The following is a 72,089-nucleotide window of genomic DNA, read 5'->3' as shown; positions in this document are numbered from 1 at the left end:
TCACCTTTTTCTTGCACCATTGGGCCATCTGTAAAGATACTTTGGCACCCGCTTTTTGCAATTGGTCAAGTACATGTCTAATTTCATTAAAGTGACTTTTTAAGTTTTCATTTTTTATCAGGACATCATCTACATAAACTATGGTTCCTCGTTCCGCTGCATCTCGCATAGCCTTTCTCAAAAATATGCCAAATTCGCTCCCACTATTGACATACCCGAATGGTGTTCTAGCCCAAGTGTATTGCTTTTTATCAAATGAAAATGCAAATAAATTCTGAATGTCCTCTGCCAGTGGCACACACCAATATCCAGATGTAAGATCTAATGTTGTAAACACCTTTGACCCATGCACTTGAGCAAGGCCTTGATCAAAGAATGGAAGTGGCCATCTAGACACTGGCACTCTTTTATTTAACTCCCTCAGGTCTGCACACAGACGCCATTGACCGTTTGGCTTTAACACACCCAAAATAGGCGTGTTGGAGGTACTATGAATGGGCCTGATAATTCCCCTAGACTCCAAGTTTTTAATTATCTCTGCCAACAATTCTAAGCATGCCAATGACAATTGGTGTTGGCGCACAAATACTGGATTCCTACCACACCCCTCCGGTAATATGGCAACATGTAAATTAGTTAGGCTACAATCATATGCATCTTTGGCAAAAATGTCTTTAAATTCCATAGATATTTTTCTCAATTCATTTTTATCTTCTTCGCTATCACATGCATCTGATAACAGAATCTGCTCCTCTACCACTTTTGAATATTCTGGGAAATCCTCCAGTGGTGGAACCTCTGTGCTTTCTTCCAACTATATGGCTGTATCTCTCTCTAACGCTGCCACTTTTGAATATTTTGGCATATCAGCTTCCATTTCAATGTGCTGATTTTCTGTTTCATTTTAATTTAAGTCAAATACTATACAATTCTCTTGGTGACAACACACTGACTCATTAGAATCATAAGGGTATACAGATTGAATTTTGAAAATCCCTTTGGGCTGAGAATCCAAATACTCTGGCAACACACCCTGTGCATTTACATATCTCTCAGGGATATTTCCAATCACCATGTTATTGAAATCTGCAGTATAATGTGATTTTTGTATGGCCATTCCTAGAACGGAATTTTCTTCTAATTGAATATCTTGACATCCTTTATTACACACCATAATATTTATGGACCCCTCCCCAATATGTATCAATGGGGTATATTCATAATCAAGCCCTTGCTGTTTCATGGACTCATTCAAACCCACAAATGCATCAGAATCCTTCATTTGCTGTCAATTTTTGCACTTTAGTGTTATAGCAACTTGCTTGGTGAATGCAGGGACATTGATTTCCTTCTTCACCTGTAATTCAATTGCATATGGGACCAATTGTGCACAATGATCGCCTTTATCTTGTCTTCAAATTCGGGCGCAGGCCCACCTAGCCGGGACCATATTTTCTGGTTAAGAAAATCTAACACCATGCACATCCTGTGCATGATATCATTGCCCAAATAAAAATCATTTTGTGTTTTACTCACTATCCACAAATTGTGGTAGATGTTTTTTTGTCCAATATTAATCTTTAGCATGCACCTTCCTACAATTCGATTTTCAAAATCTGGATTTCAAAAACCAGAGATATATTGGTTTCTAATTCTAAATTTTGGGATCTCCTCCCTTTCCATTATTCTCTGCAGAAGATTCATTAATAAAACTCCTTTCCTGTTCAAGCACCAAAGCGGCTTTCATCATTTTAGAATGGTTATTTATACCAATGTGAATCCATGGCTGCTCATCTTCCATGTGTATTTCCGCAAGGGTTGTGATGTGTTTTTCTGTGTCTGCCTTAGGAACGGTGTTCGGTTTGCATTTCTTCTGTTTTAAATAAAAGCACAATGTGTGTTCATCTATTTCAGTTTTCCATTTCTTCCTAGGATCCAAATAAATCTGCACAGATTGTTTTTTTTCACTTTGCTTTTTGTCCTGACCCATCAAAATGATAGTGACAGTATGCACACAGCTATTCTGCAGGTACACTTCCATTGCATCGTTCAATTTAGCAACATTACGGCATTCATTTACACTGCTGTTTTGTGACTTTATTTTCTTTGGCCTTAATTTTTTATTTTTTGTTAAAGACCACAAGTACCCCATTTACCCCATCAATGAGAGGAGACAATCTTTTCAGGCAATCTGTCCCCATCAACAATGGAATTTCACAAATAGATGTGATCAATGCTTCCTGTTTCATTCAGTGTTTTCCGATCTTTATGTCAACCTCGGTGACACCCTCGATAGGCACCTCCTCACCATTAAAGTTATGTACTGGGCCTTCACTCTGCCTCACTGTTATCTGATTCTGTGGAGATCTCCCTTCATTGATACTTCTTACCAATTCGTTTGACATAATTGTGGCCTGTGCGCCTGTGTCAATCATTGCAAATGTATTGCATTTCTCTTCTACAGTAATGGGAGCATAATATCTGTCTTCAACTTCCTCTAACACACACAAAAAGTTCAAATTCTTACTGATTTCAGGATTCACTTTTCTCAGACCCTCATCACTTTCGGCTTAGCACATTGGTAAATGAAAGGACATTTTTCCCTCCTTTCTGTCCATTTCCATTTGAGAAACCTTACTCATATCCCCATATTCAGAGGTCCTTTGGAGTGTGCCCACTGTTCGCCCTTCCATCCGGGGATCATCAGAGTTCACACTACTATTCTCCAACTGAATATGAGTATAAACATCACTTCATAAGTTGTCATTTTCTAATTTTGGACATTTGTGGGTATTTGGCATGGTACCAATCTTTTTAACTTCCTCAAAAATCTGTGGCTCAAAGAACTCTTCAGGTGACTGATCTGTACCCTCCTTTTAAGTACTTATTCGTCCTGCCTGTATTTCATTAGCATCTTGATGGTCTACGGAGGGCATTTTCACATCCACACTTACTCCCTGATCAATTGGTTTATCCATGCAGGAGTTGTCTTTCTTAAATCTGTGTCTTTGTTCTTTTGGAATTTCATGTTTTTCTTGTTTTCCTTTTTCATTTTTGCAACATTCCAATATTTGGTTTAAACCAAACCTCTTTTTTTAGATGTATTTGCAATTTCTGCCCCATTTTCATTTGCCAGTATTTTCATTTTTAAAACATTAAGCAACTCAGAGTCATTATCCAAAACCAGATCAGGGCAATCTGTCTTTTTATCATTGCAGGTGTCATGAAGATTTAGTCACTTATTATTGGAAACCACCCGGTCACTACTATGGCCTTCTGCCCCCTCCTTTGATTACTGTTTATGGGCCGTACAGAGCTTTCCTATTTGTTCAGCCAACATTTTCACTTGGGCCTCGAGACACTGGATTCTTTCCATCTCTCTAGAATCTTCTCTCTGCGGGCTATGCCGAAATTGGCTATTCTCCCCCTGGTTAAATCTATTCTGATACCTCTCAGGAGAGTTATTCCTATTGGAGTTGTTTCTGAACTCTTGATTCATGTGGGGCGGGGAGCGGGGTGTACCTATTCTTTGATTGTAATCCTATGGTGGTGATGATTGATTGTATTGGCGTGGAGCATAATTCATACCCTGCCTCATGTCTTGTCTCTCATTTTGTAAGTATTGTCCCCTATGCTGATTCCCATTTTCAGTAAATCGATCCACATTCCGGGGTCTATCCTGGTTGCAATATATCATGGTGTTGGGGTCAAATCTGCTCTGTGTCCCCAATGTCTGGTAGGGACCATTACTTCTTTGATCCTGATTTTGTCTCTGATTATTATTCATACCTGACATATCAGGCCGATATCCTGCCCGGGCCTTGTCTCCTAAGTATCTAGGGCTAATGTAGCTCTCCCTATCACTAGGATCATGTTACTGAAATATCGGTGAGGAGGGCGGCAACCTCTGTGGATTATCCCTCTGTTCGGGTGTACATTATTTTTGCCTGGACTTTGAGCGGACTCAAGTGACATTTTTGCTGACCTGGTCTCCATTACTGTTGTCGAGGATTGTTTAGATTTTGGTTTTGGTATCTTTCATTTTATCACTCTCTCTACCTTGACAGTAGAGCACTTCATATAGTTTTGTACTTTGGTGCACAATCCACTCAAGGGACTTCTCACGATCAAATTAGCAGACTAACTGTGATATAATGTCTTTCTGCAATACATAGAAATAGGCAGTTTTAAATTCATAGGAATTGGGATCAAAAGATACATCAAAAAGTGAAAAAGCTCCTTTTAAGTCTTGCAAAAAGTGGCGAGGGGATGTATTTGGCCCAGCTGTAATCGTGTATGCAACTTTCTTTGCCTCGTGTAATCACTGGAATGGAGAACAATTATGTCTAATCTCTTTTTCAAACTCTGCCCATGTCATGTTTTGCTGTTAATTTAATCCTCTGTTGATACTGGCTGTGGGAGCGTCCAAAGTTAAGTGAAAATATTGTCTATATTGTTCCTTTGGTATATGGAGGGCTTTAAATATATTGTGCACCGCTTCTAAGTGGTCCTCTTTACAGCACTCCTCTTCTTTTTTGAATGGTTTGATCAGAGCCTTAATTGATTTCATTATCTTGATAGGACTACTTGGTGCGATGTTTGAGATTGCCCTACTTTGTGATTCAACCCTTGTTTCAGGTGTATGAGATTGGTGGCAGCCCCCAATGGGTGTGTCAAACCCCCATAGGGTGCTGCAACCAAGCTCAACACGGCACAGCCACTGGAGCACTATCTTCATATGTAGAGATGGAATTCACCTCAATTCCATCGAATGTGGTGCCCTGCCGTTTGTCCTGAGACCTGGAAGTGCATATTAGCTGTTCCAAATCCTTGCACTTTTTAAAGAGCCTATCTGCCTCCTTACACAAGTAATTGTTTGCATCACCCATCTTATTAATCACATTTTGCATATCGCTCATTTGAATTTGACATTCATTAAACTCTTTGGGGCCGATTCATGGAACAAACGTGCGCCGAAAATCTACGCGCAAGCAGGCGCAAGCAGGCGCAAGCAGGCGCAAGCGGAAAAAAAGAGGAGCACGCGCACGCGTGCGATTCATGGAAGTCCCTGCGCGTGTCTTCCTCGGGATGTGCGCCAAACCCGTGCATGGCGCACACGTCACTGCAACATCCCGAAAGACGTGCGCGACGCGCACAGTGAAAGCGCACAACCTCTGCGCATACACTAGAAAGTGGGCGGAACACGGGGCGTAACGTGCGGAATGGGGAACAACTCGCGAAAACAAGGGCGTAACTGGGGATGTACTGCAGGGAAGCAGACGGAACGCCCACACGCACCCGAACCACACGTATTCATGGAATCGAATAGGGCAAAGCCACGCACAGCGAAAGACACGCACAAGCCCAAACACGTCCGCCACACGAAGGCAGGCGGTAGCGTCCCTGCGCATTACAAAAGTGGCAACATACAGCAATAGTGCCTGTGCGAGCGGGGCACGTGTATTTCGGGGTTGCGCGGGAAGTTACACACGCGATCGGGCCTGGGGGAGCGGGCTATGTGTATTTCAGGGGATCGCGTGAACTTTTTCACGCGATCGGGCCTGGGGGAGCGGGCTACGTGTATTTCAGGGGTTCGCGTGAACTTTTTCACGCGATCGGGCCTGGGGGAGCGGGCTATGTGTATTTCAGGGGTTCGCGTGAACTTTTTCACGCGATCGGGCCTGGGGGAGCGGGCTATGTGTATTTCAGGGGTTCGCGTGAACTTTTTCACGCGATTGGGCCTGGGGGAGCGGGCTATGTGTATTTCAGGGGTTCGCGTGAACTTTTTCACGCGATCGGGCCTGGGGGAGCGGGCTACGTGTATTTCAGGGGTTCGTGTGAAGTTTCTCACGCGATCGGGCCTGGGGGAGCGGGCTACGTGTATTTCAGGGGTTCGCGTGAAGTTACTCACGCGATCGGGCCTGGGGGAGCCGGCTACGTGTATTTCAGGGGTTCGCGTGAACTTTTTCACGCGATCGGGCCTGGGGGAGCGGGCTACGTGTATTTCAGGGGTTCGCGTGAACTTTTTCACGCGATCGGGCCTGGGGGAGCGGGCTATGTGTATTTCAGGGGTTCGCGTGAACTTTTTCACGCGATCGGGCCTGGGGGAGCGGGCTACGTGTATTTCAGGGGTTCGTGTGAAGTTTCTCACGCGATCGGGCCTGGGGGAGCGGGCTACGTGTATTTCAGGGGTTTGCGTGAAGTTACACACGCGATCGGGTCTGGGGGAGCGGGCTACGTGTATTTCAGGGGTTCGCGTGAACTTTTTCACGCGATCGGGCCTGGGGGAGCGGGCTACGTGTATTTCAGGGGTTCGCGTGAAGTTTCTCACGCGATCGGTCCTGGGGGAGCGGGCTACGTGTATTTCAGGGGTTCGCGTGAAGTTTCTCACGCGATCGGGCCTGGGGGAGCGGCCTACGTGTATTTCAGGGGTTCGCGTGAACTTTTCCACACGATCGGGCCTGGGGGAGCGGGCTACGTGTATTTCAGGGGTTCGCGTGAACTTTTCCACGCGATCGGGCCTGGGGAGCGGGGTACCACTCACCGTCTGCCTTGCGTGTAGAAGAACGCGTAGCCAACACCCGCTGTGAAGTAATAGCGTGTGAACCCCAACGGATGGAAAACACACGCACCGCACGAAAAGCACGTACAGAACATAAAGGAACGCAGGATCTCCAAGCCCTGCCAGGGCAACGCCCGTGCGCAAAACGTCACAGACGCGCTTACGCTGTAAGGGCCTTTGGTCCAATGAAATCGCGTACGCGTGCTGACGCGCTTACGCGCTAAGGGCCTTTCCTCGATTTTCACGCTGACGTGCAGGATTTTCACGTGCCAAATCACTCCGTATCAAGCTGGCCACACGAAAACACACGGAAGACCACGCTCCTGCCCAGAAGGCCGAGTTACTGCCCCCCAGTGCCCCGAGCAGCCTCCCACGTGCCATCTGCTGCTGCCTGCCTGCCTGCTGCCACCGTGCCCTGCCATTTGGTGCCTGCACATCAGCCATCTGCAGGGGTCCAGTTGCTGTGTCCACCCCTGCTGGTACAGAAGACTCCCGACTCGAATAACATCGCTCCACAGCCCAGCCCCAGGACCCAGTTGCCCACCCACTCCTGCCCCTGGGGTTGCCATGTCGGGCACATCCACATCTGACCCCAGTGGCAACCCCCGGCCAGAGGGGCAGAGGGGCACCAGCTTCACTGCCACCGAAGTTGGTGTCCTGGTGGAGCAAGTCCTGGGGCAGTATGATGCCCTCTTCGGATCGTCCCGCGCCAACAGGGAAGGACGGGATAGGATCTGGGCCGACTGTGTGGTTGCCATAAACGCGGAGGGGGTGGCAACCCGCACCATCCAGAAGGTCAAGAAGCGCTGGGAGGACTTGAGGTCCAGGACCCTCATGAAGGCCCGGCGCCTCATGGAGGGGGGCCGGGGCCGCATGAGTTCCATCCAGTTGAGGGTCCTGGAACGCGCACACCCAGCGCTCCACGCCCAGGTCCTTGAGAGGGAGACCCGTCTGGAGTTGAGCGGTAAGTGGCCAAGCATTGCTGTGTGAGACAGGGCATGTTGCAGTGTGCTGGTTGTCTGATACTTGCCTGCATGTATGACATAGGCCATGTACGCATGTATGTGTGCAGGGACATCATGGGAATGCATGTGCGACCTGTAATGTGTGAACCGCACGGTTGTTGCATGTGTTTGAATGCGACATGGGGAGCCCTGTGCAGATTGCACACATGAGAGCATGGCAGTCTCTGTTCCTGGACATGGGTGGGGGCGAGGGATGGGTGCTGATGCCAGATACATATGTGGTATCCATGTCTGTGTGCCTGACCTACGTGTCTGTGACTTGTGAGTGCCATGGATGCATGACACATGTCTGTGACAATGTACATATTCACTGATGCAGCCTAGTCATCCTTGTATGCACTGTGATTGGGGTGTACGGGGCCAGATGGATGTGACTGAGGTGAAGTGTGTGCATGTGATAGGCATGACCCATGATGCATGTGAGTCCCATTACATTGTATGATTCGAGAGTCCATTGGACATGCATTGAAATGTCCATGGCACGCACCATGACTGTCACTGTGTGTGTTTTGCCTGGACTGACACATGTGTTGTGGTGTGACATGATGGAAGTGTACTTTGACAGTGGCACTTATCTGCTATTGCTTCCTGTCTAGGGGACCATTGTACAGTACCCTGATGCTTGTGTTCTATGTCTCCCTCTACGCAGCGGCTAGTGAAGGAGAGGGCGGAGACGGCGCTGTGGAGCAAGGCGGCGGGGATGCCCCCACGGCTGCAGCGGAAGGGGTGGGTGAGCCCCCACAGGGGACTGCTATGGCGGTAGACGGCGAGGAGCCATCCAGGTTGGTGGTTTCCACAGAGGAGGAGGAGGCCGCCGCTGAGGCGCACATGGGGCCTGGTGGGGGCATCCCTGCTGGTGCAAGTGGTGCAGTCCAGGGGCAGGGGCAGGAGACAGCACAGGTCACTGTGGAGGGGCCTGTGCATGTCGCTGTCCCTGAACCTGTGGGTGCACCACCTTGCACCAGCAGGGATGCCCCGTCCCAGGCCCGTCCGCAGGTAGAGGGGATGTCCATGTCATCTGACTCCCCTCCACCTGCGGACGAGGGGACCCCTGGCCGTGTGGAGAAGGTCCTGATTGGGGTCGCGATGCGCATGGCTGTGATTCGTGATGCCGTGCGTGCTTTCCAGGAGGAGCACGCACGTCATCACGAAGAGCACCGTGCCGACGTGGCCCAATTGGGATCGGCCATGTTTGGGGGTTTCCTGCATGTGTCGGCCAATCTGGCGGCCCTCTCCTCCTCTGTGGAGACTATACGCCAGTCGTTCTCCTTGCCGTCTTCCGGCCCAGATGCCACCAGGGCCCCCTGTGGACCTGCCCTGACCAATGCAGCCAGCTCAGTGGGGATCCCATCCCTGCCACAGTCGGGAGTCAGAGGTCCAGCAGGGGTGGACAACACAGCAACTGGACCCCAGCAGATGGAGGATGTGACGGCATCATCGGGCAGGGCACGTGCACGACGGCGTCGGTGGTTTCCATCATCCTGGATGCCGTCGTGCTGGCAGAGGCAGTGGCGTCGGAGGCAGCAGCAGGCTCGACGTGGGAGGCATCATGGCTCGGGGCCATCAAGATCAGAGGGGCAGGCATCGGCCGGAGGGCAGGAGAACCCTGGGATGGTAGTGTCTTCCGTGTGGGAGCAGTTGGTCCAGCGGATAGGAGCGGCAGCGGGCGGAAGAGGAGTGGCTCAGCATGGTCAGGGCGGAGTTCTCCATGCGTCGGGCGTTGACGCGGGCTGAGTGCCTCGAGGAAGCTCGCAGGGAGTTTGAGGTGAACATGGGGTTATCCCTGCGAGACCTCGGGGCCAGGACAGAGTCCCGCCTCCAGGACATCAACATGGAGTTCGATGATGCCCTGGCCGGCAACATCACTGAGTGAGCCGCAGGACTTGCCCGCTGCCTTTGTATATAGTTAGTGGTAGGTGTCCTTTGAATTATTTCTTTTTTTATTTGGTTGCGATTGGACAATGCACCACTTTTTTGTATATAGTTCAGTTTTTAGTTAGTTGACATAGTTAGGTTTCATTTGGTTGGGCTCATGGACCCGGGATTGTCTTGTATATAGTTCTTCTATGGATTTTTGGATTTTTTGGATTTATTTCATGGACATTCAACTTCTTTTTGTTGTTTTGCTTTGTGGTTTTTCTTATTTCATTTCCATTCTTGTTGATTTTCAATACATTTTTATTTTCATCCTTCAATGTGTCGTATCATCTCATTACTTTCATGCATGTCATGTTGGGTGTTTTAACATTCACTTGCAGCCATTGTGTGTGACAGACATGTGTTCATTTGCATTATTTACATTGGGTGTGTAACATGTAATTGCCTTTGATATGTGGGTGGATGTGATAGTTGGTTGGTCCTTTTGGCAGGGGAGGATGGCCATTACGGACATGATTGGGGATTGTTGGGACCCAGGTGCAGGGGGGCATGGATGGGACATGGGTGGGGGCCTGCTGGCAGGTGCCCCACAGTGCTGGGGGGTGGGGGTGGTGGGGGACATGAGTTGGACATGGGTGGGGGCCTGCTGGCAGGTGCCCCACAGTGCTGGGGGGTGGGGGTGGTGGGAGACATGAGTTGGACATGGGTGGGGGCCTGCTGGCAGGTGCCCCACAGTGCTGGGGGGTGGGGGTGGTGGGAGACATGAGTTGGACATGGGTGGGGGCCTGCTGGCAGGTGCCCCACAGTGCTGGGGGGTGGGGGTGGTGGGGGACATGGGTGGGGGCCTGGTGGAGGCTGCCCCTGGTGACTGGGGGGTTGGGGGTGCTGGGAGACATGGGTGGGGGCCTGGTGGAGGCTGCCCCTGGTGACTGGGGGGGTGGGGGTGCTGGGAGACATGGGTGGGGGCCTGGTGGAGGCTGCCCCTGGTGACTGGGGGGTGGGGGTGCTGGGAGACATGGGTGGGGGCCTGGTGGTGGGTGCCCCTGAACTGCTGGGGGGTGGGGGTGCTGGGAGACATGGGTGGGGGCCTGGTGGAGGCTGCTCCTGGTGACTGGGGGGTGGGGGTGCTGGGAGACATGGGTGGGGGCCTGGTGGAGGCTCCCCCTGGTGACTGGGGGCGGGGGGTGCTGGGAGACATGGGTGGGGGCCTGGTGGAGGCTGCCCCTGGTGACTGGGGAGGTGGGGGTGCTGGGAGACATGGGTGGGGGCCTGCTGGCAGGTGCCCCGCAATGCTGGGGGTGGGGGTGCAAGGGGACATGAGTTGGTGATCATTGGTGCAAGGAGACATGTGCCTTTGCTGGGGGGCATGCCCATGTTGGGTGGGCTGCCTGCGGGACATGACCAGGGATGCAGGGTAGTCCCCTGTGGTGTGGGCTGCCTGCAGGGGCCGTGGAGGGTGTACAGGGAACACCTGGGAGGACCCACACTGGCAAATCACATGTAGGACTCCCCGGCACCCCTGAAATCCACGTACCCTGCTGAAATCGCGTGTGAAACTTTGTGCGCACCCCTGTAATACCTGCACGCAGCCCAATCGCGTGTGGAACTTCCCGCGCACCCCTGGAATACACGCGCCCAGGCCAATCGCGTGTGGAACTTCCCGCGCACCCCTGAAATACACGCGGCCAGGACAATAGCGTGTGGAAATTCCCGCGCACCCCTGAAATACACGCGGCCAGGACAATCGCGTGTGGAACTTCCCGCGCACCCCTCAAATACACGCGGCCAGGACAATCGCGTGTGGAAATTCCCGCGCACCCCTGAAATACACGCGGCCAGGACAATCGCGTGTGGAACTTCCCGCGCACCCCTGAAATACACGCGGCCAGGACAATCGCGTGTGGAAATTCCCGCGCACCCCTGAAATACACGCGGCCAGGACAATCGCGTGTGGAACTTCCCGCGCACCCCTGAAATACACGCGCCCAGTACAATCGCGTGTGGAAATTCCCGCGCACCCCTGAAATACACGCGGCCAGGACAATCGCGTGTGGAAATTCCCGCGCACCCCTGAAATACACGCGGCCAGGACAATCGCGTGTGGAAATTCCCGCGCACCCCTGAAATACATGCGGCCAGGACAATCGCGTGTGGAAATTCCCGCACACCCCTGAAATACACGCGGCCAGGACAATCGCATGTGGAACTTCCCGCGCACCCCTGAAATACACGCGGCCAGGACAATCGCGTGTGGAAATTCCCGCGCACCCCTGAAATACACGCGGCCAGGACAATCGCGTGTGGAACTTCCCGCGCACCCCTGAAATACACGCGCCCAGGACAATCGCGTGTGGAAATTCCCGCGCATCCCTGAAATACACGCGGCCAGGACAATCGCGTGTGGAACTTCCCGCGCACCCCTGAAATACACGCGGCCAGGACAATCGCGTGTGGACATTCCCGCGCACCCCTGAAATACACGCGGCCAGGACAATCGCGTGTGGATCTTCCCGCGCACCCCTGAAATACACGCGCCCAGGACAATCGCGTGTGGAACTTCCCACGCAACCCTGAAATACACGCGGCCAGGCCAATCGCGTGTGGAACTTCACGCGAACCCCTGAAATACACGTAGCCCGCTCCCCCAGGCCCGATCGCGTGAGAAACTTCACGCGAACCCCTGAAATACACGTAGCCCGCTCCCCCTGGCCCGATCGCGTGAGAAAGTTCACGCGACCCCTGAAATACACGTAGCACGCTCCCCCAGGCCCGATCGCGTGAAAAAGTTCACGCGAACCCCTGAAATACACGTAGCACGCTCCCCCAGGCCCGATCGTGTGAAAAAGTTCACGCGAACCCCTGAAATACACGTAGCACGCTCCCCCAGGCCCGATCGCGTGAGAAACTTCACGCGAACCCCTGAAATACACGTAGCACGCTCCCCCAGGCCCGATCGCGTGAGAAACTTCACGCGTACCCCTGAAATACACGTAGCCCGCTTGCCGTGCTGGTACAGGGTTAGCGCAGCCCTTTGCGCTGGATTGGGGATTTTGATGGCTTTTCCCTGCGCGGAAGGCGTTCTTGGGGGCGTTACTGGCGCTGCTGCAAGGTCGCTGCGCCACTGTGCGCCACGGCTGGTTTTGGTGTCTGGAATCCATGAATACGCTGTGCGCGGAAATGGGTTTTGGCGCACGTGGCTGGCACAGGGATTCGCACGCGCACACTGTGCGCCAGCAGCGTGCGCCACTTGTGCGCTTAATTCTATGAATTACCCCCTTTGTCTCTCTTGTCTCTTTCTTGAAACATTTTAGCTATCTCTTGTTCAGCATTCTGAAGCTCACCTTCTTTCTTGAAATTTTCTTTTTGTAAATTTTGCATTTCCAAAATAACCTTGTCTTTATCTTGTCTAATATGATCTACCAATCCTTTCAAGTGTTTAAATTCTTGCTCACTATCCTCAAACTGTTTCTTCCTTTGGGACAATCGAGTGTCCAGTTCTTTACATGTTGACTGCATGTCCTTTTGACATACCTCCAGTTCTGCTCTTAACTTTTCCTCCTGTTCACTAGCTCCATCCAGTTCAACGTTTAATCTGCTAATTAGCTTGGCATCATTTTCTTGCATTCACAGGGACCTATTTAAAATGAACCATGTCTTGGCACATAGCCGTATCTGAAATCTTTCTCTGCATGTTTATCAGCAGCATTTAACAGTCTCAGAAGACAGAGCTGAATTATGCTACCTTCTACAAAAATGTTGTTGAATGGTATTTTCTGCACTTATGCCACTATGTGGTGTTATTTGATGACCATGTTCCATGTGCATATAATTTTGCCTCTAGATACTGCACTAACTCCAGGAATGTGGCCTCCATTTGAGACATTCTAAGATTCACTTCCAGTGTCACACTGCTCTCATAAAACGGGTTCCCTTTAATGCAGATATGGTAGTGTTGCACACACCTGCCAAGCCCAGTAGATGCTCTACAGTCTATTTTACTGGCCAACGCACGATTATTTGTAGGAGATTTTGTCTTACTGGGTAAGTTTGGGATTTGGTGGTATTTTCTTACCGTAAAAATATTGGCGGTAATTTTGCAGTAAACTAGTCTTACATTTACAGTGGGTCTGGTATCACACTATTTTAGTGACCATATCTTGTTAGCCTGTTTTGGCAGTAATTTTAGTGGTATCTTGCTTTGCAGTATTTTCTGAATTATTGTATTCCTGTGGTATCGTGGTGAGCATGATTTCTTTTTTTATACTATAACCCCATCATAAAACAAACCTTTCTTTTCTATTAGAATATTTTCTAGTTGCCTATAGTTAGCCCCAGATTTAGCACAGCTCATAGAACCCAATGAGTTTATTCATAGCTCCAACTGTAGTTTGTGGCTGATATTACTGGCTTATGTACATCCAGTAACCTAGACACCCCCTTCCCATCAGCATGCAAGGAAGGACTCAATCATCAAAAAACACCCAACCCTCTACTTTGTAGCTGTTTATTATTAACTTTCTCTTGTTTGCTATTTTAGACACAGTGGTAAATTGGTAAATGCACTATTGCACTGATATGAACCTCCCCTTTGCATTTCACTTATGTAAATAATTCACAGATGCATGAATGACACAAAAGTCTCAATTGTTTTTATATATGCCTTGTATTACATATCATTTATAAGTCCCCCAGGTCTTACCATGTGTTATTTACTGCATCATCTGCAATATAAAAGAACAAACATAACAAGCAGGTATTTTGCAAACATGAATTAATGTTCCCAGACTTTGAATATAGAGAAAAATACACCTATAATATCCCTAACCTCTCTACACTGCAATAAATCTTAGCCACAAACACGTACGGCATACAATCTGTTCCTCATTTGGCACAAGTCTCTTACCAAGGCCAGTAATCTTTCAATCACAATCACCTTTTCTCCCTGAACAATGGGGTGGAAATGTTGTAGCACCCACACAGTGGTTATTAGGGCTTTTTCACATTCATTAAATTTCATTTCAACTTGAGAAAATGCCTTACTTGCATAGGCAATGGTTTTGTGATTCAAATCGTGTTTTTGTGTTAACACTGCTGACATACAATGTTCAGAAAAACCTATTTCTATAAAGAAATCCCTGTCCTTTATGGGATATGCTAAACATGGTGCCTTCACAAGACATTCCTTTAATTTAGCCACTGCCTCAGACTGCTCTTTTTCCCATTTACAGGGAGTATTCAGTTTAAGCAGTTTAGTCAATGGTTAAGTGATTTCTGCATAATTTTCAATGAACTTTCTGTTATAGCCTGTCATCCCTAATAAACTTTTTACTCCTTTCACATTTTTAATATCTTTTAATCTTTGTATGGCCTCTATTTTCTTCTTTTGTGGATTTAGCCCATGTTCAGTCACTTCATGCCCTAGAAAGTTCACTTTTTTCTTGCACCATTGTGCTTTTTTGCAAAGATACTTTGGCGCCTGCTTTCTGCAATTGGCCAAGCACATGTCTTATTTCATCAAAATGGCTTTTCAGGCTTTCATTTTTTATCAGGACATCGTCCACGTAAACTATTGTTCCTCTTTCCACTGCATCCGGCATGGCCTTTTCTCAAAAATATGCCAAATTCACTCCCACTATTGATGTACCCGAACGGAGCTCTAAGCCAGGCGTATTGAGTCCTGTCAAATGTAAAGGAAAATAAATGTTGTATCTCCTCTGCCAATGGCACGCACCAATATCCAGAGGTGAGATCTAATGTGGTAAATACTTTTGAACCATGTACCTGAGCTAGGCCCTGATCAATGAATGGCAGTGGCCATCTAGATACTGGTACTCTTTTATTTAACTCTCTCAAGTCTGCACATAGCCGCCATTGCCCATTTGGCTTTCACACACCTAAAATAGATGTATTGGATGTGCTATGAATGGGCCTGATAATTCCCCGCGATTCCAAATTTTTAATAATCTCTGCCAATGATTCTAAACATGCCAGCGGTAGTCTATACTGGCGTACAAACACTGGACCTCTGTTACACCCTTCTGGTAGTGTGGCCACATGTAAATCAGTTAAACCACAATCATAAGCATCTTTTGCAAATACATCCTTAAACTCCATAAATATCTCCCTCAGATTGTCCCTCTCTTCATTGCTTTCACATGCATCCGCTAAGGAGATCTGCTCTTCTACCATTTTGGAAAATTCTGGAAAATCTTCTGGTAAGGGAATCTCGGCGCTTTCCTCTAACTGTGTGGCTGTGTCTCTTTGTAAAGCTGCCACTTTTAAATATTTTGGCATACCAGCGTCCACTTCAATGGGCTGATTTTCTGTTTCATTTTCATTTAAATTAAATATTATGCAATCCTCTTGATGGCAGCACACTGTCTCATTTGAATCATAAGGATACACAGAATGAATTTTAAATATTCCTTTGGTCTGAGAGTCCAGGTGTTCTGGCAACTAACCCTTGGCATCTACATACTTTTCAGTGATATTTCCAATCACCATGTTATTTAAATTTGCCGTATAATGTGATTTTTGTATGGCCATTCCTAATGGGGAGTTTTCCTCTAAATGAACATCCTGACAACCTTTATTATTTACCATAATTTTTACAGATCCTTCACCAACATCTACCAATGGAATGTATTCATAATACAGGCCTGGCTGTTTTATGGATTCATTCAGGCATACAAATGCATCAGAGCCTTTCATCTGCTGTCCATTTTTGCATTTCAGTGTTATTGCAAACTGTTTTGTAAATGCAGGAATAATAGTATCTTTCCTCATTTGTAATTCGATTGCATAAGGAACCAGTTGTGCACAATGATAAGCCCTTCTTTTGTCTTCAAATTCAGGTGCCGGACCACCTAGGCGTGACCATATTTTTTGATTAAGGAAATCTAACACCATACACATTCTGTGCATGATGTCATTGCCCATGTAAAATTCATTTTGTGCTCCACTCACTATCCATACATTATGGTAAATTGTTTTCTGCCCAATGCTAATTTTAAGCATGCATCTGCCTGCAATTCGGTTTTCAAAGTCTGAACTGTCCAACCCAGAAACATATTGGTTTTTAATCCTAAATTTCGGGATTTCTTCCCTCTCCATTATTTTTTGCAACAATTTCTCATTAATGAAACTCCTTTCATGTGCAAGCGCTAAAGTGGCTTTTATTGTTTTAAAATAGTCATTTATACCAACATGAACCCATGGTTGCTCATCTTCCATGTGTATTTCTGCCAGAGTGGTAATGTGTTTTTCTGAATCTGTTTTAGGAGCAATATTCTGTTTGCATGTTTTCTCTTTTAAATAAAAACGTAATTTGTGCTCATCTATGGCAGTCTGCCAATTTTTCCTTGGGTCCAAGTATATTTGTACAGGTAGTTTTTCATTGTCGCTCTGCATTTTGTCTTGACACATTAATATAACAGTGACACTAGGTATGCAACTATTATGGAGATATACCTCCACAGCATCATTTGTTTTGGCAACGGTGTGATATTCATTTATGTTGCTGTTTTGTGATTTTAGTTTCTTAGGCCTCAATGGTTTTTTGGTTAAGGACCACAGCACTCCATTCACCCCATCTATGAGAGGAGACAATCTTTTCAGGCAATCTGTCCCCATCAGAAATGGAATTTCACAAATAGATGTGATCAATACCTCTTGTTTCATTCTGTGCTTTCCTATTTTTATGTCAACCTCAGTTACACCTATGATGGGCACCTCCTCCCCATTAAAGTTATGCACTGGACCTTGATTTTCCTTCACTGTGATCTGACTCTGTGGGGGTCTCCCTTCATTGATACTCTTTACCAGCTCCTTGGACATAATTGTGGCCTGTGCGCCAGTGTCAATCATAGCAAAGGTGTGGCATTTTTCTTCTACAGTGATGGGTGCATAATATCTGTCCCCAACTTCCTCTAATACACATAAGAAGTGTGAATTCTTACTGATTTCAGGGCTCACCTTTCTCAGGCCTTTTTCACTTTTGGCTAAGCACATTGGTAAATGGAAAGACATGTTTCCCTCCTTTTTACCCATTTCTGCGCGAGAGACTTTATTCATTTCTCCATGATCAGAGGTTTTTTGGAGTGTGGCCACTGTTCGCCCATCCATCTGGGTAACATCAGTGACCACATTACACCCTTCCAACTGAACATGTGTAACAACATCATTCAGCAATTTGTCATTTTTTGATTCTGTGCATTTGTGATCATTTAGTGTGATACCAGCCCTTTCAGCCTCTTCAAAAATATGTGGCTCAAAGAATTCTTCAGGTGATTGACTTGTACCCTCCTTTTGAGTATTCCCTTTTTCTGCCTGTGTTTGGTCATTGTTTTGCTTGCCCAGGGAAAGAGCTATAGCATCCCCACTTACTCCCTGTTCACTGGTATTCCCCATGCATGAGTCATTTTTCTTAAATCTGTTCCTTTGTTCTTTTGGAATTCCTAATGTTTCTTTTTCATTTGTGCAAATCTTTACTGTTTTATTTAGCTCTAGGTTAAACCGTACCTCTTTTTTAGAAGTATTTGCACTTTCTGTCACATGTTCATTTACTGGCACTTTCACTTTTAATTCATTAGGGATCTCAGAGTCGTTATGCAAAATTATAGCAGAGCAATCTGTCATTTTGGCACTGCAGTTATCATGAGTACTTAGTCACTTTTCGGAAGCCCCCCGGTCATTGCTATGGCCATCAGCCCACTCTTTGGAAGGTTGTTTTTGCGCTGTATAGAGCTTTCCTATTTGCTCAGCTAACATTTTCACTTGGGCCTCAAGGCACTGGAACCTTTCCATCTCTCTAGAATCCTCGTTCTGTAGCCTAGGTCGATATTGGTTGTTTTCCCCCTGATTAGATCTATTCTGATACCTCTCAGGTGATTGATGTCGGTTGGGATGCTTTTTGAACTCTTGATTCATTTGTGCCGGGCAGCGGGGTGCACCCATCCTTTGATTATAGTCCCCTGGTGGGGAATCATTGTACTGACGTGGATTGTAGTTCATGTTTTGCCTCATGTCCTGTCTCTCAGATTGTGGGTACTGGCCCCTATGTTGATTTCCATTATCAGTAAATCGATCCACATATCGGGGTCTATCCTGATTACCATATATCATGGTGTTGGGATCAAATCTGCTCTGTGTCCCCAATGACTGGTAGGGACCATCATTTCTTTGATCTTGATTTTGTCTCTGGTTATTGTTCATACCTGCCATATCAGGCCGATATCCTACCCGGGGTCTGTCCCCTAAATACCTAGGGCTGATGTAGCTCTCCCTATTACGAGGATCATGTGATTGGAACATTGGTACAGGAAATGGCGATCTTTGTTGATTACCCCTTTGTTCAGGTGTCACATTATTTTTACCTTGGCTTTGAGCAGACTCAAGGGACATTTTGGCTGACCTGATTTCCATTACTGTGGCTGAGGGTTCTTTAGATTTAGGTCTAGTATCTTTCATTTTATCACTTTCTCTACCCTGACAATAGAGTACCTCATATAGTTTTGTGCTTTGATGTACAATCCATTCAAGGGACTTGTCACGGTCAAATTCACGGACCAATTGGGATATGATGTCTTTCTGTAGCCCATAGAAGTATGCAGTTTTAAACTCATTGGAATTTGGGTCAAAAGATACATCAAAGCGAGAAAATGCTCTTTTTAAGTCTTGTAAAAATTGGCGAGGGGATGTATTAGGTCCAGCAGTAATTGTGTAAGCGACTTTCTTTGCCTCCTGCAATGACTGAAAAGAAGAAAAATGACGCCTAATTTCTTTTTCAAACTCCACGCAGGTCATATTCTGCTGTTCATTTAATCCCCTTATGATGCTGGCCGTCGGGGCATCTAAAGTTAAATTAAAATATTGTCTGTACTGTTCCTTAGGTATCTGGAGTGCTTTAAAAATATCATGCACCGCTTCTAAGTGATCCTCAATGCAGCATTCACCTCCCTTTTTAAATGGTTTGATCAGGGCTTTAATGGATTTCATTATTTTTATGGGGCTACTTGTTGCAATGCATGGAATTGCACTATTTTGTGATTCAATCCTGTTTTCAGGTGTATGAGATTGGTGGCTGCCCCCAATGGGAGTATCAAATCCCCTAAGGGCTCTGCAACCAAGTTCAGTCACCGGCCCAGTCACTGGAGCACTAGCTCTTTGGGTAGACCTAGAATTCACCTCCACTCCATTGAATGTGGCACCCTGCCGCCTCTCCTGGGACCTGGGAATGCCCATTTGCTGTTCTAAGTCCTTACACTTTTTAAGGAGTCTGTTTGCTTCATTTTGCAAATAGTTGTTTTCATCACTCATCTTATTAATCACCTCCTGCATGTCGCACATTTGCATTTGACATTCATTGAACTCTTTATTTCTCTTGTCTCTTTCTTGAGTCATTTTAATCATTTCTTGTTCTGCACTCTGGAGATCACATTCTTTTTCACAATGTTCTTTTTGTAAAATCTGCATTTCTAAAACAACCTCATCTTTATCCTGTCTAATGTGGTCCACTAAGGCTTTTAAGTGTACCAATTCTTGATCACTATCCTCAAATTGTTTCTTGCTTTTGGATAGCTGAGCATCAAAGTCTCGGCATTTTAATTGCATGTCTTTTTGGCATACATCCAATTCTGCTCTTAATACTTCCTGATTTTTACTTGCCCCATCTAATTCAGTCTTTAACCTGTTAATTAGCTGGGTATCATTTTCCTGCATTCACAGGGACTTATTCACAATAAACCATATTTTGCCGCATAGCCGTATTAAACAGTCTTTCTCTGCACTTTTATCGGCTGCATTCAATAATCTTGTAAGGCAGACCTGAATTATGCTGCCTTCTGCAAAAATATTGTCTAGTTTTTCTTTCTGCACCTCACCCTGAATGCGGTAACGCCATTCTAAGGAGCTGTTCGACGACCATGTCCCATGTGCAAACAACTTTGCCTCTAAATATTGCACTAGGTCTGAAAATGTGGTTTCCCTTTGTGACATTCTGAAATTCGTTTTTAGTGGCACACTGCTATTATAAAATGGGTTCCCTTTAATGTTCAAATGGCAGTGTGAGACACGCTTGCCACGCCCAGTAGGTACTCTATGATCACTTTCCGGGCCTGCAACGCACCATAAATATGTTGGGTATTTTGTGGATATTTGGGGCTTTGCGGTATTTTCTTACCGCCAAAATACCTTTAGCAATAATCACTCTCTGTATTCATATTGGGTCACACATAACAATAATACATTGCATTATTTCAGAATTCAGACCTATTTAGATGATGTGCGCGGTAATTTGCGTGGTTGGTTGGTATAGTGGTTGGTTTATTTGTGGCCCCAATATCCAACATCCCTTGTTTTTTATCTAGATTGTTCTTGATCACTAGAGAGACCTCAGGCCTACATTTTAGGGATACCACATTTTCAGTGTTAGTGTTGTGTGCCACCATGGGCTATTGTGGTATTTTTGTGGTAATTTCCACTACCTTATATACGGTATGGAACTATGTCCAGAGAGTCTCTCTTCCCGTTGGCTCATGTACCTCCAACAGGCTATGCTACAAACAGTCACTCACAACTGTCCATACTGAATAGAATCATGCACACATCTGTATTAAAATGACAATTGCACTGTTTAAAAATCTACCCACGTTTAAACCTTTTCCCATGCAAAATGAAAGAGAGAAATAATACACACTAGCTATCTGTTTTCAAATATTTTTGTATTATAGAAATTTCTTTTAAACACAGTTTAACTTTTTTTACAGAAATAAATGAAATGGTACAACATTATTTGTGATAAAATGAACTGAGAGCTGCGAGAATATATTCAATTGGTAACATTAAATATGCTGATAAGGGACTGGGACTCCCTCGAATACACTGACTGAACAGTTTCGCACAGCTCCCACACGCTTCTGTAATTACCTTATCTGTTCAGCATGCGTTTTCTCCGGCTATTCTCTTTCTGAATTTGGCTCCCTTGAAGATTAACCCCAGTGAAAACAAGCGTCTGCCGTTCTCAAACCGGGGATATTGCCTGGAACTCTCAGCTTTTGCAGCAGGAATGCCTCAGCCAGGAAACAGGTCCTTCTCCCAGCTCTGCAAGATCTCGATTGTCCTCCCCCTCCCCTCAAGCTTCTCCAGCAAAGTTCTAATCACAGCCTCTAGCATGATACTTGCTATGACGCTGCTTCAATCAGAATCAATCATGTCATCTCCTCCCTCACTACACAATGGCTCGCTTATACAGTGGCAATTGTAACAAACTGATTTCCTGTTCCTTCGAGCTCTTTGCTTCCTGTAGTTATGTGGACAGAGCAGCAGAGAAAAAAAATGAATGTGCGTTTAAAAGTTCACTTTCAGAGTAGGCCTAATTCTGCAGTGGAGACACATTTTTATTAGTGGGTTATGTTAAATGAAGTTTTATTAGTCATGTTAGTTATTAATAAGGTTAGTTATTAATTTCCAAATGTGTCTCTTGCAACATAGGCATTTCAGGTGAAAAATAGTGTGCATTTTGAATGTGCACATGTGTGCTTTTAACTGTAAAAATAGATGTGCATCTTATATGTAAAAATCGTTTTTGACTAAATAGCCTGTCTTTACTTATATGTCCATGTTACTCTGGCAACACATATAGCAATGCACCACACCCATGTGGTGGTGCTGCATCAAAAAATAAAATGCTACCTGTGCAGTAGTGCTGTACTCTGTGCTGTAACACGCCAAATATCCTTACACTCCTGAGTCCAGCATGAACTAACTGCTCTCTTCATTTCTTTTACTTAGGAAAACTTTGGACTCAGCCCTTTATTGACGTGGTTGTCTGCCTACATTTTCTACCAATCATGGTAAAAAGAATGTATCCTGTGCCAACCTTCATTTTCAAAACAATGAAAGCTTCATGTCCAGAGTAACTGTTTAATTTTGCTTCCTGCATCTTGCATATTTTCTGTTCTCCAAAAGCTGAAGAAAATGCTTGTGTTCATTTTCTCATGTAAAATGAATTCAAAATAGTGCACCCAACACATATACTGTAGCTCATTTTGCATAGAAGACTACATTATCATGTTAAAAAATAGCATTTAGTATTTCATTTATGTTAGTAATGTTAGTCAGTTATGTATTCTAATGTAGTCTTCACAGAGGAGGTATCCAATATACATTGTCCACCTCATCAATGTAACCTTGCAGCACACTTTGTTTTTCTATGGTTGCTCTGAATGCCTGCAATTTCAAAATGGGGCATGGCTCTGTTTTAAATCCTGTACTTTGCATGCTAGCAAAAATTCTATATACTATATGCTGGCTATACATGTCCTTACAGTGCAGCCTCATCAGTTTATAGGAAGGCTGTCTTAAATGCTAAGAGGTGTTTTGGGATGGTCGCCTCAAAAACATGTCTTCCAATACCAAAGAATGATTTACGATCCTTCAGGAATTGGAAACACCTGACATGTCTCCTGTAGTAACTGTTGTGAAGGATAAACAATGGTATACTAACATTCAAAAGGCAATGTTTGTAAAGGTTGACAAACTTAGACGCTTAGCACTTAACAAAGCCTATGTACTCCCTGCTGTGGAGATTGTTTCCCCCTCTTCTACCATTGTATCTCTCTTTGAGTTTAGAGAGGTGTCTGAGGAACATTTTATGGAAGTTCTCTGAAGCTTAAAGCCTACAAGTTGTCCCAGTGATGTCTGTCCCTCTGGTGTTAACAAATGTACAACCTCTGTTGCTTTGGCTATCACTACCTTTGTCAACTTGTCTTTTCGTTTAGCCCAAGTTCCGGTAAATATAAAGGGGGAATGGATTACTCCTTTAATTAAGAAACCCACTTTTGATCTGGATGTCCCCTCTAATTTTAGATCTGTAAATAATTATCCTTTTCTTTTGAATATACTGTCCCGGGTAGCCTATCTTCAAATTTGAGCCCATTTGGATGCACACAATCTACTTGCATCTAAACAAGCTGTTTTCTGTGCTTTTCATAGCACAGAGTCAGCTCTATTAGACTTAAACGCCAATTTTCTTGCCAATACAGATATGATGTGTATTACCTTTTGATTTTATTGTATTGGTCTTCGGCCCTTGATTTGGGGGATTTTAACTTACTTTTAAACATAGTTCTCAGGCCTTTTTATGAGACTGTGCTGCCTTGTGGATTTTATCTTTTTTATCTGAGAGGCTAGAATATTTTATGATAATGTGACAGCTGCTCTTGTTCCTTTATTATGTGGTCTGCCTCAAGGGTTGTGCCTTTCACCTACTCTTTTTAATACATTTTATAAAGCAAACGTTTGATTTACTTGACAAGAATGGTGTCCAGTACATAAATTGTGCTGATGACATACAATAAATGCTCAAACTGTCTGGCATCGATAACAATGATGTTTTGAGGAGCAATTTTGTTTTAATAATATACAGAGTTGGATGTCCCATAATGGTCTTGCTCTCAACAAGGCCAAGACTGAGTTGTTGATGGTCGGTTCTCAACATAGATTGAGCAGTCTCTTGGTGTCTTATAAAAAATCTAATATTGCTGATTCTGATATTGAGGTTGCATCCAAAGTTTAAACTCTGGGGGGTTATTTTGAATCACTCCTAACTATGGAAAACCATGTTAATTATAGTATTATTATTTTTATTATTATTATTATTATTATTATTATTATTATTATTATTATTATTATTATTATAATATTTATTGAGCGCAGACCTAGCTTTGAGAAGCAACAGATAGCTTTACAGAGGTATACAACAATACAGATACACAATTTAGTAGTTACAGGGGTATACAACTGTACAGACGCATAACAGAGTGGTTTTGAGTGGTAACAACAGAAAAGATATAAAGTGGGGGGTGGGATACAGAGGGGCACAGAGGAGGGGTACAGCTGTACAGGTTGGCAGCATCTAGCGACCCAGGTGACACGGGGGGGGTGATGTGATGAACTAGGTGTTGAGGAGGAGAGACTCCTTGAAGAGGTGGTTCTTGAGTTATTTTCTGAACTGTAGGAGTGTGTGGGCAAGTCTGATGCTGATGGGTAGAAGGTTCGATAGGCTTGGGCGGTGGCAGAGAAGGCTTGTTTTCAGGTCCTTTCCTTGTTTGCAGCAGCCGATTTCAAATCTGCCTGCGTCCTGGCTTCTGGTAGTGCACTGTGCACCAGAGATGATGAGTTTCTTTGTGACTTAGCTGTGTGACTTGAGGCGACTGCCATAAACACAAAGATATGCTTCATTAGATACAGGTTAATAAATGTAACAGTTAAGTAAACGCAAAAACTTCCCACACAAAAAACATACAGACATAATTAAACAATAGTACCAATTTCTAAACATACAAAGCAAAACGCATCTCATCAGTACAGCCCCTTTCAATTTAAAAGCAAATTATATTAATGTAGGTTTAGAAACATAATCTTGGTGCAAGTGTACACAATAGACACTGTGGTATAAAAAGTTGACACAACTGTGTTTTGGCCTTTCCCAAATTTGAATAGCTGTGAATGTGATGGCCTTCATTAGGACAGGGAATTGTGGTCAGGGCTCTGGTGGGTGGACCCTGCTTTCTGGCCACTGTGGATGTAGAAACTCTCTACAGCTTGAATCCCCAGAGAGAATCCTTCAAGGTGTTGCAGGGTTTTTTGGATAAAAGGGACTATACCAGGGCAGGGCCCACCACCTTCATCCTAGAATGCATCAAGCTCGTCATGACAGACCATTTATTTTTATTCAAGAAAAAAATGTTCAAGCAAATCAAACGTGTGAGCATGGGTGCCACCTTTGACCCTCACGTTGCAAACATGTGAGTTGAAGCTCAGCTTGTGACATGCACTGGGTAGCTTGATAACTGTGGTTCCAGTCGTATATACACATAATAGTGGCATATTTCTGTTTTTTTTTCTGTTTGCAAATATGAGCTGCACAATGGCTAGTCTCTACGTTTGCCAAAACCATACTCATAATGTATACAAAGAAAGTGAATACACAGTAACCTAATGAATGGAATCACTGGATTGCATAGCATTCATGAAGGTTTTGGTTTTGCTGCTTGCCATCAGTGTAATGTGTCCCCCAGCCCAGCCATTAAGTGCACATCCCATAATGTCAGAAGTGTCAGTGGCATCAAAATTGACAAGTAAGGGCTGGCTAGGGAGTAGTCTGGCGGGTGGCGCGATGGACCCAGTAGTGGTTGAGCTAGTCATAGGGGGAGCTAAGGTGCTGAACGCCTGGAGTTTTGGGATTTCTGTGGCCAAGGTCTCTCCAGATCTGGGCGAATTTTATCCCACTAACCCCTAGGTATTGTTTGGTTAGCCACAGGTTTTACAGAGATATTGATATGTCGATGTGCCAGTTTGCCTGGAACATCTGTGCCCCCATTATTGGGTACTTTATCAAGTTTACTGGCCTTGGTAGTCTGCTCAGTAACTTTACCCCCTCATGGGTCCAGGCTTAGAGGAATATTAGCAGTGCCCAGAAACATGTGGATTTCACTAATAAGAATATGGTACTCCCCACTGCTTGTGGAGAACTATTTAGCCTGTTCTTCTCTGCATCTTATGAAGAGCAAGGGGAGGAAGTGAGTAGTTTCCTCCTCACAGTTAGGATGTTCCTTTTAAGTGAAAGGTAGGACATAACGGCCAAACTGGCAGGTGGGGCAGCAAGATGTTTAATGGGTGGTTGAGTAAAGCCAAAACATGTGAACATATGGCTGCCAGAAACAGAGCAAGAATGCAACTCTCCCCCTTCCAGTCCACTCACCTATTCTGGCATGCAGAAGTCTTCCCGACACACTTTCCACTTTCTGGTGGAGGACGCTGGCTTCTGCAGTAGAAATGCATGGAGCCCAATGCAAGTTTGCTGGTTCACCAATCAAACAGTGATCTTTGGATGATGCTGCTGATGCCCGCACAGCCTCCAGGCTCTGAACAGCCTGTGGCTCTCAACAGCTGTACAACCTTTGCCACATGGGCTTTGCCGGCAAGTGTGTTTGATGAGGCTTATCAACTTTGGGTGCATGGTAGAAGAAAGCAAACGCCTTGTAGGTGCTCCCTGAGTCCTGCAGCTATCAACAGCCACACACTCTTTGCTGTGTGAGCTTGCAAAAGAAAGATTACATTGTTAGATGCCTACTAGAAGGCTACCACAGTAATCTATTCTTGCCCCAATTATGTCACAAGCACGTTACAATTTTCAGCAGAGATGAGGGGATAGATCTTACTCAAAAGTCTGAGATAATATGCAGATGAAGACTCTATATAATTCCACATCACCCTAGCCCTCAACAACATTCACTGGCGCCCACTGCATCACGAATCACCTTCAAGTCTTGCTGCATCTTCTATATGAGCAAATTACAGGTCCCCTGGTTATTCCCTGATCTCTCCAGGTTGTAAACACTTTTGTATTTATCGAGCAAATGACCAGGGCGAACCGGGAAGTACAAAAAGACCCAAATATTTAATGATTATTGGAACAAAGAACAAACATATGTTTCATTAGATACAGGTTAATAATTGTCACAGGTAAGTGAACGCAAAACATTCCCAAACAAAAAACAAACAGTGATAATTAAACAATAGCACCAATTGCTATACATACAAAGAAAAAATGCATATCAACAGTAAAGTTCCTTTCAATTTTAAAAGGGAATTATATTGATGTAGGTTTAGAAACATAAACTTGGTGCCCAGTGTACATAATAGACACTGTGCGGTATAAACAGTTGACACAACTGTGTTTCGGCCTTTCAGCAAGCTGTGAATGTGACAGCCTTCACCAGGAAGGGGAATTGTGGGTGGTGCTCCGGCAAGATTGTCCTGTGATGATGATCTACAAAACAAATGGGATTACTAAATAATTGTCTGTTTCCAGGATAATTATTTCAATAAGATCAGAAAGTAGCTAGAACAGTATCCCCAATGGGGAAACTTACTGTGCTTGAATCAATGTTGCACATGGAATCAGCGCATTCAGGTAGCGCATGGAGCATGACCTGCTAGGGCCCAGTGCCATCACAATGAATAATGTAGTGGAGTGCAACGCATGCACTGTCCACTATGAATGCACAAAAGGTGTAAAAAGTCCATCGTTACAGGGCTTATCAAAACAATGACTAGTCAGATCCCCTCTGGGGAAGGAAACACTTACTGTGCTTTACTGGGAGTTGCACATGAAGTATGCGCCCTCAGGCAGCGCGTAGAGTCTGGTCCAATGTAGTTGCAGTCCCCTCATAAAAGAAACAGCCCAGTAAAATTAAGAAAAGTGCATGTGAATCTAGGAAAATGGGGCCCTTGTGGCCCGTTGCATGGTCATTGGGGATCCCTTATAACCCAAAAAATTAATTTGATGGCATTGTACTGCCAATGTCCAAACTTGACCTGTAAGTCATGGGGAATGCTTATGAGTCCTGCAATCTGCCATAGCTGAGAGGGTATTATACAACATTATCACCCGGCACAGCAAATCCATGTGATACACTTCATGGGGATTGGCTAGTTTCTGAGCCGTATCACAGTGTAATCCCGTGGAAACACTAGCATGCATCGTGCGTCGGGTACACTGTTGTTATGTGCTCGTTGGTCGAAAATAGGGGAGGTTCCCTCGATCACGATTACTTCAGTGGGAGCGTTTGTATCACTACTGCTATGTTCGTTCTGTGTAACACACCACAATTCTTGGTGTGTTAGTTCTCAAGCATGGTCATGGTAACCAGACGCTGCAACCAATCGATGTAAAGCATCTCACTCCAATGGTGGTCATGGTAACAAGAAGCAGCAGCCAACAATGTAAAACATGCAGATAAACTGCTGGCCATCTTTTAATGACTAAAAATGGATTAGCTGAGGCCCGCAGGTAGGTATGTCAGGGTCTGAGAATGTTGATAGGTGCCAATAACATTGTAAGAATAGATCACTCAACAAACTGCAATCTTGCATCATAACCTAAATGGATAAAAATCCCAGCAGTGTAGTAGTCTTGGGAATACATCTACAGTGTAATTTACGCATATTGTCCTCAGAATAAGAAAAGTATATCCCCCAACTATCTTGGTTACTCACCATGCACAGAGTTCCTGCAATGGCTGTAAATGGGGTCAAATTGATTGTCTTCTCATTCACTTTGATCACCCGAGAAAAACAAGACTTATCTCGAGATGGGTTGAAGCTCAGCTTGTGACATGCACTGGGTAGCTTGATAACTGTGGTTCCAGTCGTATAAACACATAATAGTGAAAGACTGGAAGCGAAATGAGAGAAAGACTGGAAGCGAAATGAGGGAAAGGGAAGTCGAGGAACACTAAGAAGAAACAACAATTCAGAACATAACATAAGGAGCATGGAGGGGAATAGAATGATATAAGTGAAGAAAGATACAGAGTGCCAAGATTATAGAGAGATTTGAATACAATGGAAATAAAATTGAAGAGCAAGCAGGAGTGGAAAGGGAGCAAGACAGAAACGTCAGAGCTGGAGAGATAGAGTCATGAGAAGATCAAGAGATGAGAAGACAAATAGAAGAGTTGTAGGATGACCCAACAGGTGTCAGATAAATAGCTGGAAGGCCAGGATGAAGACTTGAGCAAAAGAAGAAATGAGAAAAGACAAGAGAAGATAGAAGGAGCCTAGTCACATGAAATTTAAAAAACAGTCTAACCTTTCAAGTCATGAAGAGAAGGAAGCAACAGTATAAGCTGTGGATGGCAGTCAGTTTTAATTTTTGATTACACACCAAACCAAAGATATATGATGACATTTGGCAATCATTGAGAGGTGCTAGGTTTGGATTTAATAGATGCCCCGCAATTGAGGTTGATCTTAACAATTAATTGTTTGATTCAACAAAGGTGGCCTATGAAAAAAGAACTGTGAAATGTCAATCAGGTTCTGTAACACTAATACATTAAAAAAAATGCTTGACCTGGGGAAGAGAGGAGAGAGGCATCTGTGGTGAAGAATTCAGCATTCATCAAGGAATTTGATAATGTTGAAGTGGCAGTGGTGGGAATCTTGCCAAGTTGCGATCAGGAATTTACGGATGTATTGTGTGAACAGGAGATGTTTGAGCTTCCTCCTAATAGGAATTATGACTGTACATTTAGAGGATGATTCCCCAAAACCATATAGTACGATGTGTTCTCTTACTAAAAAAGAAAATCAACAATTAAAGATACATTGTTCAATCTAGGTCCTAGTCCTCTTCTCCACTTATCTTTGAATACAAGAAAGGAGTGAACGTAGAGATTGCATTGCCTATAGAGCCCTCCATGAGGTCACCATTAATAACAAATACTCCATACCTTTGATTTCGGTTTTGCTAGCTAGAATTCTGGGAACTAAGCTGTGTTCCAAACTAGATTTCAAAAGGTGTTATCATTTGGTTTGAGAACACGCTGAGGATGGGTGGAAAATGGCTTTTGCACCAAATTAGGTTATATGGGACAAGGTTATGCATATTGGTGTCTTTATTGCTCTGGCACCTTTTCATATTTTAATCAATGATGGGCTGCAAGAATCCTTGGATGTGTCAGCATTGGTTTATGCATATAGTACCCTGATTATTTAGCAACACTTGGATCAACGAAGAATGGATCAACATCAGGAACATTTTAATGCAGTCCTTGAGAGGACAGGTGGAAATTTTGGAATACATTAGTACACCAGATAGACCAGCAATAGGTAAAGGTAGTCATGGATTGGTTGCCCCTGAAAGCGTAAAGGGTGTCCAGAGTTATCTGGAGTTTGCCAGCTTTTCTCAAGTGGTGATATTATGTGCCTGTTGAGGAAGGGGGTTCCATTGTATTGATCATCGGAAGTTAACATGCTGTTTGAGGTGTTGAAGTAATGATTCACTGAGGGGCCTCTGATTTTAAGCCCAAATATGCAGCAGTCTTCTTAAAAGGGGATGCCTCACATATGGTGGTTGTAGGGGCATTTTTGCACTAGCATCCTGAAATGGGACACCAGTATCCAGTAGCCTATTATGGAAGGTAACCACCTCCATCCGAGATCAACTAGACAATTTCTGACAAGCAATAGCTGGCCATTGAAATGGCTTTTCAAAAGTTGCAACAATACCTTTTTGGGGCAGTCTATTTGGTCACAGTCCTAAAGAACCATGGGCATCTTCAATTTATGTGGTCTTCAAGGGCTTTGATAAATAGACAACTGGGTTGTTCAGTGTGTTTTTGCAGACTATTACTTCTCAATAACATTTTAAACTAGAAGGCAGATTTTAAAGCTGATGCTCTCTCAATCAGTGCTGACTTAGAAGATGTGGCCCCAAGTTTGTCCTACTCCAACAGCATTTCATGGCAGGTGTAGTAATTTAGGTCAGAGAACAGTTGATTCACTGGAATATGGTTGAGAGTGCAATGTAGACTGGGAGAAAATGGATGACTAGAGGAATGTTTTGCATGGTCTACCATATTTAGAAAATAACATATATTTACCCAAAAAGAAACCGTGGGTAAATGTCTTGCATGAATCAGCATAGGACTTTAGCAGGATATCCAAGAATTTGCAGTACTATGTACCCTTTACAGAGGAACTGTTGGAAGAGTCCATGTGTAAACACACAATCAATTATGTCAGAAAATGTTCGGTGTCTATGCATGATAAGGTAGATGAACGAAAGCAAGCTCATTACAACCGTTAAATATTCCTCCCATGCTCTGGCATTCGGTGTTAATGGATTTTATCTCTGATTTGCCTCAGGACCAGGAAGACATTTTGGTGGTGGTTGATCTACTTATGAAGGCTATTAATGTAATATCTATCAAGGATAAGAGGATGGCTACTAATCTAGCACAATGTTCTTGGGAACATTATTAACAACTCATGTATTGCAATAAGACACATCTACCACTGGTGGTGGGTTATGAGAACCCAAGGACAATCGAAATCAAGGAAATACGCCCTTATCGATGTAGAAAGATCTGTTGGAATGAATGGATCTAAACAAGTACCACCTCACCATGACCAGAGTTGAGGGGCTGCCTTCATTAGATGAGGTAAAGTTGCTGAGGGGAAAGGCTTTGATTGACGACTTGAATAATGGCACTCCAAGATTTCATCTCTAGATGCCAATGATGTAATAGGTAGTTATCCAGCCTGACCATACATTCTGACATGAATACTGTTGACATCTACTTGAACTGCTTTTCTTGGACTATCTAAAGTCTTAAATCCAGACTCAATGAAAGTAGTTGGTTGAGTGGGTTCTGAGAGGCTTGGTAGTTTTCTGAACAGGTAGTTGAAGGCTTCTCGTTTTTTAATTAAGAAAAGTTTAGAAAATTAGGCATACTGGAGCCTGACTATCTGAAATTATTTATTGTTAACTTGGAATTTTTAAAAATTTCCAATTGTTCATTATAATATTCTGTTTCTGCGGTAACCATAGGGATGTATGTGACTTTTTTTATTTCCAACTACTTCTGCTTTTTTTCAAATATCTTCCAACTATGAACAATGCCAGGAATGTCCTCTGCCCATCTGTGGTTTTGTTTCTGCTTTCCATCTCCTTCGCATCATACGAAGTACAACCTGCAGCTCCACATTCTCTCCAGCAACTACTGGGCTGCCGGTATGACCCTGTGCCAGTGTCCTGCTGGAGGCTACTCGAATGGCCCTGCAGGTACGGCTCGACCTCTGCCGACAATCTAAGCAGGCTGTCTCTCCTGCTTTGGCTTGCAGCCATCCAGGGCCATGGGATGTGCGGCCTCCTTGATTCAGGGTTCTGCCCGGTGTAGTGGCGCTGGCTGCACCCATTGTAGTTTACTATACTTCTGTGGCATTCTCCTGTAGGCTACTAGATGTGCTGTGCACAATGTAGCCCCCCAACTGCTGTTCATTTTCCCTTTTGTTTATTTCTGCGTGTTTCTCCATTATCTGATTAGGCCATGATTTGAGAAGCAGGATCTTAGCACCCCGCAATTTCTTTCATTTGTGTGTTTTGTCTGTGCTTGATTTGATCTTAGCTTAAAACATTTGTGCATCTTTGTTTTTTCTCTTATTTCTGTATGTTTCACTTTTCTGCCTATGACTTTGATGTGAGAAGCAAGGACTTATCTCCCCATATCTGTTTCATCTTGTGTCCTTTTTTAGCTTGATTTGATCTTCACAGCCCTTAGCTGTCTGCAAGGAGCTGCAGGACTAGCATTCCCGCATCCTTCCAGTGGGGTGAGGATTTTTTATTTTTTTCTATTTCTCTTCTGACCAGCGTGTTAGCTGGCACCTGCATACTGGTTTACGCTGGTTCATTTCCAGGAGTGACAGTATGGCCATCCGTCTGTGCACTGCAACCTGTTGCAGCATGTTGTAGTGCCTTTATATTCTCTAAAGTACCACTCTTTGTTTTACAATTTTTATACCAACCTTTTCAACACCATGTTGAATACAGACATCACCAACCCACTGGCATTAATTGACTCTTTGATTTCTAAAATTTCTACCAGCCTTTGTGTATCTTCTGCTACACATGCATATGTTAAATCCCTGTCTTCAATAGTATTATAAAAAAAATACCTTGCAGCTGATACAACCCAGATACTTCGACTTTGAAGTATCTGCCTAATACCACATTTTGCACAGTGGCCCCTGACGTGGCTCTGCTTTCAGTCCCCACAAAGTCCGAGCATTTACATGACTCTGACTGTTCTTTTTGCATGGACTCCACTGTGCTTCCTTCTCATAAGGATGATTCCGCTCATAGGCATGGTGATACCGTGTCTAGACATGCTGTGCCAATCCCTTGCCAGCTAATTTTGCCTTGCCTTAATCTGTGTTCTGTCCCCACTATGAATTCTACTGCTTCCTCTAACACTCTTAACTCTCTGCATGTTTCAGATACTATCATGTCTAGCCATGGTGTTAACCAAGTTCAAACCAACTCCTCTGACATACCATCACCTTCACTGCAGGAATCCATCTATAAGACCGCTCAAGTAGTATCAATATCTTTATCCCTTGACTCATCATTCCTTCACACCATGATCCTTTAAAAACTGTGTTAATCAATACTTGGCGTCTTGTGAATCATTGTAGTGAAATTGCTGATTACACTACAGATAATGATATATCCATTTTAGCTATCACTGAAACATGGTTACATCCTGCTGCTGCCCATGCTGTATATCTAGCCACTTCTCTGGGATATACAATATTATGAGTCGTCCATACCTCCTCCAAGGGTGGTGCCCTAAAATATAGAGACTCTCTCGATTTTCATGAACTAGCCTGCCGCCCATTGGCTGAGTGTGAGCTGCTTCATGCTAAGTTCAAGGTAAATGACAAACTCACCTATAATTTCCCTACCCTTTTTTACCCTCTCAACTCATAGCAAAACGAAGAGGTGATGGTTGGAAGGTATAGAATTAATCTTAATAAAGATTAATTCAAAGAACAACGGTCTGGAGGGTTGCCCAGAGCAATCCCAGTGGTTAAGATACATTTTAAGCCTTCCAGCCATCACCTCTTTGTTTTTACCTTCTCAACTCATGCCTGCCTTTGAAAATCGACTTTAGGCAGGATTCTCCGATTTGTTGGAATCCAGTATGTGCATGTTACTGCTAGGTGGCTTCAATTATTAGGCTAAGGATCCCATTGACTAATGTGCTGGTCTTCTTTAGACCGTGCTTAATGCCATTGGCCTCTTCCTAAAAAACCCTCTCTCCCACTCATAAACAGGGTAATACACTCAACAGGGTCCTTACCCGGAATATGTCTATTACTGACCTTTCAACTACTGCTGGCCTTTGGTCCGATGACTTTTATGTGGTTTTCAAAATTTATATTACATTTTGTTTTATTACTGCTTATCTCCCTAAAAAACGATAACTTGCGTGTAACCTTATGTTGAGAGGCAGGTAAATACGCCATCTGTAGCTTCTGCCCCTCCCCTGGTCCAATACTGCACAGGTGAGGAACATTACTCCCTGAGGCAACCGTACTGTCCTTATCCCAGCCAGGTAAACCAGGACAGAGACGAGTTAGCCTACAAATGGCAAAAGCAGTCAAACTACTGTTTTAAAAGTAACAAGTGCATTCCTATTTATATATGAGGAATTTTAACTCATGTCTTGATGGCCTTTCAAGTATCCAACGTTGGTCAACAAGAACCAACCAATTACAAACCCCAATGTTATGTCACCCATGAAGTAAGGTGCCAACCAATTACCTGTTGTAGAGATGACATAGTTTAACTCAATGTAAGGGTAGTCTCAGGAGGAGCCATCAGACAAGTCTAACCCAATTACATGTTTGAACTATATACAGTGTATATGTAGTCACCACCACTAACCAATCGTCATTCCATGTAGGTTTTTGTAAACTGATAACAGGATTTTAATGCTTGCGTGCTCTCCCTGTTTTATTTGGATGATAATAAAGCTAGATTCTGTTTTGAACTTTGTCTACTTTATCTTTGAGTCTGGTTTGGATTGACTCCACGTCCTCTGAGTAATTGGGAACTTCCCTGGGCCTCTTAAAACTTAAGAGAATTACTCAAGAGGCATCTGCCTCTGTTATTCAATCCAAACTTAATCACGTGGATGGTCTTTCCAATGTCCCTGACCTTGTGCCTCCTTATAACTCTGCTGTTACCATCACCATTGACTCTCTTGATACATCTTAATCAAAATCAATTAAACAGAACATTAATACTACTTTGGTTTTCTGATAACATCTACCTGCATAGGCAAATCAAGATAGCTGAGAGGCGCTGGTGAAAGCAACCATCTCCTGAGAATAAATCCCAGTACGCTATTGCTGCAGAGCATCATACAAATGTGGTTATTGAGGCTAAAAAACTGCCTTCGACATATGTATTAACTCAGCCAAATCTGATACCATTGAGCTATATATCATGCTCAAGGACCATGCTCAAGGAACCTGAGGGAAAACATGTTCAGGACAATTGCACTGTTAAGGATGATGCCTGAATGTACTGTTCCCCATTTCCTTTTTAACCAAGTCTCTGAAAACACAATTAGGGACATAATTGATTGTGTGTTTACACGTCGCCTCCTTCGTACTGTGGTGTTGAATTCCCATTATACATTGCTCACATGCCACCAATGTGGTGGGCATCATGTGGGGATCAGGGGTTTTGCCAGGCATAATGGGCTGCTTTGAGTTCTCTGGCTGTACAGCCTCATCGTCATCTGGGAGTGAGCATAAGCATTGGGCTCACAAGGGGCAGTGGTTTGGAGAATCTTGCATAGTCAAGATTAAAGCTTTTGGCAGTTTCATCAGGGGGCAGCAATCCTTCACTGTCCTGGTTGGTCATTTCAATGATGGGATAACGGGTTTCATGGCAGCAAGTTGGGCATGACAGGGCTCCTCTCAAAGAGCCCCTCCTCCCTTCCCCCTGGCCTCGGGCAGAACTTGGAGCAAATTTGTCATAACTTCTATCTCCAGGAGCACCTGGTCACAACTGCATCCCCTCATAGTGAGCACCTCTTTAACAGGTGGCACCAAGATGGGTTGGGTGCCTTGAATAGGCGGCTTGGCAACCCAGAGTGAAGATTATCGGAGGTAGGAGCTGGACCCTGAGTGCACTGACGGTGTGATCTCCCTTCAGGTGCTATTTGTAAGGCTGGAAAAGGACTTGGCTCTGGTTGTTTCATCAGACTCAGTATCCATTGAGTTAAAATGATGTTGTATGGAGGTGGGCAGGGAATGGGTCTGGTTAGGATAAAATACAGGCATACAATCAGAGACGAAACAGGAATTCACAGCGGGGACCTTGAATGATGACCCCTCACCTGGGTGCTAAAGGGGGAACAGCCAGCAGGCTGTAATAGCGAGGCTGTGAAGGTATTGTCCACCCCTGTTGCTGATAATTTCTCCATCCCGAAGCTTGTCAAGTCAGATGAACAATATGGAGTAGCCATGACAGGGGGCAATGAAGAAACAGAAAGGGCACCAACTGGAGAGATTTCAATTGAAATTATGGATGAATTATCTATTGTGCTGTCAGGATCTTCGACTTTGGCAGTGTCTGTACAAACTGAATTGCCATCAGTTTGACTTTCAAATATGCCTAGGTTTCCAGCTATAGTACATTTCTCCTGGTGTGGGACAAGCTGGCCACCCAAGTTGATGGAGTTGCCGAACATCACCCCACCATGGTGTCCTTTGGCATACTGATAGTGGTTATCCTCGGAGACAACAGTGTCTGTATTTTTCCCCAGGAAGGTCATGGCACTTCCCAGTAATGTGTTGATTTCCTTCATTAAATTGTACCCGTCACTTGATATCATTGTGGGGCAATTGGGTCTAGGCTTGTTGTCACCTATCTCGCAGTCTAAGGTGGGCAAGTCCACTAGACTCTGCTTTATGGTTAGAATTTCCCTCTTGATAACCCAGGGCACTTTCCTTGTTGGCGATTGTGAGGGGGCAGGTGAGACAGGGCTAGGGGAGAGGAGACAACCACATCTGTCGCCACAGCTATCATTGACATGTTGATGCAGGCAGGGTGTGGACAACAGAAGAAGCATATCCCGATCAGCAGGCAACAACAAACAGAGGCGGGGAGTCAGTTCCATTAATCAATTAGCCACCTCCACTCTTTACACTCACAGCACTCCTCACCTGCATTCAATTCCTTGAGGCGAAGCTCCAGCTTCCTGTGGGTGAATGGGTTATAATTGTAGGTTACACCCCTACAGACTCTTAACACCCACGCTGAGCTCAAAACCCTGTGTCCTTGGACCCCCGTTGGGCTTCAGCCCTGGCGGGGAATGCTTTTTCCCCTGATGAAAAGGATGTCTGGCCTAACACCAATCCTCAAGTTATGGAGGTCCCCATGGGCCAAAGGAAAGCTGCTACTGCTGCTGGACACCCCACGCCCTTGTACCGCAGGCAGGCTTCGGCCCTGGTGGGGAATGCTGCTTCAGGTGAAGAAAATGGGGCGTGGCCTAGTGCTGATTTTCAAGGTATGGAGGCCCTCCTGGGCCAAAAGAAGGCTGCTACTGCTGCTGGACACCCCACGCCCTTGAACACGCTGAATCTCTTGGCACACTAATCCCCTCCAAATAAAGGCCAATTACCTGCATCCTTTTTCTGCTGAAGATTCTCGATAGGGTTGCCTATTTGCAGGTTTAGCACTTTCTGGAAACGTACAACAACCTGAGCACTTGGCATTCCGGTTTCCGATCACGCCATGGTAATGAAACTGCTTTGATCGAACTTAACGCTAACATCTTCAACATTATTGATCATGATCGCATGGCAGTCATTATGCTCCTGGAATTATTGGCAGCGTTTGTCTTGGTTGATCATTTCATCCTGGTTGATTGCCTTGCTGCTGTTGCTAATTTCTGCCCATCTGCCTCTGCTTAGGTCAACCCATGTCATTCCAATAGACAAGCCAAAGTCTTTGCTGTGATGCCTCTGCATTTCCTACTTCTTTTGATTGCAGCATCCCTCAGGGATCTTGTTTAGCTCCCACCCTCAACAACACCTATACCCAGGCCCCTGTTTTATCTTCTTGACCAGATGCATGTGAGCTACATTAATCACACTGATGACACCCAGATACTGTTACAACTATCTGGTGATCACGACAAAGACCCTCTTGCTATCAATCAGGTATATTCTGGTATTCAGGCCTGGATGGCAACCATTTATCTTGCTCTGAATGAGGTGAACTCTGAGTTGCTTATCCTTGCTACTAATCAATGTTTCAAAAAGATAGATGCCTGCTAATGCTCCATCTTAAGTTCCAGTTGCACCATTCAAATATTGAAATAGCTGACAAAATTAAGACACTAGGATTCATCTTGGACTCTGATCTCTCTATGACTCCTCATATTAACAGTGTATATCCTCTTGTGCATAGTATCTAAGATTACTCATGCATGTCAGTCCTTACTTCTCTGAGACCAACTGCTCTCTTCTATCTAAGGCACTTGTGGTTTTAAGTGGGATTACTGAAAGAGCCTTCTCATAGGCACTCCACAAGCCAACTTTCAAGTTATTCAGAACAGCGCGGTTCATATTGTATGTAATCCTGCTCGTTGGGAGCACGTCACTCCTGCTAGGCAGTCTCTAAACTGGCTTCCAGTCCAGGCATGTGTTAACACAAGATTCTCACATTGACACTTAAGTGCCTCCAAGGCTCTGGCACTGTCTATCTCTCCAGTTGCATCAAAACTTATATTTAAAGGAATGTGTTCGCTCCAATGACTTGGATGTCGGTCGCTTCAAGCTGCAGCATGCCGGCAATTCCATGTTTGATTTTGCTCCCCTACTCTCTAAAACAGTCTGCCTCTTTCCCTCTGCCTCATTCCTTCCAGCTCATGCTTGAAAAAAGCCATTAAGACCTACGTAATTGCTCCTGAGTAGACTTCTCTCTGCTTCCTGGCCTGATCTTTCTTGATGACATTTGCTATGTTCTGGTGATGACACCTCTCCTGCTCTATCTTATTTCCCTCTTTAGCGCTCTGGGGCCATGGGAGTATGGTGTTATTACAAATAATAAATAATAAAAATATTGATTTTAAATATCTTAGATAATATCAATGATCAATGTCAACACAAAATTAGATGTACTGCCTCTGGCTATAGAAGATTACCTTCTAGACAAAGTGGGCTGTTGCCTACCATGTTCATCACCTTCAAAGCATGGGGCAGAGGTGGGCAATATCTCCTAGAATGTATGTGTAAGCTCTGTCTTTGAACCTTAATTAAGAATTAAGAGACTTAGACTGGATGGTCCTGCAGACCCTCATTTATTCAATTTTAGGATCAGACCCTAATTGATTATATACTAATAGACATGCTAATTGGCACAAGCTGAGCGCATAGACAAGTGCTGTTTGCTGTGGGTCCTTATCTCCTGCCAATGTACTGTGCTACATGCTTCCCTGAACTTTAAAGATAATATTGGCTGCTAGTCTGTTTGATTTCTAACTTAAAATTGAGGCCAAACCCCTTTGCATCAGCGCATTTGAAACACAGCCGTGCATGCACACCTGCTGAGTGCACAGATGTGTGCTGTTTGCTGTGGGTACTTATCTCCTGCCTACGGACTGTGCTAAGTGTTTACTTTAACTCTAAAGTTACGAAGTAGAAGGAATACAACAGGCTTGGCTTCCTTATGGAAATGGACTTATAAGTTAAACGGTCAGTATTTATATCATCCTTACAGATAATGTTGGCTCCTATTCTGTTTGATTTTGAACTTTAAATTGAGGCCATGCTCCCTTTTCGTCTGCCAGTTTGAAATACAGTCGTGTGCATGCATCAGCGCATGTGTACACGCTGAGTGCACAGACAAGTGGTGTTTGCCGTTTGGCTGAATGGCTAGTGGCAAAGTTGGTAGGGTCCCATCAATAGTTGCCCTCTTTTGCTGATCTGATATTCGATGAAGCAGAGTGTGGTAACTAATAGATTTATGTGATTGGTTCTTGCTAATTGCAAGTGGCTTTGGTGTGTGGAGCCTGTGATAATAATAAATTAGTAACACACTTACGCTAGTTGCCTCGAAAGCGAAAAAAAACATGCCAACGATTTGTAGGAAGAAGTACCAACTAAGAAGCATGGTTAAAGCAGCCTGCTGACCTTCCTGTGGCACTGTGTCTCGTCTAGGAATAAAAGTAGAAGACCAATAAAAAAAGGTGAATTGATAATGAAATTCACATCTAAGGGGGATGGAGTTAGGAGTGATTGAAACAGCATGGGATAAAGGAGGAAGCCCAAAAATGGGCAGAAAAAAATAACATCTTTCATAAAGCCAGTAAATAAATCTATCCCTCCTACAAGTCACTCTTTGGGAACTAGTATGACCAACACCCCCAGAAAATGATGAACCCTTGGAAGCCGAGCCTATCGACAATAACTCTCTCTTGAATATGGTCTTATATCTGAGAGAGAAATCTATGGAAGGCCTAGGTCAGAGCAACAGAGAATATGTGGAATGTAATATGATAGAGAGGAGCCCGCTTACTATCTTAGAGAGATCTCCGAATTACCAACATGGCATATGCTGTATCGCCTATTGATAATAGATGATTGTTGTCCTTCGACTCTGAAGAGGAGATTGTATAAGAGCCAGAACACCTTCAAATATTAAAGGCATTGTTTACAGTGTTAAATATTATGTATAAAAAACAAAAGGTTTTACAAGAAGGGTTGATTATGCTTATGGATATGGTACTGGGCATTAATGTTGAGATAAAACAGCTTAGTTTATGGGCGATACAAATCTGCAAGGCCAAGGGGCTGTACGTCAACATATGGTGATTCAAAGGGAGGTTGTATGTGATGCGGATGACTCAATATTAACCGTACAGTATATAGATGAGACTATCCTGCAATCTATGGATACAAATAGGGGTGGGCTGGGGGACCTCCCGGGTTAAGAGAGTGATGAGGAGCTACCTCCTTGTAGCCCGTGTAAATGTAAGAAAAATAGAAGCATCTGAAAATAGATAACAGAAATAAGATAAAGTCCAAAAAATTGATGTCTATGGCTGATATATCAACTAAAAGAATAAGAAGTATGGAAGCAAAGAACTCATTCATATTAGTAAAAATGATAAGGAATTTGAGAATAATAAGCCTAGACATAAACAGAGAGGTCAGAAGAGTACATGACAGGGTGCTTAGAAATCCTGGTTAACTAAGAAACCTCAGCACCCGCAAAACAACATGACTAGAGATTTAACCATCCTGAAGGAGGAGGTAGTGGAAGAAGTGAGTGACACAGAGATTTATGAGGATGGGGATTGGAATGAGATCAGGAGTACAAGAATGGGTGATCAGGGAAAAAATTTACATGATAATAACAGTAGAATAAAACAGCCTTTGAAGGAGATCACTACATACGTGGAAGTGAATACTTCTATTATTATGATCTGCAACAAGTGTTGCCACTTCATGTGGCCCATTCTCAAACATGAAGCACACATTGGAATTAATGCGCCAAATCCCTGACTTAAGGATCATAACAACTAAAGACATTACCAGAGTGGAGATGCTGCGAACGCACAAGAATTTAATTGGGCTATTGTGCATTTGGTTTTGACTATTGTTGTGGAACTCATTTTATCATATACAAAGGATTTTTTTAGATCTGGGAAATGATTTTGCAAAAGGAGAACAAGATAATTCACAAAAATAGGGAAGGCAATGATACATTGGATATTGACAGTTTGGTTAAACGTCTTGTTGATGAAATTGGAAAATATGTGATCTATTTAGATATATCTCATGTATGCCCTCGGGAGAATGGTAGTTATGATGTCGATTGACAAAAAATTGGTAACAAGAATAAAATCGACATTTTGTTCTGGAATATGTTTGGTTACCACACTTTCCTATCTAACTCAGATGGCTTAGAACATGTGTAGATATTTATGCATCACAAGAGACTTGCTTGATGAAAGAAATTATTTTGGATGGGTATTGCATTATCCCCAAAAATTCCAGACAGCATTTGACAGGGAGACCATAAGGGTGTTTGATTTTGGGTGCAAGGAATTTTCTAAAACTAAGGGATCTAGTTTCATATGTTAAATGGACATACTTGTAATAAATGTCTATAATCCACTTAATAATATAGCTACGCAAGGAGTTATTGAGAGGCTAGAAAAAATAAATGAGATATGGATTGAGGATAAGCCAGAAGCACCCTTTTTGGTAATGGGTTACTTGAATACAACTACTGACCTATCTACATTTTATTGGTCCACAAATGAGGTTTGGAGCTGAGGTTTGATTAGCAATGGAGTTGATGAGGATAGCATACAATATGTAGCATGGCCGTCTTTTATTGATGGAAATGGCCAATATCAATTATATCTCAAGTAGGGTGACTTGGGGTTTAGCCCATACACATGGTTGGGGGGGGGTAAATCTTGGATCTTATTTCCTATTTCAATGTTCCCATAATGGGTGCACTTATGATAATACCTACTATACTCAGTGACCATGTAATAAGAAAACTCATTTTGCCTATTTTGGTGGCAGAAAGGAGATTATGAGGTGGCAAACCAGAGTCAATAATGTGGGCAACAGGATATATTGGATGGCAAATGTGATGAATGAATACTCATACTACTTTGACAACTTGATTGGTACCAAATACCCTAGTTGCTGAGTAACTGCAGTTGAATTTCAACTACTCTTTAAATTGGCAAACCATTGCACACAAAAAGCTGAAAGAGAGCTGTGGAAACTTCCCTTAAAGGGATAACTGTTGGGTATTTTGTGTAGATTTGGGACCTAGCGGTATTTTCTTACTGCCAAAAACAAATTAATTTAGTAATAACCACTCCTTGTATTTAGATTGGGTTTGGTATTATAGTGGTATAGTGGCTATGGATTATTCCAGTACACAGATACATTTGGTAGGTATACATTTCGTTCTGGTATAGTGGTGAGCATAATTTCTTTGTTTTATTTGTGGCCCAACGTACAAAACCCCTTTCTTTTGTTTAGACTGTTCTTGTGATCTCTAGAGGCCTCAGGCTTCTATATTATTCAATAACACCACATTTTCATATGGAGTGCATCTAATGGCTGTTATCACTGATTTATTTACACCAGTGAGTTATGCTTCCATAAAGTATTCACAATAACATGTGGTGTTATCACTAAATTATTTACATTAGTGAGACTATGTTTCCAGAGGCCTCTCTCTGCTAATTCATATACGCCCAGCAAACTATTGTATTATATTCCACTCAGAAGACACACACATACATATACACTGAGTGGAACCACGCACACAGCTATTTATAATTGCTCATAACATTACTTTATCTACATAGGTAGTTTGGCACATATATTACCTAATAACCTCCCCTTTTATTATGTGATATGGGCTAAATGCACCAGAGAAAGACAGAAGCAAAAAAAACCTTTACACAGGTTGTGATTTATACCAGTTTCATTTCAAAATCATACATTACCAGCTTTGCGAGGCAGTCTTTTCTAGAATAAATAGAAGAGAAACAATTGCAAAAATACAAGGCATTTCATTAAATTCTTTGCAACAATAAAAATAACAGTACATCAATTGACTTGCATTTAGATGGCAACATTAGAATGTGGCATTTAAACACAGTGATTCCCCAGTAGTGACTATCGCTACACTGCCTGCCCTATAATAAATCATTTGTCCGTCACTGCAAACTCACTCCATTCGTATATTTACCAGCTATTTGTAGCTCTCCCACATGTGATCTCCTGGCTTATCGCCTCAGAGAAATGGCCCAGGTTTTTCTTTTTAAAGCACCCAGCGAGAACATGCAATTCAATCTGCAATCTTCGGTTCTCAAGCCGGTGCCAAGTAACTTGGGAACCCCAGTCTCTGAAGGTCAGCAGCCCAGCCAGGTGACCTCAGTAGCTTCAGCCAAGTCCTCACTGCAGCACCGCCAAATGTCTAATCCTTCTCCCTCTCCCCGAGCTGCTTCAGGAAAACTCTGTTACAGCCCCTAAAATGATGTGTCACCAATCAAAATAAACAATAATCTATCCTCCTTCTTCAACAATGACTTGACTTATACAGTTTAGAAACTGTATCTACTCATTTCCTGGCATGCAGATTTTGCATCCAGCTAACACGGTGAACAGAAAAAAAAATTAATCCAAGTGCACTTTTAAAATGACTTTCAGAGTCTGTCTTTTCTACCTCATTTTCACATGGAGATCACATTATGATGTTATTTGATTAGTATTAGTGATTAGTATTTGTTAGTTAAGTTAATTAATCAAGTATCTAATGTGTCTCCTGTGATTCAGGCATTTTCAATTGAGAAAAAATTGTGTTCTTTTAAACTAAGTATTGAAAAATGGAAAAAAATGATGTTCATAGATAGCCTGTCTTCATATACCTGTCCATATGTTACCCTGGCAACACATGACTTGCTGTACCACCTTACAGCTATAATGTGAACCCATGCAGTGGCACTGCACTCCAAAACACGCTAAATTATACTATATAACATATGATAGAATAACAGCTGAGGAACAACGATGCCACTAAGGAGATAAAAAGGCTGAAAGACAACACTGCAATGAGGGTGTAACACAAACGAGAAGGATGAATCTCAAAACAAAACATAGACATTTTATTTAGAGACATAAAGCTTCTATATTCACCAAAACATTTTTTTGATTTTTAATGCACTCAAAAATACTGACTCTTCCCAATTTTGGAAGTTATATCAAAAGCACTCGCTCATCAACTCCGGCAGTGGAAAACAGATTATTTGTATTTTGGAGCACAATTGGAAGACCTAGATAGAGCAGTTGTATTATCATGAGGAGAGTACACCAGTGGAGATGGACTATTGTACCATTAAAGAAAGAAAACCTTTAGATTGGGATAATGAGGACCTAGAGGGAACAATTAAGAAATTGAAGCCCTCCAGAACTTTGGGCCCGGATGTAATCCCAAACATAATATATAAAAATTATCCACTTTGGTGGGCTGGTATATAAGGTAATATCTTTGCAAACATAATAGAAATGGGGTTCCTACCCACCAGCTGGAAGGTGCCGATATTAAAACCCATATTTAAAAGGGGTGGCAGGGACAATCCCTCTAATTATAGATTACTGGCAATGTCTGATGTGTGTTTGAAGATAATCTCCAACCTCCAGCTAAAAGAGATGAATGTGTAGATACAAAGGAACAACTTGCTATCTTGCCAACAGTCGGGTTTTAGGAAAGATATGGGTGTTTCTACTAACCTAAGGGGGACCATTAGTCAAATGTTTTATTAATTCTAAGGGTGCGTTTGACACCATCGACCGCAACTTGTTGTGGGGGAAAAATGAGGAAATTGAATATAAGGCCAGGTTTATTATATGTATGAGGGAACTCTACAGCAATACAACGGCACATATTAGATTAAACCAGGAAGGCACCCTAAGTGATCCTATAGAAACCAATTTTGGCTTAAAACAGGGTTGCCCTTTAGCCCCAGCCCTTTATAATCTTCATGTTTCTGATATGGGTCCTTGCATTGATAATTGTCGGTATTTCCCTCCCAAAATAAAAGAACAAACAAGTGGATGGTTGGGATATTGTAGTAATATACATAGCGCTTTATAAGAATATATAGCGCTTTACTAAATGTGATGCCATTTTTTTGTTGTTGTTACCAGCAATAATATGGCACACACATATAGTTATTTTATGTTGCCAGAATAACATGTGAATATGTTGTTGGTGGAATGCAAGGTACAAAATTCATAAAACAGCAGAAGCCCAATGTGAAACTGCAGAGAATAAAGTGCACCATTTTTTTCCTTTCTTTTGATACCTCATACATAGAAGACTACATTATTTATATACCTGACTAACTTTAATTAACATTTACTAAACACTAACTCTAACTTGCTTAACATTATAATGTAGTCTCATGTGCAAAATAAGGTGAAATATATATTTTGGAATTCATTTTTAAATGTGCACTGGCATTTTTTTTCTTCTCTTTCTGTGTTCAGTTGCAGAAAGCAGAAAGTATGTACGGAAGGAAATAACATTGTAATAGTTGCCCTGTGAGCAAGGATCCCATTGTGTAGAAGTGAAGGGTGATTCTGAAAGCATGCTTTCAACCTGATTGGAGGAAAGACAAGATAGGGAGGTCCAGAGTTCTGCTAATGAGAAAACGTACAGAGAGAAAGCAGTTCATGTTGACTGGGCTCTGAAGACAGAAGTTCATGGTGTCAATGAGCGCTGGCTTGAGAGTTTCTCGCCGTGCTTCCCAGACACCGAAGATTACAGAAGCAAGTCGTGCCGAATTGGCCTGTCTTTCTGAGACGAGCGAAGCAAGGTTGTGTGGGGGAACTTCAAACAAACACTTTTGGTAAGGAGATAAGTTAGTGAGGTCGCTGTGTGCGGTCGCATGGATGACTGAATTATAATACCGTGTAGACAGGATAGGAAATCCCTTGCATTGTTACTTTGTCATGTTCAGAGTGTTAAAAAGTATCTCATGTTTTAAAAGGCTTGCTTCCTATGTTTCTTTTTTCTTTTGTATTACAGATGATGGTGCAATGTTTATCGTAGGAACTGATAATTGTGAATTGTATTTGTATATAATATAATGAGAATATAAAAACAATTGGTGTAGTGCTATTTTTGCAGCTGTGAATTTAGATGAATACACAGGGGAGATTCATGTTCTTTAGTAGCGCATTTGTCAATTTGCCCATGCAAATAGAATAATAATCCAGAATAAACTGATCATATTCATTGATAAAGCAGGTTTGTGTGTGTGTGCACCTGCCTTGCATGTTGTTTGGAAGGAATCATATATATTATATAGATCGCTGGGTGTAGATAAACCAGTGATGCCCAAGGGTGCATAGATCGCTGGATGTAGATAAACCAGTGATACCAGCCACAACCTATAGGTGGCACTCTATATAGAATTGTTGGGTTTCCATCACTTGCATAGGTCCAGGGTTCTCTATAGATCACTGGGAGGTACTCTAATAGAAAGAAAGGTTTTGTTTATTATGGGGTTATAATATAGGGAAGAAAAATATGCTCACCACTAAATACCACAAACAATATATCACCACTAAATACCGCAAGTAATATATCTCTAGATTCCCCAATATAATATAATAAGGTATGCTCACTAGAATGATATGAGGCCAAACCCAATCTAAATGCAAGGATAATTTATCACCAAACTACCAATCATATTTTGACGGTAAGAAAATATTGCCAAACCCCAAATTTACACAAAATATCCTACATATATGGTGTGTTGGCCGGGAAAGTGGCTGTAGAGAACCTACTGGGTGTGGCAAGTGTGGTCAGACTGCCATATGTGCACTAGAGGGAACCCATTTTATGAGAGCAGTGTGACACTAGAAGTTAATTTCAAAATGTCTCAATTGGAGGCCACATTCCCAAAGCTAGTGCAATATCTGGAGGCAAAGTTATATGCTCATGGGACATGGTCATCAAATAATGCCACAGAATGGCATGACCGCATATATGGTGAATTACAAAAAGAACCATTAGAAAGCATCTTTGCAAAAGGCAGCCTAATTCAGGTCTATTAAGAGAGACTATTAAATGCAGCTGATAAACATGCAGAGAAAGATTGTGTGATACGGCTATGTGCCAAGACATGGTTTATCCTAAATAGGTCTCTGCGAATGCAAGAAAATGATACCAAGCTGATTAGCAGATTAAAGATTGAACTACATGGAGCTAGTGAACAAGAGAAAAAATTAAGAGCAGAACTGGAGGTATGTCAAAGGGATATGCAGTCAAAATGTAAAGATCTCGACACTAAATTGTCTCAAAGCAAGAAACAGTTTGAGGATAGTGAGCAAGAATTAAAACACTTGAAAGCGTTGGTAGATTATATTAGACAAGATAAAGATGAAGTTGTTTTGGAAATGCAGGTTTTGCAAAAAGAACATTTTGAGAAAGAAAGTTATCTTCAAAATGCTGAACAAGAAATGGTTAAAATGTTTCAAGAAAGAGACAAGAGAAACAAAGAATTCAATGAATGCCAAATGCAAATGGGCGATATGCAAGAGGTAATTAATAAGATGGGTGATGAAAACAATTATTTGTGAAAGGAGGCAGATAGGCTTCTCAAAAATTGCAGGGATTTGAAACAGCAAATATACATTTCCAGGTTCCAGGACAGACAACAGGGCACCACATTTAATGGAGTTGAGGTTAATTCTATTTCTGCACAGAGAACTAGTGCTCCAGTGGCTGGGCTGGTGACTGAACTTGGTTGCAGTGCTCTTGGGGGATTTGAAACACCCATTGGGGGCCAACACCAAACCCATACACCTGAAACCAGGGTTGAATCCAAAGTAGTGCAATTCCATGCATAGCGACAAGTAGCCCCATAAAAATAATGAAATCAATCAAGGCTCTGATCAAACCATTTAACAAAGGAGGGGGATGTTGTATAGAGGACCACTTAGAAGCGGTGCATGATATATTTAAAGCCCTCCAGATACCTAAGGAACAATACAGGCAATACTTTCACTTAACTCTGGATGCTCCCACAGCCAGTATCATTAGATGGTTACATGAACAGCAGAACATGACATGGGCAGAGTTTTAAAAAGAGATTAGACATCATTTTTCTCCTTTCCAATCATTACAAGAGGCAAAAAAGGTTGCATACACGATTACAGCTGGGCCTAATACATCCCCTCTCCAATTTTTGCAAGACTTAAAAAGAGCTTTTTCTCAGTTTGATGTATCTTTTGACCCCGATTCCAATGAGTTTAAAACTGCCTACTTATATGGGCTACAGAAAGACATCATATCACAGTTAGTCCTTGAATTTGACCGTGACAAGTCCCTTGAATGGATTGTACACCTGTGATGCTGGAAATGCATCTGAGGGACAGGGCCTCTGAATCCTTGTCCTTTCTCTTTTTTACCGTGTGTTCTGTTATGTTTTCTGCCCAGGAGTCCATGAGGGACTCCTGGCAGTGCAGCTCTCTCTTTTGGTTTGGTGAACAGACTCATGGGATACCCTTATGGCACCCATGGGTAGGGGTACAACCCTGTGCCCCTAGTGTATGTTTTTGGGCACCTGTGGGTGGCCCACAGAGCAGGGTATGGGCTGGTGGCAGCTCCATGCTGAATCTGCCAGGTGCTCTGAGTGTCCTCCATTTTGGGACACCCAGGCCCTGCCATTGGGATCAGTTGATTCCTGATAGAAACAAGATGGCCCCTGTGGCCTCTTGCTTTCTATTGCCTGTTGTCTTGTTTTTCCCAAAGTCCTGGGAAGCCCTGACTCTGTCCCTTCCCCCTGACTGGCTGTTGGGTGGAAGTTCCATATATGGTGTTGTTGTGAAGGCCCAGCTAGACTGACTGGAGCCTTCCCATTGACTGTATGTTGTGGGTACCTCCTGTGGGTGGGACCTGGGTGAATGGAGTGTGTGACCAATATACACTTCTTGTTGTAGTTGTCTGGTTTCTGGCATGAGAGACAAAGACTGAGACAGCCCTGCCCGAAACTGGCCTGAATTCAGTGTGTAGTGTTGAATGGCTGGGTACTTGTTCCAATCCACATTCCTTGTTGTGAGTGTCTGGAAGGGAGGAGTGTGGCCTGAATGCACTGTGTGCCTGATTGGCTGACTGACTGCATGAATGCCCTGCAGTATGATTGGCTGCTGAGTGTGTGCCAGCAGCATGGATGAGAGAGAGGATAGTATATCTGGGGACCTCTCACCACTGGAAACGTGTTCAGTTCAGAAGTGTTCAGAAGCTGAGTCTCCACTCAAGAGTAACTGGAACTGCTGATCCTCGACGTCCAGCTGGAAGAAGAAGACTTGCTGTGGCATTTGCTTCGACCGATCCGAAGGCTGCCGTGTTCGTCGAGGACTGACCCGAGAGAGGACCTGGTAAGGCGCCCTCTTCCCGTGCTCCGAGGGACCATCGAGCACCGCTCCATCTTCGCCGAAGCGCCCTGGAAGACAGATCCTCGAAAGGCTGTCGACCCGAGACGGGACCGCCGAGGAGATCGAAGTGAAGCACCCGGACATCGACGCCGTCGAAGTCCATTGCCGTCGACCAGGGTTCGCAGGTTTGTGGAACCGCTGGAGGCCCGTCAAAGTTGTGTTGCCCAGCCGTGGGAACCACTTGACGCCGTGCCGCCGACGACCGGAGCCGTCCGCTCCATTGCCTAAGAACATCCAATCGAAGGACTCTCTCGACCGCATCGTCGACCGCTTATCCTGCCGGAGAAAGTCGAGGACGACCAACGCGCCGAGGAGAAACCTGCCGGTGGGTTTCCCGCCACCCGACGACCTCAAAGACTCGGACGACTCGACGCCCTTGCTGGGCTCCTGTCTCTACAATCTTTGCGGTCCAGAACTATTGTCATCGAGGTGCCCCGCACACCTCCGTCTTGCAGGACGCCGACGCCCGACGCCGACGAGCACCGCTCGGACGAAGCTGCCGCCTCTTCGACATCGTTCCACCTCGTTTGTCGACGGACGTTCGACGCCCCGTGCCTCCCGCTTGAAAGGGAAGGCATTCAAGAAGGGCCGTCGATTCCCCGTCGCCGAACAGCGAGTCCCTCGACGCTTGTCGACGCCTTTTCGAGGAACTCGACTCCACCAGGTACATTGGGGGGGTAAAAACATTATAGGGGAAAATAAGACTTGCAGAGCAATATATGGACTGGGCTTGTGCTATATCTTTCCTTACAGGTTGCCCAGGTGGGGGGATCTCCACACAGAACTGTGCCTAGTGGTAGGGGTCAGTATTCTGCCTATTGCTCAACCTTCTTATTTTCTCTCCTCTCTCTATTGCTGGTTTCCCTCTATTGGTCTGTGTGACATTGTACAGTATTGTTCATGCACTTCAATAGGATCTAGGGTGGTACCACTTTAGGATTGTAAATATTTGTCATTGTAGATTTTGCCAGAGTACAAAGTGAGTTATCATGATAAATGTACATAACCTTAACTATTGATTATATAAAGACTGTGTTTTAACCAATACAGAGTGTGGATATTCCTTTGTGGGGGCTTGGGGATACACTGTACTTAAGAACCAGACTGCATCACCTCCTGAGAAGCTAGGCCTTGATTGCTCGACCATTGCTACCGAATAGAGAATCTTGGCTGGGGTCTCCTGTGCCTCCCCTCCACCATATAGGGAGTGGAAGTACAGACACCCCCCACCGGTCGTTGAGATCCGTTCTCTCAACACCAACGTACAAAACTATATGAGGTGCTATATTGTCAGGGTAGAGAGAATGATACAATGAAAGACACTAGACCAAAATCTAAAGAATCCTCAGCAACAGTGATGGAGATCAACTCAGCCAAAATATCCCTTGAGTCTGCTCAAAGTCCAGGTAAAAATAACGTGACACCTTAACAAAGGGGTAATCAACAGAGGATGTCACTCCCTGCACCAATGTTTCAATTACATGATCCTAGTAATAGGGAGAGCTACATTAGCCCTAGGTACTTAGGAGAGAGACCCCGAGCAGGATATCGGCCTGATATGTCAGGTATGAACAATAATCAGAGACAAAGTCAGGATCAAAGAAATAATTGTCCCTACCAGACATGATATATGGTAATCAGGATAGACCCCGACATGTGGATCGATTTACTGAAAATGGGAATTAGCATAGGGGACAATAGTCACAAAATCAGAGACAGGACATGAGGCACAGTATGAATTATGGCCCACGTCTATACAATGAATCACCACCTCAGGGTACTACAACCAAAGGATGGGTGCACCCCGCTCCCCTCCACTTATGAATCAAGAATTCAGAAGCAATCCCAATAGAAATCCTTCTCCTGAGAGATATCAGAATAGATTCAATCAGGGGGAAAACAATCAATATCGACCTAGGCCGCAGAGAGAAGATTCTAGAGAGATGGAAAGATTCCAGTGTCTCGAGGCGCAAGTGAAAATGTTGGCTGAACAAATAGGATAGCTCTGTACGGCATAAAAACAGTCATCAAAAGAGGGGCAGAAGGCAATGACCGGGTGGTTTCTGATAATAAGTGACTAAATATTAATGATACATGCAATAACAAAAAGACAGATTGCCCTGACTTTGTTTTGCATAATGACTCTGAGTTGCTTAATGATTTAAAAACAAAAATATCGGCAAATGAACATATGACAGAAATTGCAAATACATCTAAAAAAGAAGTTCGATTTAACCTAGAGTAAATTAAACATTGGAGATTTGCATAAATGAAAAAGGAACACATGAGATTCCAAAAGAACAAAGGGACAGATTTAAGAAAGACAACTCATGCATGGGGAATACAATTGAACAGGGAGTAAGTGGGGATGCTAGAACACTTTCCCTGGACAATCAAAATACTAACCAAACACAGGCAGAAAGAATAAATACTCAAAAGGAGGGTACAGATCAATCACCTGAAAAGTTCTTTTTAGCCACAGATTTTTGAGGAAATTAAAAATACTGGTACCATGGCAAATAACCACAAATGCACAGAATTAGAAAATGAAAAATGATCAAGTGATGTTTCTACATATATTGAGTTGGAGGATTGCAGTGTGAACTCTGATGATCCCCGGATGGAAGGGCGAACAGTGGCCACACTCCAAAAGACTTCTAAATATGGGGAATGAGTAACGTTTCTCACACAGAAATGGACAGAAAGGAGGGAAACATGTCTTTCCATTTACCAATGTGCTTAGCCAAAAGTGAAAAAGGTCTGAGCAAGGTGAGTCCCGAAATCAGTAAGAATTCACACTTTTTGTGTGTGTTAGAGGAAATTGAAGACAGGTATTATGCTCCCATTACAGTGGAAGAAAAAGGCACTACGTTTGCCATGATTGACACCAGCACACAGGCCACAATTATGTCCAAAGACTTGGTAAAAAGTATCAATGAAGTGAGATCCCCACAGAACCAGATCACAGTGAGGCAGAGTGAAGGCCCGGTGCATAACTTTAACAGTGAGGAGGTGCCTATCGTGGGTGTCACCAAGGTTGGCATAAAGATAGGAAAACACAGAATGAAACAGGAAGTATTGATCACATCTATTTGTGAAATTCCATTCCTGATGGGGATAGATTGCCTAAAAAGATTGTCTCCTCTCATAGATGGGGTGAATGGAGTACTGTGGTCCTTAGCCAAAAAAACCATTGAGACCTAAGAAAATAAAATCACAAAACAACAGTATAAATGAATGCCACACTGTTGCCAAAACGAATGATGCAGTGGAGGTATACCTCCAGAATAGCTGTGTACCTAGTGTCATTTTGATGTGTCTGGATAAAATGCAAAAGGAAAAAGAAAAACAATCTGTGCAGATTTATTTGGATCCCAGGAAGGAATGGCAAACTGAAATAGATGAGCACACATTGCGCTTCTATTTAAAAGAGAAGAAATGCAAACAGAATACAATTCCTAAAACAGATACAGAGAAACACACTACCGCCCTTGCTTAAATACACATGGATGATGAGCAACCATGGGTTCACATTGGTATAAATGACCATTCTAATATGATAAAAGCCACTTTGGCACTTGAACAGGAAAGGAGCTTTATTAATGAGAAATTACTGCAGAAAATAATGGAGAGGGAGGAGATCCCAAAATTTGGAATTAAAAACCAATATGTCTCTGGTTTGGACAATCCAGACTTTGAATATCAAATTGGAGGAAGATGCATGCTGAAGATTAATATTGGGCAGAAAAACATCTACCATAATGTGTGGATAGTGAGTAGAACACAAAATGATTTTTACATGGGCAATGATATCATGCACAGAATGTGTATGGTGTTAGATTTCCTTAATCAAAACATATGGTCCCGGCTAGGTGGGGCTGCACCTGAATTTGAAGACAAAAGAAAGGCTTATCATTGCGCACAACTGGTCCCATATGCAATTGAATTACAGGTGAGGAAGGATACTACTGTTCCTGCATTCAACAGGCAGATTGCAATAACGCTAAAGTGCAAGAATGGACGGCAAATGAAAGATTCTGATACATTTGTGTGCTTGAATGAATCCATAAAACAGCAAGGCCTGGATTATGAATTCACCCGATTGATAGATATTGGAGAAGGATCTATAAAAATTATGCTGAATAATAAAGGGTGTTAGGATATTCATTTAGAAGAGAATTGTTCATTAGGAATGGCAATACAAAAATCACATTATACTGCAGATTTCAATAACATGGTAATTGGAAATATCCCTGAGAGATATGTAGATGCACAGGGTGTGCTGCCAGACTATCTGGATTCTCAGCCCAAAGGGATCTTTAAAATTCAATCTGTGTACCCTTATGATTCAAATGAGACGATGTGCTGTCACCAAGAGAATTGTATAGTATTTGACTTAAATGAAAATGAAACAGAAAATCATCATGTTGAAGTGGAAGCTGATATGCCAAAATATTTAAAAGTGGCAGCTTTACAGAGAGATACAGCCACACAGTTGGAAAAAAGCAGAGATTCCTCCACTGGAGGATTTCCCAGAATTTTTAAAAAATGGTAGAGGAGCAGATTTTGTTAGCAGATGCATGTGATAGCGATGAGGATAAAAATTAATTGACAAAAATATTTATGGAATTTAAAGATGATTTTGCTAAAGATGCATGTGATTGCGGCCTAACTAATTTACATGTTGCCACATTACCGGAGGGGTGTGGTAGAAATCCAGTATTTGTGCGCCAATATAGATTGCCACTGGCATGTTTAGAGTCATTGGCAGAAATAATTAAAAACTTGGAGTCTCAGGGAATTATTAGACCCATTCATGGTACATCCAACACTCCGATTTTGGGTGTGTTAAAACCAAATGATCAATAGCGTCTGTGTGCAGACTTGAGAGAGTTAAATAAGAGAGTGCCAGTGTCCAGATGGCCACTGACATTCATTGATCAAAACCTTGCTCAGGTGCATGGCTCAACGGTGTTTACTACATTAGATCTCACATCTGGATATTGGTGTGTGCCATGGCAGAGGATATTCAGAGTTTGTTTTCATTTTCATTTGATAAAACACAATACGCATGGGCTAGAACACCATTCGGGTACGTCAATAGTGGGAGCCAATTTGGCATATTTTTGCGAAAGGCTATGCCTGATGCAGCGGAAAGAGGAACTATAGTTTATGTGGATGATGTCCTGATAAAAAATGAAAGCTTAAAAAGTCATTTTTATGAAATTAGACATGTTCTTGGCCAATTGCGAAAGGTGGGTGCCAGAATATCTTTATAGAAATCACAATGGTGCAAGAAAAATGTGACATTTCTAGGCCGTGAAGTAACTGAACATGGACTAAACCCACAAAAGAAAAAGGTGAAGGCCATACAGAAATTAAAAGACCCTAGAAATGTGAAAGGTTTAAAAAGTTTATTAGGAATGACAGAATATAACAGGAAATGTATTGAAAATGATGCTGAAATTACTCAACCATTGCTAAACTATTGAAGTTGATTACACCCTGGAAATGGGAAAAAGAACAATCTGAGGCAGTTGCTAAATTAAAGGAATGTCTCATAATGGCACCATGTTTAGCATACCCCATAAAAACAGGGATTTTTTTTATAGAAATAGGTTTCACTTAACAATGTATGTCAGCAGTATTATCTCAAAAACATGATTTGAATCACAAAACCATTGCTTATGCAAGTAAGGCATTTTCTCAAGTTGAAATTAAATTCAGTGAATATGAAAAGGCCCTTTTGACCACTGTGTGGGCGTTACAGCATTTCTGCCCCATTGTTCAAGGAGAAAAGGTGATCATTGAGACAAATCGACAACCATTACAGGTTTTACAAAGTAAAAGGATTAAGTCAGGCAATCTAGCACAGTCCAGAATTACTTCATGGACATTGGAATTGCAAGGCTTTCCTGTAGATGTGAGGTATGGCCAAAATAAAAAGAGCCAAGTTGCTCAAGGATTAGCAGATGTACATGACTGTATCAGATGAAGTAGAGGTGGAATCTAGTTTGCAGGAGTTTGAACAATCATCACACAAAGCTTTTGATGAAAAGACATGCAAGCATTTGCCAACTGTATATGTTGATGGTTGTGCTTTTCACATTGAAAATGACAGTAATAAAAAATTGGTATCGGGAATTGGAAATGTCTAATTGAAATGTGAAGGCATTCCCAGTATAGTGATGAGAATTGGGGCTAGGAGTAGTCAGGTAGCAGAATTGGCAGCCATTTATAAATCAATTACTACTGCAGAAATTGTCCTGGTGACTGATTCTGATTATGCATGAAATAGCTTTGTGGAATATTTGCCTGGCTGGAAAGCAAGAGGCATGATTATGTACAATAAAAAGCCCCTCAAACATGGAAAAATGATACAGGCCATAAACAAATTAGTGTCAGAGAATGATTTAACAATATATTGGATGAAAATTCATGGACATTTAAAAACTCCAGGAGAAGATAAGGAGGAAATGATTGAGCAGATCATTCAGCCAAAATTGGGGCTGTGTTGGGAGAATTGCGACCTATTGAACACTTAATTGGTGAAATAGAGATTGATGCAGTTACATGCTCCAAGGATCCAAAAGAGGTAGAACAACCAGTAGTACAATGGAGTTATGATACACCAGATCAAGATCTGATTAAGGAGCAAAAACATGATCCAATATTGGGGATCTGTTATAATCATTTAATGGACCCCGAACAAAATCCTTTAACAGAAAATGATTGTACGGGAAAAGAAGAGTTGAGGGTGATATTAAAGAATCAAAAAAGAATCAGACTAAAGGATGGACTCATGATTAGGGAATCCATAACAGGACAAATACAGTGGGTGGTAGCCCTTTTATTCAGAGGGCTAATGCTACACCATGCACATGATGCAATAACTGCAGGACACAGAGGTTCACAAAAAACATTAGAAATACTGAAAGATTATGCTTACTGGCCACATATGTCCCAAGATGAATAATTATATACTAGTGGATGTCTAGTATGTGCCCAATTGAAACCCGCTTCACCAATGCATAGACAGACCTTCCCGGATATTGTGGCATGAAATGGCAAATTCTGGGGCATGAAATGGTACATTTTGCGGCACAAACCTTTATTTATTGCAGCATTTTTGCAGGACATTTTGTATTAACTGGAGGGTGTCAGATTGCCACGTTGCAGGAAATAAGCAGAGTGCACGGCTACAAGAGAGCCAGGTATCATCATTATATATCTTTTGCATTCATTTAATGGGAAGAGTCCCAGATGTCTCTGGCTTGGCAGAACAGTGTTTGATTTGGCTACATTTCTGGTTTGATGTTCATGCTTATTTGATTGTATTAACTAAATTGATCATTATCAATTGTAATGCTGAAAATATTCCCCTTCTATGTTCTCCAATCCCCCAAACACCCACACACCTCTCTCACCAACGCACATCTCACCAACTCTCCATCACAACTTGCATTCTCTGTCATACAAATACTCACGTGCTATGTCACACTGGCAAGTCACAATTTGCACTGCCCAGCCCCTGCCACACTCCAAATCATACTCCCAACTCACACCTTACACTTAACAATTCCTCCCACAATATACAGTCCTTCATTCTTTTGTGCTGCCTTTTTGTGCTGCCTCTGCATATTGCATCCTGTCTCCCATTCTATCACAGTCTTCCCTCATCCTTTTTCCAAATCTGCAGCTCACTGTCTCTTTCTGGCCAACCGCTTCCTCTCCGCTTTCTGGCTCACTGACCACATGCTCCCTCTACTTTCTGTACCTCTGCTCGCTCTCAGATTTCTGGCCCACCGCATCACTGCTTCCTCTGCTCTCTTGTGCAGTGCTTCCTCCTCTGACCCACTGCTCTCCTTCTGCTTTCTTGCCTATCACTTCACATCTCACCCATCACTCTCCCTCTCTCTCATAGTGTAACCATTTTTTTATTTTTTTTAAATGTAGATTTTGACCCAGTTCCACAAATAATAGGGCATATAAAGTAAGAACTGAGGATATGCTATTTTTAGACAACCCATTTTTTTGGAAATCAGCATGTCACCTTATTCTCAAAGGTGACCGGTGCATTTCCACAGGCTTGAGCTGTAGCGCAAATTGTGCGCTGGCCAGCTGCCTTGAATGGTGTTCTGGGTTGTTTGGCCGAAGTGTAATTATTTGCGGCGGAATTGACCGTAGTCAATTTCGCTGCAAATTGATTTGCACTTCAGCCAAACAACCCAAAATGTACCTTTCACCACCACTCCACCCCCTCCCCTACTTAACTGCTTGGTCACCGCCGCTTCCCCTGCAACCCTGCAGTGCCAGATCCATCCTTCGAACGGGGGTCGGATCCGACTCCTGAGGGTCCCTTTTTCATTATTTTCTTTTTTTTCTGTCCCCCCCTCCAATTTTGAGGAAAAAGGGGAAAACACTTCTGCAACCACCCTAGACCAAAAATACTGAACATGGGGAGCAGGTGACACCCCCGCAACACATGTTCAGTATATATAAAATTCGATCGAAAAGTACTGGACGAAATAGGTCAAATTGTAACATTCGATAGATTTTTGTCATCAAAATGGGCAGTATTTGAATAGAATCGCTCTCCCGACAGTGTTCTGCAAGCTCCCAGCGCCTTTCACAGGGACAGGCCCTCCAGGTGACAGCCGCTGTAAAATGCGACCCAAAAAATGCATTTTTATCCTCTTTGAGGAAAAGAAATGCAAGCGACACAGCAGCGGTTCATACCTTAAAAGAAATGCATGACAGGGTCAGGAAAGACCCTGGGGGTCATTACGACCCGGGCGCAAAGGGATACAGGGCACCGGTAATGACACCGGTGCTGGTAATCCCTTTGCGCCCTGTTCTGTAGTCCCTTTGCGGGTCCTTCCCTTAACACCTGGTTTTAGCAGGCGTTAAGACGGGACCTGCAAAGGGATACCGGTGTCAATAACGGAACCGCAATTTGTGGTACCGTTATTGCCGCCTTCCCATTGAGCCCTATGGGGGCTCAAATGGGAATGGGGAATGGCATTTCAAATGGGGACTTACCGGTCCCGCAAAGGGCGGAATGGACCGGTAAGTCACCATACCGCCACGTCGGTGGTGGTACCGGTATTGGTGCTAGTCATGGTGCTAGTAGCGCCATGACTAGCACCAACCTCGGAATGAGGGCCCCTGTCATGCAGTGGCAACCCCACATCCCGTGCGCGTAGGGTTGCCTACAATTTCTGCACATTTAAAAGTGCATCTTGCTTGGAAATGAGGGATGCACTTTTAAATTGACAGACACGCCACTTTATTTGATCAAGGAGGTGAAAAAGGCCATCTGAATGGGCGTGCATATCAAATGTGCCCATTCATGTGTCCCTTGTGGATTGGGCTGCACTTTTTTGGGACGCAAGTGATGAGATGTGTTAGCGCATTTCATTTCTTGTGTAAAAAAAAAGTTGAGAACCTGGCACCCTGAGTAGCAAAAAAATCATCACCTGGAAAAGATACATTGACGATGTTTTCGTCATCTGGAGAGGACAACATCACGAACTAGAGGAATTCCTGAAATACATCAATTTAGGCCACGACAGAATCAAATTCACAATGGAAATTGGAACCCCTAAACTACATTTTTTGGACGTTGAACTAGAGATTGGGGAAGATGGGATAATCACCAATATTTATCACAAACCTACCGATGTTAACAACACGTTACACTTCAGGAGCCATCATCCGACGCATTTAAAGAATAATTTACCCTACAGTCAATTCCTTAGACTAAAGAGAATTATCTCAACAACTGACACCCTGAGGAATGAAAACCTATTGATGACACAAAGATACAAGGAAAGAGGTTATCCAGAGTCTATCATCAAGAAAGCAGAAGAAAAAACACTCACATTGGAGAGGAAAGACCTCCGTATATCAAGAAATAGACCTAAGGAGATCCCATTTCTCTACGCTTTAAGATATTCAGCACAGAGTCATCACATAACAAGGATGATCAAGAAGAACTGGGGTATAATCAAATTGGATCCACAACTAAAGAGACTTTTTCCTGAACCACCCATAATCGCCTACAAGAGGGGTCGGAACTTCAGGGATAGCCTAGTTAAAGCAGAAAGACCGAGAGTGGACAATCAAAGAACCCTCACAAAAAGGAAAATAGGTACTTTTGCTTGTCTCAGTTGTGGCAATTGTAACAACATAATGAAGGGAAGCTATGTAAGACACCCATCAAATGGCCAAAAAATCCCACTTAAGGATTTTGCCACTTGTGACACGAAATCAATCATTTATGGTTTAAGCTGCCCATGCGGCATTTACTATGTTGGACAGACACAAAGGAAAGCCAAGGAGCGCTGGAATGAACACAAAAGTAACATACGTACCAACAGTGTTAACTCACCTGTAGCAAGACATTTTTCCATAAAGAAACATAATATTTCTCAACTATAGGTTGTGATTTTGGAAATTGTGAACAGAGCCCCAAGAGGTGGCAATCATGCCAGACGTATGAACCAGAGGGAAATCTTCTGGATAGAGAGACTAAACAGTCTAGCTCCCAATGGGATGAACGAAGATTACAGTTTAGCCTCATTTTTGTAACTAAATACTGTTTCCCCTGACCCCATCAGAAACCCAGTGTGGATACAATATCAATTGCTGTTAAATACATTTTTGAATTTGTTCAGTTCACTTAGGATGATTTTTTACTGACATAGGATGTATTAAGTTACAGACCATAGAATGTGAGCATGCTTCTCTTGAAATAGTAAACACACGGATGTCCAATATTCGATTAATTTTTGTCCGTGGTAAACAATAGATATCCCAGAAGTTACATGAGACACTCCTCACATTGATCTTCCGACTCTTTTTCATCTTTATTTCATTTGACTCAAACTCCCTGCACCGGTATAGATATACACCTATATACTATTGGTTAATCACACATTGTTTTCTAAAATATGCCCGTATGACGTCTGTTTTCCCGTCACACGTTGACGTTCTAAACATTGTGACGTCGTCACGCTTCGACGTGATGACGTCATAATGTAAATAGTGGCCATCTTTAGTGAAAAACCGCGTAGAACGGTTCGAGCTACAGCACCGGCCATCTTCTCAGGAAGGAGGTAAGAGAATCCTTTGTAAACAGCTCCCCAATTACATACCATGAGCCTAGAGGCCTTCACAGAATACTCTCTACACAATTATCCCATCCAATTGTTTTCTTATATCTTATATAGTATACAAGATCGCGTCTTTACAGACACGAGTTGAGGAATCGCCCATTACTGCACTACCTCCGTACCTGAGGACTCTCTACATACCACAGCGACCCATTCCATGGATGTAGTAGCTTCTTACAGAAATACCGAAAGGTAATATTTTTTCTTAGATATTACATGACTAGATTTTCCTTCATGAATTAAGATCCCGTTTTTAATTGAGCTTTCCCTATTGTCTTTTTATCACATCTACAGGTTGTATAACCACTATTGAGCTGATATTGCTATTGACAATAAATCCAGTTAGGATATTCCACATTGAACATCCAGGTGATTATTATTAAAAATTTCTCCCAAGAGTTAAATGACAGTTATCAGTGAGAAACTAAAATCTGATCATTGTATCATACATTATAGACGAAACAAAGATTAACGGCAATGAAGAGGGCTATCAATTCCTGAAGAAGGGGACACCCCGAAACGCGTCGAGAAAATATTCATCATTACTTTCTTTGGATATATCATGTGAAAAGCCTATTACATAGAAAGTGTGATGAGTACCTTGTATGCCCTTGTATTATAATATTGAATGTAACCTCAAAATGAATACATTTATGTTATTATGTTTACAAAGACTGGATGATGAATGAATTGAAATTCATATCTGTAACAATTAATTTAAAATTCAATTAAAACCGATGGTCCCCATCATTCTGTTTTATTATAATAGTGACATGAATTAGCTTCTCTCATTAATTTCTTCTTTTTCCTGAAAGAAACTGAATATTACTATTGTATAGAAATATTGACTGTTTCTACAGTATAAAGGGTGTGCAGGGGACGGGAGAGTTCCACAATCTTGTGGACAATCTGTTGGATTTACATAGGTTAAAACAACCCAGTGTCAAGGTTGTTATTCTCCCCGGCACCCCGTAAACTTTCAACAAATTTTGTAAAAAAACCTTAAACCTAGGTGTGCGCTAGGCAACACAAATATTGGATTCTTGCTCTCTGCCCCCCCCCCTAAAAATACTTAGGGAGTGACACAACAGCCATAGCAGCACCCAATAGAAATACTAACAATCACCTCCGCCTCCCTAAGGGATGTCTTTTTCAAAGATCAATGCAATTACAGAAAAACACGCCACAACTTTAGCATTTAATGAAGAGGAAGCCACACGAATTTTAGGGCTTTTGAAGGAAATTGAAACAACCACACCAACAACGACTAGTCCAGAGAAACTTATTACACAATTGGAGAGGGTCATCAGAAGGGAGATATCGCAAAAACTACACGCTACTACATTAGCACAATACTACCGAGCACAAAGAATCCCAAGAGGACTAAGGGTATATTTAAGACCCACACTGTGCAAGGACAACCCAGACTTTGTGAAGAAATGGGAGCAGATCTTAAATAAATGCTCTTTGGATCTTATATTATTGACAATCGAGGAATTAGCAAAATCTGTCAGCAAACTCGACAGAGAAATCGAAGACCTGACAGAACAACTGTCGAAATTTAAAAACAAAGAGGAATTAACAACCATCATAGAGGAAGTGAACAGAACATTGGACAACTACAAAAAGGACATAGAACAACGCAAAGTCCGAAAATTCAGAAGAGATACGTTGGATTATCTTCAGGACATAGTATACTCCTGGCAAGAATACTACGCACAAAACAAAACCGCACCAGGTAGAAGACCACAAAACCACAAAACACCAACACCGGGACAAGAATCAAGTGGATCCAGTAGCGAAATACCTACAAGTGGGGACGAAGTCATCAATAGGGAGAACGCGGAAAGTGGACCGATTATACATACATCACAAGAAGCGACTACCTCTAACGCACAAACCACTCCCTCGGTTTTTTTAGAAAAAAGACTACGCGAAGAGGCAATAAGAAATCTAAGATCGCGGAACAAACCAAACAACTAGTTGTTAATATCTCATCTAAACCACTATCCAAAGACCAAACGGACACATTGAACCTAGGATTAACATTTATACCAACCCAGAATTCCAATTTGCTGGAAGAAAAAATCAATCTTCATAGACTGGCACGGAAAATGAGACTCAAAGTCTTTTTTGATTCACAAATGGGAATCAACACTACACAAGAGCCACATCAATACTTAGAAATGAAACCCAAGAGTCATTTCGACCCTCAAGTCAATAACATAACCATCAGAATGTTTGAAGAACAGATGATAAAAGATCTCAAAAGGGTTAATTTCACCAAAACAAGGAACTACAACACCAGGAGAAGGCAGAATGAAATCATCAAGAACCTTGCGGATGACAGAAGCCTGACTCTAAAACCGGCAGACAAAGGAGGGGCCATAGTTATTATGGACACTACATACTATGAGGAGAAGATTTTGGAGCTCCTAACAGATGAGAACACGTACATAAAAATTGAACAAGATCCGGTCAGAGAAATATCAAGCATTATTGAAACTACGCTTGAGGAAGCTGAGGACCAAGGATGGATCTCCAACAAGACTAAATTGTTTTTGATTAATGAACATCCTATTACTCCAATCTTCTATGGACTGCCAAAAATACATAAGAACTTGACAAAACCCCCCCTCAGACCGATTGTTGCGGGAACTGATAGTATCTTCAACCCACTAGCAGTTTATGTGGACAAGGCATTACAACCCATAGTCCAAACAACCACAACATATCTTAAAGATACCACAGATTTTCTCAATCACCTAGACACCTTAACAGATATTAACAGAAATGATCTACTGGTTTCGTTTGATGTACAGAGTTTATATACATGTATCCCACATCAAGACGGTTTGGAAGCACTCGAATGGTGCCTACTAAGAAATGAATGTGAAGCGAACAAAACCTTCCTAATGAAATTAAGCAAAATTATACTCATTAACAACTATTTCAGATACAGGACGCAGTACTATTTACAAGCATCAGGAACTTCAATGGGGTCAGCAATGGCCCCAGCCTATGCCAATCTATTCATGTACCATTTGGAGATGAAATGGATTTTGATACCAACAAAATTTAGCAAAAAAATCATCACCTGGAAAAGATACATTGACGATGTTTTCGTCATCTGGAGAGGACAACATCACGAACTAGAGGAATTCCTGAAATACATCAATTTAGGCCACGACAGAATCAAATTCACAATGGAAATTGGAACCCCTAAACTACATTTTTTGGACGTTGAACTAGAGATTGGGGAAGATGGGATAATCACCAATATTTATCACAAACCTACCGATGTTAACAACACGTTACACTTCAGGAGCCATCATCCGACGCATTTAAAGAATAATTTACCCTACAGTCAATTCCTTAGACTAAAGAGAATTATCTCAACAACTGACACCCTGAGGAATGAAAACCTATTGATGACACAAAGATACAAGGAAAGAGGTTATCCAGAGTCTAGCATCAAGAAAGCAGAAGAAAAAACACTCACATTGGAGAGGAAAGACCTCCGTATATCAAGAAATAGACCTAAGGAGATCCCATTTCTCTACGCTTTAAGATATTCAGCACAGAGTCATCACATAACAAGGATGATCAAGAAGAACTGGGGTATAATCAAATTGGATCCACAACTAAAGAGACTTTTTCCTGAACCACCCATAATCGCCTACAAGAGGGGTCGGAACTTCAGGGATAGCCTAGTTAAAGCAGAAAGACCGAGAGTGGACAATCAAAGAACCCTCACAAAAAGGAAAATAGGTACGTTTGCTTGTCTCAGTTGTGGCAATTGTAACAACATAATGAAGGGAAGCTATGTAAGACACCCATCAAATGGCCAAAAAATCCCACTTAAGGATTTTGCCACTTGTGACACGAAATCAATCATTTATGGTTTAAGCTGCCCATGCGGCATTTACTATGTTGGACAGACACAAAGGAAAGCCAAGGAGCGCTGGAATGAACACAAAAGTAACATACGTACCAACAGTGTTAACTCACCTGTAGCAAGACATTTTTCCATAAAGAAACATAATATTTCTCAACTAAAGGTTGTGATTTTGGAAATTGTGAACAGAGCCCCAAGAGGTGGCAATCATGCCAGACGTATGAACCAGAGGGAAATCTTCTGGATAGAGAGACTAAACAGTCTAGCTCCCAATGGGATGAACGAAGATTACAGTTTAGCCTCATTTTTGTAACTAAATACTGTTTCCCCTGACCCCATCAGAAACCCAGTGTGGATACAATATCAATTGCTGTTAAATACATTTTTGAATTTGTTCAGTTCACTTAGGATGATTTTTTACTGACATAGGATGTATTAAGTTACAGACCATAGAATGTGAGCATGCTTCTCTTGAAATTCTAAACACACGGATGTCCAATATTCGATTAATTTTTGTCCGTGGTAAACAATAGATATCCCAGAAGTTACATGAGACACTCCTCACATTGATCTTCCGACTCTTTTTCATCTTTATTTCATTTGACTCAAACTCCCTGCACCGGTATAGATATACACCTATATACTATTGGTTAATCACACATTGTTTTCTAAAATATGCCCGTATGACGTCTGTTTTCCCGTCACACGTTGACGTTCTAAACATTGTGACGTCGTCACGCTTCGACGTGATGACGTCATAATGTAAATAGTGGCCATCTTTAGTGAAAAACCGCGTAGAACGGTTCGAGCTACAGCACCGGCCATCTTCTCAGGAAGGAGGTAAGAGAATCCTTTGTAAACAGCTCCCCAATTACATACCATGAGCCTAGAGGCCTTCACAGAATACTCTCTACACAATTATCCCATCCAATTGTTTTCTTATATCTTATATAGTATACAAGATCGCGTCTTTACAGACACGAGTTGAGGAATCGCCCATTACTGCACTACCTCCGTACCTGAGGACTCTCTACATACCACAGCGACCCATTCCATGGATGTAGTAGCTTCTTACAGAAATACCGAAAGGTAATATTTTTTCTTAGATATTACATGACTAGATTTTCCTTCATGAATTAAGATCCCGTTTTTAATTGAGCTTTCCCTATTGTCTTTTTATCACATCTACAGGTTGTATAACCACTATTGAGCTGATATTGCTATTGACAATAAATCCAGTTAGGATATTCCACATTGAACATCCAGGTGATTATTATTAAAAATTTCTCCCAAGAGTTAATTGACAGTTATCAGTGAGAAACTAAAATCTGATCATTGTATCATACATTATAGACGAAACAAAGATTAACGGCAATGAAGAGGGCTATCAATTCCTGAAGAAGGGGACACCCCGAAACGCGTCGAGAAAATATTCATCATTACTTTCTTTGGATATATCATGTGAAAAGCCTATTACATAGAAAGTGTGATGAGTACCTTGTATGCCCTTGTATTATAATATTGAATGTAACCTCAAAATGAATACATTTATGTTATTATGTTTACAAAGACTGGATGATGAATGAATTGAAATTCATATCTGTAACAATTAATTTAAAATTCAATTAAAACCGATGGTCCCCATCATTCTGTTTTATTATAATAGTGACATGAATTAGCTTCTCTCATTAATTTCTTCTTTTTCCTGAAAGAAACTGAATATTACTATTGTATAGAAATATTGACTGTTTCTACAGTATAAAGGGTGTGCAGGGGACGGGAGAGTTCCACAATCTTGTGGACAATCTGTTGGATTTACATAGGTTAAAACAACCCAGTGTCAAGGTTGTTATTCTCCCCGGCACCCCGTAAACTTTCAACAAATTTTGTAAAAAAACCTTAAACCTAGGTGTGCGCTAGGCAACACAAATATTGTATTATTCTTTTTAAAACAGTAATTTTTGCAGATTGCTTAAAAAATGTTTTTTTTTAAAGATGCTGTTTTTGCACAAAACGGCCGTTTTTGCAGCATTTTGCGTAAAACTGCCGTTTTTGCAGCATTTTGCGGGACCACAAAATCTCTATAAACTAGAGGATTAATCCTTCCATGGTCAGATTTGCAAATGGACTAGGTAGGGCCAGTAAAAAGGTTGAGCAGGGGGAACCGCTATATTTTGAGCATGGTTTGTTTGATGTCAAAACGGATAGAGTGTATTCCTGCACCAGATTGTACTGCGCAAACCGCAGCTACATTACTGGTAAATCATATAATTTCAAGATTTGGGTTACCACAAAGAATAGAATCAGATAGAGGAAGTCATTTTACAAGCAATTTAATGAGTAAGGTGTGGCAGATACTGGGGGTGAAAATAAAACTCCATATTGCACACAGACCCACCTCTTCTGGGAATATTGAACGTTGCAGCAGGTCTGTTGTGGAGACAGGTTCCAGCTGGGATTTACGTTTACCTCTGGTTTTGATGGCAATCAGATCAACTCCTGCCAAAGCAACAGGTATCAACCCTCATGAGGTGTTAACAGGAAGGAAAATGGTACTACCACAACATTTATTATACAGGACACATGAACAGACACTTGTAAGCGCATCTACAGTTCATGAATATGTGGAAGAACTGAGGAAGCATTTACAACATGCATTTGCTTTTGTGCAACGAAATTTGGAAAGGGCTGCTGACAGTGCAAAATCATAATATGCTAGAAAGACATCTGTGAAAGAGTATAACATAGGGGATCAGGTATATAAATTTCATTTTGGAAAAGGTAAACATAAAAATTCTACATTTTTGGTGGCCTGGCAAGGGCCTTTTCAAATTGTAGATAAGGTGTCTCCAGTAGTCTACAAAATATTGAAGACAGAAGGTGAAACGGTAACAGAACAGTTTGTTCATGTTAACCAAATTAAGCCCTGTCATCCCAAACATGAAGTCGGGAGACTTGAACAAGTAGAAACAGCTTAAGTACCCTGAAGACATGGAAGGGAAGACACGGTGACTGTGTTCATAGTACCCCACATCAAAAAAAATATACATAGTCATGGTCATTATTAGAAAGATAAAGGAAGAAAACACAATAGATGGTAAACATTGACAAAAGGGGCTGAAGCAGATTGATTTATTATGATATAATGTTGAGATATGTTTTAAGGTATAACGGTGTTTAATGTATATATTTATTTGTACTTAATCTTTCTCTTTTCTGTTTAATTCAGAACAACTAACTAATATTTTTAGTTCGGAGGTCGCAGGACCGGAGAACACAGGAGATGGAGTCCTGGAGTACGCGGGAAGAAATAAAAAAAAAGCCCCAGGCAGGGGCAAAGAGAGGCCGATTCATGGAATAATTTGCGCGGCGCAAGTGGGCAAAAACGTGCGATTCGCAGTGGAATAGCGAAAATCGCAGTGCAAGTGCGAAAATCGCACGAAAAGCAGCGCACATCGATTCATGGAAGTCCGTGCGCGAGAAAACCAGCGGATGTGCGATAAAAAAGTGCACGGCGCACGTTGGCGCACAGGCCATCAAACAGCGTGCGCCAGGTCACAGGGAAAATCGCACAGGCCAGAGCGAAAATCGCACATAGCGCGGCGCACGCAACAAAAGTAGGCGGAACACGGGGCGTACCACTCGGAATGGGGAACAACTTGCCAAAATGTGGGCGTCACGGGGGAAGCACAGGGTACAAGTGCGCGGAACGCCCACACGCTCGCCTACAACACGTATTCATGGAATAGAATAGGGCAAAAAAGCGCACGCTCAAACCAGCGCACAGGCACAAACACGACCGCCACAAGAAAGCAGGCGGTAGCGTCTCTGCGCCTGTAAGAAATGTGCGTCAAAAGGTGCGCCAACAAATAGCACCTATATACAGCTATGATGAATGCCCAATACTGTGGCCCTCCAGGACAAATGACGTGCAAAGGGGTACCCACAAACACAGACACGCGCTGACAGAAAAAAAACGTGTGCGTGTATACTGGGGTGCGCGGGAAGTCTCACACGCGAATTGGCCGGGTACGTGGATTTCAGGGGTGTGCGGGAAGTTCCACACGCGATTAGGCAGGGTACGTGGATTTCAGGGGTGCGCGGGAAGTTCCACACGCGATTTGGCCGGGTACGTGGATTTCAGGGGTGCGCGGGAAGTACCACACGTGATTTGTCAGGGTACGTGGATTTCAGGGGTGCGCGGGAAGTTACACACGCGATTTGGCCGGGTACGTGGATTTCAGGGGTGCGCGGGAAGTTCCACACGCGATTTGGCCGGGTACGTGGATTTCAGGGGTGCGCGGGAAGTTCCACACGCGATTAGTCAGGGTACGTGGATTGCAGGGGTGCACGGGAAGTTCCACACGCGATTTGGCCGTGTACGTGGATTTCAGGGGTGCGCGGGAAGTACCACACGCGATTTGTCAGGGTACGTGGATTTCAGGGGTGCGCGGGAAGTTACACACGCGATTTGGCCGGGTACGTGGATTTCAGGGGTGGGTGGAAAGTTCCACACGCGATTTGGCCGGGTACGTGGATTTCAGGGGTGCGCGGGAAGTTCCACACGCGATTAGTCAGGGTACGTGGATTGCAGGGGTGCGCGGGAAGTTCCACACGCGATTTGGCTGTGTGCTCCCAGGCATTACCTGTACACCCTCCACGGCCCCTGCAGGCAGCACACACCACAGGGGACTACCCTGCACACCTGCTCATGTCACCCAACACCCCCACCCCCCAGCCACCAGGGGCACCCTCCACCAGGCCCCCACCCATGTCACCCACCACCCCCACCCCCCAGGGGCACCCTCCACCAGGCCCCCACCCATGTCACCCACCACCCCCACCCCCCAGCCACCAGGGGCACCCTCCACCAGGCCCCCACCCATGTCACCCACCACCCCCACCCCCCAGCAGTGCAGGGGCATCCTCCACCAGGCCCCACCCATGTCTCCCACCACCCCCACCCCCCAGCACTGTGGGGCACCTGCCAGCAGGCCTCCACCCATGTCTCCCACCACCCCCACCCCCCAGCACTGTGGGGCACCCTCCACCAGGCCCCCACCCATGTCTCCCACCACCCCCACCCCCCAGCAGTGCAGGGGCATCCTCCACCAGGCCCCCACCCATGTCTCCCACCACCCCCACCCCCCAGCCACCAGGGGCACCCTCCACCAGGCCCCCACCCATGTCTCCCACCACCCCCACCCCCCAGCACTGTGGGGCACCTGCCAGCAGGCCCCCACCCATGTCCAACCCATGTCCCCCACCACCCCCACCCCCCAGCCACCAGGGGCACCCTCAACCAGGCCCCCACCCATGTCTCCCACCACCCCCACCCCCCAGCACTGTGGGGCACCTGCCAGCAGGCCCCCACCCATGTCACCCACCACCCCCACCCCCCAGCCACCAGGGGCACCCTCCACCAGGCCCCCACTCATGTCACCCACCACCCCCACCCCCCAGCACTGTGGGGCACCCTCCACCAGGCCCCCACCCATGTCACCCACCACCCCCACCCCCCAGCACTGTGGGGCACCTGCCAGCAGGCCCCCACCCATGTCCAACCCATGTCTCCCACCACCCCCACCCCCCAGCACTGTGGGGCATCCTCCACCAGGCCCCCACCCATGTCTCCCACCGCCCCCACCCCCCAGCCACCAGGGGCACCCTCCACCAGGCCCCCACCCATGTCACCCACCACCCCCACCCCCCAGCCACCAGGGGCACCCTCCACCAGGCCCCCACCCATGTCTCCCACCACCCCCACCCCCCAGCACTGTGGGGCACCTGCCAGCAGGCCCCCACCCATGTCCAACCCATGTCTCCCACCACCCCCACCCCCCAGCCACCAGGGGCACCCTCCACCAGGCCCCCACCCATGTCTCCCACCACCCCCACCCCCCAGCACTGTGGGGCACCCTCCACCAGGCCCCCACCCATGTCTCCCACCACCCCCACCCCCCAGCAGTGCAGGGGCATCCTCCACCAGGCCCCCACCCATGTCGACCACCACCCCCACCCCCCAGCCACCAGGGGCACCCTCCACCAGGCCCCATTCCCATGTCACCCACCACCCCCACCCCCCAGCCACCAGGGGCACCCTCCACCAGGCCCCCACCCATGTCTCCCACCACCCCCACCCCCAGCACTGTGGGGCACCTGCCAGCAGGCCCCCACCCATGTCCAACCCATGTCTCCCACCACCCCCAACCCCCAGCCACCAGGGGCACCCTCCACCAGGCCCCCACCCATGTCTCCCACCACCCCCACCCCCCAGCACTGTGGGGCACCCTCCACCAGGCCCCCACCCATGTCACCCACCACCCCCACCCCCCAGCCACCAGGGGCACCCTCCACCAGGCCCCCACCCATGTCTCCCAAAACCCCCACCCCCCAGCACTGTGGGGCACCTGCCAGCAGGCCCCCACCCATGTCCAACCCATGTCTCCCACCACCCCCACCCCCCAGCCACCAGGGGCACCCTCCACCAGGCCCCCACCCATGTCTCCCACCACCCCCACCCCCCAGCACTGTGGGGCACCCTCCACCAGGCCCCCACCCATGTCACCCACCACCCCCACCCCCCAGCCACCAGGGGCACCCTCCACCAGGCCCCCACCCATGTCTCCCACCACCCCCACCCCCCAGCACTGTGGGGCACCTGCCAGCAGGCCCCCACCCATGTCCAACTCATGTCTCCCACCACCCCCACCCCCCAGCCACCAGGGGCACCCTCCACCAGGCCCCCACCCATGTCACCCACCACCCCCACCCCCAGCCACCAGGGGCACCCTCCACCAGGCCCCCACCCATGTCTCCCACCACCCCCACCCCCCAGCACTGTGGGGCACCTGCCAGCAGGCCCCCACCCATGTCCAACCATGTCTCCCACCACCCCCACCCCCCAGCCACCAGGGGCACCCTCAACCAGGCCCCCACCCATGTCTCCGACCACCCCCACCCCCCAGAACTGTGGGGCACCCTCCACCAGGCCCCCACCCATGTCTCCCACCCCCCCACCCCCCAGCAGTGCAGGAGCATCCTCCACCAGGCCCCCACCCATGTCTCCCACCACCCCCACCCCCCCAGCCACCAGGGGCACCCTCCACCAGGCCCCCACCCATGTC

This window comes from Ambystoma mexicanum, chromosome 8 (genome assembly GCF_040938575.1).
Source record: "Ambystoma mexicanum isolate Mex_15411 chromosome 8, UKY_AmexF1_1, whole genome shotgun sequence".
In the NCBI taxonomy this organism is placed as follows: domain Eukaryota; kingdom Metazoa; phylum Chordata; class Amphibia; order Caudata; family Ambystomatidae; genus Ambystoma; species Ambystoma mexicanum.
This window is presented reverse-complemented; position numbering follows the sequence as displayed.